We start from the raw sequence: 72089 nt of genomic DNA, 5'->3' as shown, positions 1-72089 counted from the left end.
TTGAAAGGTTATCGACTGAAACTGCCGCTACCATTCGGCCTTGGGGGTTGTTTGGGGGCCCGTATATCACTGCTGGGTGATTATTATCTCAATATACTGCCCCTTTACACATTTTTGGGCTTCATTTATGCTGCCCCACTCAGAGTGCGAGAGAGAAAATGGCGGCCGCCGCTTCCTGGTTTCGGACGATTCGAATGTTTACTAAGATCTAAGAGCCAATCAGAATCGCGCTCGCGCACGTCACCGTACGCGTACGGTAAGCGCACCGTAAGCGCACCGTAAGCTGGCTCAGATATATATATTGATTTAAAGGCTATTTTCTCAGAATCTACTGAACAGATTTACACCAAACCTACAAAAGGCACTTCCTTGACCTGAGGACTACCTTTCTGCCAAATTTCAAGTAATTCTGTTCAGCCGTTCGGGCTGTAGCTGTGTCTAAAGGTCCTATGGAAAAATGCATGGGAAAAACGCTTTTTGGGACCCCCTTTTATCTCAGCCCCCGCTTGACGAATCCCCCCGAGACTTTCAGGGTAGGAGCGGAGCGTACCGCCCCACCTATTTTGAAAAATTCGCGAGGATTCGTCGACCGGCGCAAAAGTTATTCAAAATAGAATGTTGCGGATTTCCTATGGAAACGTGGTCCTAACTATAACTACCTACTGGCGACCGCCAGTAGGTAATATATATATATAGACTTGTAGAAAAGAATTGGAAAATTCTGCAAACTGACACTGTTATCGGGAAAACCATCCCCGAGCAACCCGAGGTAACCTATCGGAAAAGTAAATCATTGAAAGATCTACTAGTGCGCAGTCATTTTTCTGATAAAATTCCGAAAAAGACTGTGTCTGGCTTTTACCCATGCCTTGCATGTAAAGCTTGTAAAAACAGCAAAAAGGTTAAAGAGTACATGGTCCCCGGTAGGAAAGGAATGTGCACTATTAACAGGTTCATGAATTGTAACACGAACTTTGTGGTTTATTGTCTGACTTGCCCGTGTGGTCTCCAATACGTTGGAAGTACCATTCACCCAGCGAAGAAACGTGTGTTGGAGCACACACGGGCAATCACCAACCGGGATACCAATTACCCGGTGGCCAGGCATTTTGCCGAAAAGCACGAATCTCGCAGTGATAAACTGAGCTATTTCTGCCTTGACCACGTCCCCGTCACTGATAGGGGTGGAGACAGGGTCAAAGAATTGCGTCAACTGGAGGCACGCTTTATTGTTGAACTCCAGACACGCACTCCGGGGGGCCTAAATATGGAAGAAGAACTGTGGTCCTTTATTGGTTAATTCAAAGTTTCAATCCCAGGGGACACCATGTCCATAATTGGCTCTAAAATGTTAAAACATTAGTAGATTGGCTGAACGAGCAATGTGTGGGATACCTGTACATATTTTCTGTATTCTACATTTATTACGAGACATCAGCCCATTGGAGGGCTCTATTTTGAAATTCACAAAATATTATTGACCCTAGACAGAGTCTTTTGTTAAATTTTAATATGTGAGATGAGGGAGCTATATTTTCAATGAATTTGCTGTGCTTAATTTTGAAAATCGATGCAAGTGAATGAACTGATTTTCCTCTCTCCTCTAAGGCAATTTGCAATTCGTGCATATCCGTTTTTGCATGCTTGATATGTCTCAAGGGTTTCAGATTGTTTCATTTACCCACACAATTGCCATGGTTTGATGAATTACCCTTCCAATTTTGTTGTAATTCTCTGATAATTGACTAGGCTATAATGGCCGACACATAACGATTGATTCATTGTAATCTATTTGATTAGTCCTTTGTTGGTTTTGCTCACTTTCCTTTCTGTCCAATGATGACAGTGATTATTTATATGTGGCATTTGTTATGTATTAACTGACACTGACGAAGGCCAGGGTGCCGATACGCGTGTGTCAGCTTTTCACGGAGAGTAAAATAAAGATTTGATTTGGAATACGAGCTCGGAGTGCGATTCACGTTATCTTGGGAGACGTGTGTTCTTGGAGATATATATATATATATATATATATATATATATATTCCAACCAAATCCGATTGCCTTTAAAAATCAGACACCGACACTGGAGATGCTTTCTGCCATCCGGCTTGGATATTTATTCTCTCACGTAACGCGTTTCGGGACAACTCCCTTGATCACACAACTACATGCGAACAAATCCGTTTCTTTTAAAACCAAATGCAGAGTCACATGATTGGTTGCTCACTAGACATGGTAAACAGACTATTGTACGTTTTTGACAATCGTGTTTCTAAAAAGTTATCTTGACATAGTGCCATTGAACTCATTACATCATTACTTATAATTCACTACCAGTCATAGATGGATTAAATTTAAAAAGATACATATTACTTCATATATTTACAATTTAATCGACTCATCCATCTAGACACAAATCAAGTATAGAGAAAATTTGACACTATTTAGAATAATTTACATCATTATTTCTTTAACGTATAGTCCTTGTTATTCCATGTTACAAATTATATATTTACACATCGTCAATTGATCTTTATCCATAATTCATAGTTTTTGTGTAAAACAACCCACGATGGTTTTTTCATTTCAAACCTCTGTTGATAAAAAGGAGGGGATAAAGGAGAAAATAAAAGGACATGTATTACTGCCTATTCTTTCAAAGGTGGTACATGGATCAGGTTTTAAAACGATAAAGTGCTAGTGCTTGTTTTCATAAAGTGCAAGTGCCTTATTATGTACAAAAACCGCAATTTTATCACAATAAAGTGCTAGTGCAATACAGTACTAATAATAGATCCTTTCAATGCATTTTATCAAAGTCCTTTCATTACTAAAAAACTCTCCTTATGACGATGTATTTATAAATAAAGAACACATAGGAGGAACAATCGTGTGTGACATAATGCAAGTTAAAATAGCAATAAGATTAAAATCAAAACCAATTGATAACGGTACCTCTATTTTAAATGTACATGTAAATCTTCTTCGACATTCATACCGTGAGGGCTCTTTGTATTAAACATAAGTATGTATTTCGACTCCAATTTTCTTAATTTGCTTTCTCTGTCGCCCCCTCTTTGATCTTTGGGAACTTGGTCAATAGCAAAGTACACCAGTTCATTCGTGTTACCCTTGTGGATTTCATTTATGTGTCGGGCAACTACACAGTTCTTATCGTTGTTATTTATAGCCCTATGATGCTGCAGTATCCGTACATGAACCATGTGGATAGTACTGCCTACATACATCTTAGGACACGAGCACTTTAAAATGTAAACAACAAAATCACTTTTACAGTTTAGAGGTTTACTTAGTTTCCAGGGGCTGTTCAAAAGAGGGGATATTATTTGCTGCGTGTTCTTGCCATACCTACAAGCTTTACACTTATAACACTTATGGAAACCAGGGCTGACTTTAAGCCAACCACCTCCCTTTTTGGTTTCCATATTCGTTTTGAACAAATCATCCCTCATTGATTTGGCACGATTGAAAGTCCCCAAAGGGTATCTGGAAATTTTCCCTTGAAGAACAGGATCCTGTCTGACAAGGTGCCAGTGCCTACTCAGGCTGTCTCTCACTCTGGCCTGGTATGCACTGAAACCTGTAATCATACGGATTTGACTTTCAGTCTGCTTCCTCTTTTGTTCCACTCTTTCACCATCCGGTTTTAATAATGCACTTCTTTCCATCTTTTGTACCTTCAATTTCGCCTGATTTAATGTGTCCAACTTGTATCCTCTCTGAAGGAATCTATGGGTTAATGCTCCCTGGGCTTGATCTAGAGCAACCGGTTCACTGCAGTTTCTTTTCATTCTTAGATTCTCTGCATATGGGATACTCATTTTGAGTTTGGTTGGATGGAAACTAGCTGCATGTAAAATTGAATTTCCAGCAGTTGGTTTTCTGTAAGTACAGGTTTTAATTGAATTTTGTGCAATATATACCTCTAGGTCTCAGTAAGTTACTCTCTCAGTGCTTATTTCCTCAGTGAATTTTAGATTTAACTTGTTTACATTAATGCTGTCGATGAACTTTTGGGCCGATTCTTTGGATCCGTTCCATATGATGAATAAATCATCAATGAAACGAATCCATTTGATGATATGATCTCTCCATTCATTGATGTACTCAACTTTGAGCACCTGCTCCTCCCACCAGCCCATGTGTAGGTTGGCATAGCTGGGGGCGAAGCAGGTGCCCATCGCCGTGCCTTTCAATTGCCTGTAGGTGTCACCTCCAAATAAAAAATGATTATTGGTGAGACACAACCTACACATCTCCAACAACATGTTGGTGTGTTGGTAGAGGTTAATAGGTCTCAAATTTAGGAAGTGCCTCAAAGCCCTTAGCCCATCTTCATGGGCGATACTTGTATAAAGGCTCACGACGTCTAGCGTTATTAGGAGATAAGATTCTTCCCATTTTACATTTTCAATTTTATTTAAGAAGTCCCTCGAATCTTGGATATAAGCTGGTAGTGCTCTCACAAATTGCTGTAGGAAAGAGTCCAGATATTTTGAGGTTGGTTCAAACAGACTCCCTATGGCAGAAATGATGGGACGCCCAGGCGGATTGTCCTTATTTTTATGGATTTTTGGTATTAGGTATAATATTGGTACCACTGGTTTGTCCACCTTCAGAAATAAATATTCTGACTGCTTAATTAAACTTAATCCTCGCCATCTTGCAAGGTATATATATATATATATGTATATGTGTGTGTGTGTGTGTGTGTGTATATATATGTATATTATATATATATATATATATATATATATACTTATTATTTTATGTAACCCCCAACTATGGTGTTATATATTACATTCTGAGTTTGTGCTTCTCCAGACCAAGCACTCTTAAACTATACTGTCTACCAGAATGGATGACAAGTGACTCGTAGACCTTGTATTCCTCTGTCTGATGTAACATTTACTGTACACTGATTTACACACCTGTGATTGAATGTCTATGTGTAATGTATGGGTGATGTAAAGTGCTCTGACACCGTACACTGGTAGGAGCAGCACTATAAACCTAATTAAAGGCATCTTAGTGAGTGAGTGGTTATGGAGACATGAGGGGCACTGTTAAAGGGTGGTATTGAGGGAATCCGTGGCGGAGGTGGCCGTTCGGGGGTGCCAACAAACATTGTCCCACAGGGCGCCACCAGCGCTAAAGCCGACCCTGACCATCACGAATGCTTTGAAGAGGATGCATTTCTTAACAGGCAGCCAATGCAAAACCTTGAGAGCAGCTGTTATTAAGGAATGCCTAGGCAGACAGAGAAGTAACCTGGTTGCGGTGTTTTGAACCACCTGCAGGCGCTTCAACTGGGCTTCAGCAGCTCACAAGAACAGAACATTTGCATAATCAAGACAAGAAGCGATCATGGCATGGATCACTTCTCTTCTTGCCTCCAAAGCAGGAGGGAAAGAAATGTCATAAGGGTGCGGAGCAGCGCAAAGCACTGACCCACTACTGCAGAAATCTGAGCCTTCATAGAGAGGGTATCATCCAGTTTTGCTCCCAAATTGCTTACCACTACAGAAGGAGGTGGTGGGACAGGCAATTTAGAGGGCCATAGATCTTCCCACCAATTGGGAAAATGTGACCTGAAAGAGATAATATCAGTCTTCTCTGCACTGCTTTTCAGTTGGCTGCTCTCCATCCAGTCACAGAAGGCCTGCATGCAGTCCGAGAAAGGGCCTGTGATAGAGGCAGACGAATCCTCGAAGGCAAAGAGCAGCTTCGTGTCATTGGGGTGAGAAATTATTTTACAGCCAAACGGCTCGACAACAGATGCTGGAGGAGCCCTGCAGGACACCTTGGTTAAAAAGGAGCAAGCCAAACCGATTGGCCTATATTGGTCAAAAATGAGTAGCACCAGTCCCACACAGAACCCTCTACACCCAAGATGGAAAGACGGTGCAGGAGGATAGAGTGTGGGATGTGTCAAGGGTCGCAGACAAATCAAGAAGAATCACGGCTGCATTTTTCCCTGAATCCAACGCCCATTTGATATGGTCAGAGATTCTGTGCTGTGACAGGGACGAAAACCAGATTGGCTGAGGTGTAGCAAATTCCATTCCTCAAGATATTCAGAGAGCTGGGTGTTAACAAGCTTTTCCAGCATTTTGCCAAGGCCGGCACCAAAAGATGGGCCAATAGTTAGATAAAATGCTGGGGTGCGATGCAGGCTTCTTAAGCGGAGGGACCACTTTGGCAATCTTCCAAACGTCAGGCACACTCCTTGAAGACAGAGAGATATTGAAAACAGAGTTAATCACAGGGTTTACCTTTTTCTATTTTGTATATTAAAAATATGCCTTAACCCCTTCCCCGCTCATGACGGAACCACTCCGTCATGAGCACAGCTCAACCGTGGCTCGTGACGGAGTGGTTCCGTCACGAGCACAGCGCCACCGTGCTGCCCCCAAACCCCATCCCCCAAACCCCCCCCCCCCAGCGCCGCGGCGGAATTCCTGCCGCGGCGAAGGGGTTAAGCTCACAGTAATTCTAAGCTAACAGTACCTTATCTGTGCACAAATAAGGAATACATTAAAACTGAAATGCGTGTCCTTGTCCTTGTAAGATCTGCATGCCAGAATGCAGCTTCACTGTTCAACTAAAATTATATATGATGGTTATTTTTATTATTACATAAGGCCACTATGTTTAGGCAGCAACATGTTTCCTTTTTCTTATTTCCTGTTTTGTGGCACAAGCCTGCAAAACATTTTTAGATGAACTATCGCACCAGCTTGCCGTGGTAATAACTGTTAACTTTATCAATGCTTGCATTTCTGTGCATTCACAACGTTATGGTACGACTAGTATCAAGCTGAGCTGGGAACAGAGCCAAGGGAGGAGAGGAACCACCAATAACCAGGGGCTGGCAAAGCCCAGAAGTATTGTCATAAATAAATGGAGCACGAGCCTCTGCCCATTGCGCTGTAGTCCCTTGGCAGTCCTTGCTTTAATTAAAGTTAACAAGCCAAAAGCACATTTCAGGACTCCCAGTTTGGCCCCCGGCTAGTCTGACCATTAAATCAATCAGTGTCAGGTTTATAGGTTCTTTGTTGCAACTTTAATGGGTTCCACTGACTTAGGTTACCGGGACCAGCACAGTCTTGAACACCAAGAGCAACACAACTGGAAAGGTCACAGATACGGTTTCTGGCCCTTTTTTATTTGTTTACATTGACTGTGTTACACTCTGCTCCCAATAATGTAGGATGGGTTTGCAGAGGATCTTGGGTATTAAGATACGAAACTGGCTTAAGTCGTATTTACATTTATTTTTATTTTTAGCGGATTTTTATAAGGCAAACTCGACCCAAAGGTATTGAAGCGCTTTACATGAGCACCGGTTACATTACGGGCCACTGAAATTATGCGTTTGTGCGGCCGCTGGTATTAAGTGTCAATTTGCCGCATTTGCCACATAATTCATCATCTCTCACATAGTGCAGATTTTAACGAAAAATATTGTTTCTAGCTCCAACGGTTCGAAAGTTGGTGAAACAAAAAACAGCGACATGTGTTGCTGTTCAGTGGAAGGCCTTTTGCAAATGTTGACTGGCCAGCTTTCTGTTGTTTATTGCTATATTTGGATTTTTAAACTGGTACTAATGAGGTACACCTAATGCCCAGACAGTGTTAACAAGCTTAAAAATGACAAAATTATGAGGTAATACTATGACCAAATGTGCCTCATAATGTCTCATAATTTGCGTTTTCTTCCCGCAAAATGTACTCAACCCTGCAGCATAATGTGACCCTCCCCTGCCGCATAATTCCAGTGGCCCTGCTTACATTGCTCCTCTTCCCTCTCACATATTCTAGATCACTGTTTGCATACCCGCCACAATATCGCACATCTAGCTGGGATAATGCAAAAGGAATAGTGGAATCACAGATGCTGTGAATTTAGGCACATTGGTGCCAATGATTGCCTATTGTGATGGGCCAACCTCTATGTATTGGGATTGCTACACCATCCTGGGGCTCATGTCCGAGTCTGATGATCAGAAGTATGCCAGAGACCTTTGTACTCATTTTGAGTACCATATGAAACTAGGCCGGAAAACCTTCACAGTGCAAATTGCACTTGTATTAGGTGTAGTTGTGTTTTTGTACCAAATGTAATGATTGATGCAAAAAATGCAGAATTTGTTACTGGTTTCTGTGCCCATCTCTGCTCAGCCAAAAGTTTGGGACAAAAGCTAATACCAAAAAAAGCCTCTAAGCCCGATTATAACCTCTACTCATAATCAGCGCAGTGCTAAGAACTGGTACAACATAATTTGCGTACATTTTCAACAATGTGCAGATGTCTAGATGAGGATGTTGCTTAAAAAATACCAAATAAAGTAATTCTGAAAAGAAGTTAGCGGAAACCTGCAGCATTAGCAGGACCGATTGCCAGCAGCAAAGGGTCAGTTCAGCATTTGGTTCACATATCTTAAGACAAGCGTTTGTGCTGAAAGATCAGTTTAAAAAAAAACACTCAATAACAAATCTCATTGATGTACTGTGGGAAATTCTCATACATTTCCGAGCGCAAACAAAATCATCCATAGGTAACTATGGGTCCCTTTAACCATAAATTAATTGAAGAGGTGAATAAACTGAAGAGTGTCCAGAGTCGGTTCTATACATAAATTGTATCATTAGTTCATGTCAGAAACGAAAGCCCTGAAATTGGGCGGGAAACCCGACGTTTTCAGGATGGCAGAGAACATTATGTCCTCTACTCTGGCAGACTACCACACGCCATATTGTGAGATCACCACTGTCACTGCGGGGATCTGTGCTTTCACAGGAGTCACCGCCACAGTGAAGACACAAGATGTTTGGTGAGTGGCTGTCATGTTTCAGCAGGCCGCTCACCAAACTGTTTTGTTTTTCAAAACCAAACTCCCAAAATAGGAAATTGTTTTTGAAAAAACAAAATACAAATGACCCTGGCACTCTGGGAAGAAAAACATAAAACTGCCTGCTGTTAAAAGGGTGGGTGGTCTGATGTACTTACACCCAAAGCCCATACTCTGTGAGGTCATTGGTTACGAATGGCGAAGCCAGCGGGGACACCACTGTCAGAAACCTCACAGTCTGCCAGGCTCAAAACAGAGAAGGGGTCTCCAAAGGATCCCCCTTTTGTATGTGCTTAAAACAGATTTTTAGGAGTAAGCAGTGGTCAATGTATATGTTCACTCTGATGGTGATTTTGCAAATCAACCTTCGAGCAGTGCTTTAGATGGCCCAATACCAGCACTTTTTATTTTGAGAGGGAGAGTACCGGCACTTCTCAGGAGATACATAATACTTTTAATTAGAGAGTACCAGCACTTTTTAGAAACAAGCAGGTACTCTGGTACAGTGTACCTGCACTTCCATTTTTCCATTTCAAACACTGCATTTGAGTACAGAGGGCAGTTTGCAAAACCAGGGTCCGGGGATGAGAGTTGGACTGTCCTGTCGGGCATTCTAGAACTGCAGCTGGGCTGGCTTGTAAAGCCAGAGTAGTGGCCGCTTTTTTTGTTGTGACCAAAAAACTGGCCCACACACGGGCCCTTTCAAGCCAGCACATCTGGCTGCCAGAGTGCCCAAGAGGCCAGTCCAAAACTGCTGGGGATGACGGACACTTACATTAATTGTGTGAGATGCTCTATAAATAAAGGAATCATGCTGCTACTGTACAAAAATACTCACACGGGTAAAAGGACATTGTTGGAAAATCTCTTTCATTTTCAATACGACAATATGATTTCACAATCATTTGAAGACATCATCATGTTGCATTTTTTAATGAGAATCCCTACACAGCACTCCTTACAAATCTGATAGCAAAATGTATTTTGTGTGAATACAACATTTCGAGGAAAGAACATTGTTTAGCCAGCACAAAGACAGCGCGTGCGGCAAACTTTGCAGCAGCTCAATTTACAGATCAATCCGCCCACATTATCATGGCAAAAACATCATTTTGCGGAGGAGTAGATGGCATTTGCTTTCCAGATTTGTATCCACTGCACTTTTGTAACAAGATCATAAAACAAACCTTCAGAATGTTGTCTCCCTGATCAATTCTAGAGTGCTACCTAGATGTGCAGAACATAAAATCAATAATCTGAGAGGCTTGATTGTTAAAGAGATTCAAAATGCTGTTCTCTGTCAGGCAGCGTGTCCTCGTGGAGGACTTTCAGAGTGGGGATGAATACAATTCTCATATTATGACACCCAGAGAGATAATATCGCCACTTCTATCAGCCGTGCAAAGCAATGAAAGAGCCTTTCTCATAATTGAGTGGTTGTTCTAGCGCACAAGACGGCAGTATTAAAAAGGCCCCGCTCAAACCTCCTATTTTCACTTCATGTATAGTTTTTGATCATTTTTAAGTTGATATGAAATAAAGGATCATGGCATCTAAAAAGAGTACTAAAGTCAGTGTTTGCGGTTATTAAGGTCCTCATTATGTGTGCCGCGGTGTGACTATGTTAAACTGCCCAGAGAAACCCCGATACCACAGGGTGAGGTTTTATTTCCACATTCTAAACTCTGCTGGTCAGAATTGGGGATAATGTGCTAAATTGACATGATTTCACCCTTTTTGAGCAGAAAACCCCAGGTTTTACCTGGTGAGATCTGCACAGGGAATGTGAAATTATCTCTCAGAAATGGGAAGGGGGTGCACCTACCATTATTGCTTGATTTCTGATTTCATACAGCATTAGGAACTGGGACCTAAATGCATTCAATGCATGATTAATTGACAGCACACGACTAATCCCAATAACCAACAATTAGCACTGAGTTTACCACTAACCTTGGGATTGGGAGCCGCGTGCTATATAAAGGCAATTACAATGTATTTGTTACAGAGAGAGACCCACATGTTTCCATAGCTGTAAAAGTATACATAAGCCACCCTAACGAACAGCTATTTCCTGCTTTGAACACTGACAACGGAGGAGCCTCTTCACAAAGGATGGTGTGGTCGGTGTAGGAAGCTGGCTGTCTATATACTATACGAAAACGGGGCATAGTGCACAGACAGTCCAGTGGATCCCCAGAGGCTAAAGTACATAATACTAATGCTCTCTTTTGTAGTAGTGTGGGTGAGCCGTTAGGCTTATCAGAGGGCAGTGTAAAGCATTTGATATACTCACAGTGGCAATAAATGAGACACACACTAAATAAATGAATCTGAGACCAATTTATAAAAATAATACTTATATTTATTTTGTAGACCCACAGAATCATCATCTTGGGTAAATACGTTCTGCAATAGAAATACATTCAATATCAAAAGTGGATACAGTGCAATTTTCAGACTTTGCAATGTTAACCTATGGGAGGAAGAAACATTCAGCATCCAGGTAGGTAACATCGACTTACAAAACCAATCTTTGGGAGCTACGATCAGTATTGGGCAAGGTTCAGTTCAGCACCAACAGTTCACCACCGGCGGCACAGGAGCGGTCGGGTGTAGAGTGAAAATAAGGTGTCAGGCACACAATACAAATCAATGAGGATTGGGGCAACAGACATAGGCTGCTTACAGGTAAGTAGCAGTGGCTTGTGGGACCAGTCTCTGGAAGTTGAAGCAAGCAGTGGGCAGGGTCCAAAGCAGCACCACCACTACACCACCAGCGGCACGGGAGAGGCCAGGTGCAGGGTGCAAACACAGCGTTCGGTGCCCAATGTAAAGCAATGACGAAAGGCCCAATCGGAAAAAGGAGTGCAGGCTCAGGCCAGGAGGCCGGTAGAAGGAAACCAGCAGCTGGAGAGGTAAGTTGCGATGCTCAGGGATGTAGAGACACCTTTGGTCCTCTTCACCGAAGCCCAGGGCGGACAGGTGCAGGGGTGTCTTTTGGTGTTGGAAACGAAATACCGGACCAGATTACGGTTGAGGGGGTCTCTGTACAGAGGCTGCAGGCGACGTTGAGGAGTCCAGGAGAGGTCAGCTCATGGTGCACTCGGGCTCTGGAGTGCTGGAGAACCCTGCTGGAATCAGTGGGCCACCTGACTCGGGTGGCGGCATCAGGTGCAGAGGTAGAATCGGGAGTCAGACTTCGCAGTTCTTCAGGTCATTTGCTTGAAGATTGTTGCTTTTGAACAGATCCACTGTTCTTGGGATATCTTGAGCATTAATGAAGGCAGGCAGTCCTCCCAGGGTCTTGGAGGTCGCTGTGCTGCAGGGCGATTCGTCTTTTGGTGCAGGATCGTCGAGGGCTGCAGACAGGTTAGTAGTGCTGGGGCCAAGTCAGTAGTTCTCTGCAGTTTTCTCTGCTGGTGCAGCTCTGTGGTGTCCGACTCTTCTTAAGTCATCAGGAACTGAAGTTCAGGGTCTGGGGATGCCACCTAAAGACTAGATTAAAGAGCGTTACAAGGGAGTGATAGGTAGTGGTGAATAGGCCCTTTGGCAGGGGTGTCTACACCTTTTATTATGCCCACCTCCTTTGGGAGGGGGACATAGCCCTAGCCCTTACTGGATAAGTTTCACCATCTTCAAGATGGTGGGCACTGAAAAGTGTACTTCAACTTGCCTCCAGCACCTGAGGGGGGGAGTTGGCAAAGGGGGGCACTGAGTTTTCGCGCCTGTTCTCCCACCAAAAGAGGGTGAGGACAGGAAGGGGGGCCTGCTCCTTCTAACAGAAGAGGCTGGGGTCTCATTACATAGGTAGCAATGCCTTTGAAGCTCCCTGCCACAGATGGCTCTTCCTGATCAGGGGGAAGTGTGAACACCTCCACCCAGGAAAGGCATTGTTCTAGACCTCAAAGCGCACAGGCACTCTCCCCATGAGGTCAGAACACTGTCTGGGGGTAGCAGGCTGGCTTAGGAAAGTCGATGACCACACTAAGGGTTGGTAGGTTTCAGGTGACTCCTCTAATGGGTCCTCTGTGTGGAATTGTTTTAAATCTGCCACTGGAGTCGGTGCAGGTTTATTATGACGAGATGTTTGCTACCAAACATCCCATACTTCAGCTGTTTTAGGGCCAAAGCCTGCTAGAGGGCTTTTTTACCAATAGCGCATGCACTGTCTGTAAGCATAGCACACAGGGATGTGTGCCATATCGACTCTTCAGCTTTATCTGCACCAAGACATGCAGGCTGCAGTGGGTATGTGCCTACTGAGGGATCCTTTAGGGTGGCACAATTTGTGCTGCAGCCCTTAGGGACCCTCTTTAGCAAGAAGGCCCTTGGTACCAGAGGTACTTTTTACCAGGGCTGCTTTGGGAGCTAAGGTGGTGCCAATTGTGGTATAGTTTTAGGGACAGAACACCGATACTGGGAACTTGGACAGCAAGGACCCAGTATACTTCAGTCAATGTTGCATAAAAAGCCAGGCAAAAAGTGAAGGGGTACTGCCACATACACCCAGTTTCTTACAGTAGATCTACAGAAGGGAGTTTCCAGCTCTTCTCTGGTCAATAATAAGCCAATTAGGCAGAGTACAACTCATTTCACTCTTGGTAGAAGGCGTCATATAAACATTCAACTTTCTGCAAAGAGGGATTTCTGTCATATAATTTTGGACATTTTGTCTTCTTTGATAAAATGAATCTCAGCCTATTCTGTTCTAAGACATGATGTATTAATAAGATATTGTGGTTTGTGATCATTATGCGCAACACTTTTAATCATTATCAAATGCCACAAAATGCAAAATTCCTTCTTTGCATGCATCTGAGTGCAAAAATGAATTAAATAATTATCAGTGCTACTACAGCTGCAGTACCAAGCCCCTCCAAAAACATATCTGGGAGCATGCTTATACTTTCCTAAAGCAAACAGTTTGAGTTAAAATATTGAACATTATCCTTAAGTATCAGTGGTGTAACAAAAGCTGAGCCCCCCCCCTACAATGTACATGGAGGGCCCCTGCCCACCATCAACCCCTTTCACTGAGGGGGGCATCTGGATCTCGGGGCCCCCCCCACCAAGGGGGCTGGGGGGCTTTTGTTATGCCAAAGTTAAGTATAGCATTGTCATTGAACTAGACAAGTGGGTTTCTTCACGCACAGCAGAGGTATCTTTATACATAGAAACTAGAAAACATGCTAATGGCAGTCGGGCACTTGGGTTACTGTGGGGTTAGGGTCAACATTCCAGGGCCACTGCTTGCAGTCTTTAGGTGTGCCAGCGCAGACGACAATCGAGATGTTCCTTCCCTTCCTGCCACAGGGAGCTAGTAATGGGATGAAAACATAGCAAAAGGGAAGGCTCCTGCCCCATATAAAAGCATAGCTGGCACTGATCTTGATGCCTCCTTGCTGCTTCCTAGTTTCCGGAACTCTGAAATGTGGTTAGTATTTGGATTGCTTCTGCATTTCCCCTATGTTTCAATTACCTGCCCTGCTACGTTGTGCTAAAACACATAACCTGACTCCTGGTTTTTCCCTGATGTTTTGATTGCCTGACCTGATGCCTTTTTACATCTGGACATTGGATTTTTTTTTACTGGAATATCTTGCCTTTTTTGAATTTCAGTGAACCTTATGTTTGATGATGATTTCTCCTAATTTGGCCTACATGAAACACCATATGCACATGGTGGTGGGCCAGGCTAATGGACTACCACGCTGATCTAATGCAACTGGCCCTTCCTCTAGGCCACCATTGGCTGGAGTAATTGCATAGATTATCTGCAATCTGGTTAAGCGTTCTGTGAAGTGAAGCTTTCCAAATGATAAGCAAATTTGACCTACACTGGGAAAAGTTATACCTACGGCTTTTCTTGACTATTGAGACATTCTCAGAGTTCCTTTATGACAATGAGGTAATGTCTGAGACAATTACAGCATTCACGACCACTAGGAAAGTCAAAATCCATAAAATGGGATCTAACTTTAAAAAATAACATGAAATACCATGTTGCTTATTAATTTAATTGAGACTATGACAACAGTCATAAGAATAAAGAGAGTAAAGTAGTTTAATTTTACAAAATAACCCTGGTCCACTGTTGACCTTCCTTTGTAGTTAAAGTAATTTTACAAGCACTAATTTGAACCTCTAGCACCTTCACACATACCTAGGGTTAATTTCATTTTATTGTGGGGCTAATTTCATGCATATTGTGCAGGGAGTTTGAGAAAATGTTAAGATCAGCAGCTGTGTAACTAATTTCATTTAAGATTTGGGGCTAATATCAAGGCGATGTGATTAGCAAGATCAAGACACTAAGCAGGTAATTTATTACCTGTGGGGGGTAATTACACAATGTTGCAGAGTAGTGATTTAGGAGCAATATCATCCCTTCCTGGATGGGGACATTTCTTCTAGATGCTGTGGTTATTTCAGGCAAAAATAATAAAGCAAGCCCCACTTTCCAGGTTTTTGCTGGCAGCTCTACTCATATACCCAGACAGATTACATAATGCATATAAGTAATATGCTCAACTGTATGCACTTTCATTGTTTGTACCCAACTAATCATACATCCTTGTTCCATCTATATCACTAAATACAAACTGATATTTTTCCTATGTACTGTATGTTTATTCTGTAAAGCATTTCTGTCATGCCAAATAAATATAAATAGCAAAACAATATGTAACAATTCTTGTGGGAATGACTATACTTGTATGTTTATTTTTTGAGCAGCATGATGCAGACCTCCTTGAGATTAATTCTTTTTATAGTTTAGGGTTTGTTGATGAGTTTCTCCAGTGCACTGATCACCATATATGAGCAAAAATTATAGTTGTTACTTCATCTATTTAGCTGCACACTAGCTAATCTTCTTTTTGAATTTGACAGTCTGCAATGAGATTATACATCTACTGAGAGGGGGGACAAGTTGGTGTATTTGAGAAAATACAAATAGAACAAAAAAATAGATAAAAATGATAACACTTAATGGATCGTGTCAAGATGATATCCTCCTCGCTCCGGACCTCTTCTGCTGTTTACAGTGTGAGCCCCAGTAAACTCCCTCAACCAATCCTGGCCTGCTCACATGCTGTTAACCAGCATGACAGCAGCACCCTGATTGGTGGGAACAGGCCTCTCTCGGCGCTCCCCAGTGCACTGGAGAGCAGCACTTGCACCCAACCCAGCTGCCTTAAGAAAGCTGGTTTGAGAGGTTTAAAGTGCGCATGTCTGGCTGGTCATCCCAAGATGGCGTCAAAAGAGACATGAACGCTTTAAAAAAGTGCAAAGGCAGCCCACCTTCCTCCCTAAAGCCATTTAGCAGGCCCGCCCCATCCTGACACTCTGTTCGGGGCGGGCTGATGAAAAATAAAATGGGCTGATGAAAACCAAAATGGTAATTAAGTATCATTTTATTTTTTGTCTCTGGAACAGCTGCTATTTTACTCCATGATCCCTATAAATGAAGAAACAAATGAACATATATTTAAAATGCACATTTTTCTTTATGCAGAAATAATATCTATTTGCAGCAGTTAAAACTCCTTATCCAGGTCTTACCCTTAGTGTGTGTGGAAGCACTTTTAAATACATTCCTCCTCTCCCTCTCAACATGCACTATAACCTCAAGTATAATTCTTTGTGCCTACACTGTTGTCTCTAAGGTCAGTGGTCATGAACGCTTTCGTTTAGTTCCTACATAGGTATCTAACATGTTTAAGCTCTCCCTACTCATGAGTTTAACCTGATTCAATCATCACGTTACAACTTGTAAATCAAAGTATCTTAGTGGACCCATTTATAATTTGGTGACCACAGGTTTGACAGTCGGGGTGACGAAGTTATTTACTCATTGTCTTGACTGCACTTTTGTCTGCCAAATTATGAAATGAACACCAAGCTGGTGGTCTATTCTTAAGGCATTGCCAGGAACTATCATCACGGTGGTTCCTGTCAATACTTTTTGCAGTTTGAGGCACAGCACCATCAAACATAATGGAGCCACATGGCAAACTGTTTTCTTTTTTATTTTCAAAAATAAAACCCCACAGTAAGATTTTCTTTTCAGACATAAAAAAAAAAAAATTCCCATGGCGAGGGGAGCATTTTGTAGTATTCACAGAGCTTTACCGCCAGGATTTTCCTGGCGGTGATGACCAGTGAAAACTGACCTTTAATTCCACCCATCTTTATTATGTGGGTGTAATTAGAGGTCAACCTCCAATGGCCTTTAATCTATCTCCATCTGGCCAGCCAAGATACTCCATCACAATGGCGACAGAGAATCGGTCCTGGCAGTATGGATACATTGTTGTGACTGAGTATCCATACTGCCAAGTTACTAATCAGGCCCTTAATGAGAAAAAAATACAATTAATAAGTAATATCCTACTGACACAATCTTGCTCTATTGTTCCTACCTAGAATCTTGGTCATAATGAAAAAATACCTTATTTTTAGTGTATCATTCAGTTCACTTGGATGTAAATTTCACAGTTCTGTGATTCAAAATGTTCTTGTGGTAGTAAAATTCTATCATAATGATTTCCTCTAGCAAGTTTTTGGGGGATTTCCAAGTAATTGGAACTTCATCTCATTCAGTTCCAAGTTTTTTTGCTTTAAGTATGCCATCAATGGTGTTGTAAGGTTTTTCAAAGTAATATTATTTTTGTTTCCTGAGAATATCTATTTTGTCTTTCTGTTAACCTACCTGAGAAAACAGCAAATATAGTGAGAAAAATACAAATATCAGCGGAAAAGATGCTATCTTTGCTGCAAGAAACTCAAAAAAATAAAAGTTCACTTGAAAACTGAAACAAAACCTTTTGTCAACTAGGGTTGCTTTAAAGGACAGAAATAATAGATAACTATATCCATATATTCTGGCACAATACAACTGGGGACAAAAGATTAAAAGAGGTGCGAGGTTCCAACTGTAACCCACCTTATGAACTGAGTATAATTGATTCTTGGATAAATGAAATGCAATAGCCAAGGAGCATCTCGTGATCTTAATTATATCCATTGTGGAGGGTTTATCCAAATCAATAGAGTAAGGGGGAGTCGGAGAACAAATAAAAACTCAATTACAATGACAGAGAAAAAAAACTTGCCCACAGCATTTGAAAAGCTAGACAAAAAGATGGATTGATTTTAAAAAAAAGATCTGTATCAATGAAAATGGCAAAGTTTAAAGAACATCCACTGTCAGAAATTGTAAATATGTGACAGGAGCAAAACACAGCAAGAAAGGGTCGATATAGCAGTAACACATCAACCAATCCAGCAGTCAGGGGCAGCTCATCCATGTGGGTGGATGAGCGTCGCCCCACTGCTTTCTCACAGTGCGAGAAGCAGAAACATAAAAGGGTATTCTAAATACCATTTTATGTTTCTGCTTCTCCCACTGCGAGAAAGCAGAAGGGTTTGGTTGGGGGCAGGCAGGTGGGCGGTCCTGCTCTAGGGCAGGGGAGGAGTGGCTTGCCCACTGTTGAGGGCACCGACTCCATTGTGGTCTGGCTGAACTTGCATATCTCCAGTTCCACTGAATGGATTTTTGTTGTTTGTGTCTATTTTTCTAAATTGGTGTGAGATTTTTCTTGTGTTGTGTTTTAATTTTATTACTGTTTGAAGTGCTGCATAAATACTTTACACATTGCCGCTAAGTTAAGCCTGACTGCTCTGTGCCAAGCTAGCAGAAGGATGAGCACAGATTCACTTGGGTTTGCTTGTGCCTCACACTGACAAGAATTGTGGATGCTGCTTGAGTAAAGTTTCACCTTCTCTCAATCAGTAACCCAATTTCTGAAAGTATACATATCTGAAATATTGTGAATGACCCTTTCAGTGTTGCAAAGAGCTTTCAAGGATACTAGTCTGGTGACCAATAGCCAAGGAAAGTTGTCAAGATATGTGCTTGAGCTGGCACATGCAGAAGCAACCTTGACGCAGAATTTTGCATTCTTTGGAGTGTGGGAGGAGATATTCACAAGCATTGAGATTCATGTAGTCAATTGCTAAGTTCAGCCTAAGGGGAAAAAGAGCAATCATCACTGCATATGGTATAGAGTCAAATTAGTCTTTTCCAAATTCCTGGCTAGTTTTGATGGGTCCCTTTTTGCCAGAGGCCAATAGAATGACCTATGTATTAAAGCCCCACTCCTGCATGTCTGAATTTCGTCTTTTGAGCGTTTACAGTTAAGGTAGTGTAATGAGCCCAGTTAGCAAGTACCAGGCGGCAAGTTTCTAATGTATTGTTTGTGTTCAAATAATTCATTGAGAGATGCTGGCATAGAGCAGCGTGGAATATCTGAATAAAAGTGTATTGGAAAAGAAACGGAAAGAAATAGAAACTGTGAGTGAGAGAGAGATAGAACAAGAGAGAGCAACAGAAAGAGAGAGAGAGAGAGCGAGAGAGACAGAGAGAGAGAGAGAGAGAGAGAGAGAGAGAGAGAGAGAGAGAGAGAGAGAGTTTGCATTCTTTCAGACAGAAACTAGACATTCCCTGGATGCCCTTTGGGGTTAGCCTACTAATTTGAGCATTATGGTGTCCTGCATCAAAGTCAGGTTAACATTTTATGCCTTGAACTTTCCTTTTGTTCCAGCCCAGTGAATCTGTGGTTACATTGCAGATACCCGGACCAGTCCTAACTGGAAGAAATAAACACAAACCATTATTGCTGACACCTCAGCCTCAAAGAGATGGCTTTCATAGCAGAATAGTCTAATGTCAGATGTGTATTGGATTATGCACTTTGATATTATTCTCTGCCTCACAGTCGCATATATGAGAGGCCATTATCTATATTTTACTCACCTCAAACACTCAGCACGGCAGGACAATGCCATGAGTTGAGAAGTTTGCAAGCCAGGAGGCACATTCGAAATGTCAAAAGTCAATGAGTGCAAAGAAAGTTAATATTTCATCTAATTACATATTGGATTTAGCAGCTTGGTTAGGTTCTGGTACCAAGAGCAAACTGTGTGGTTCACAGGATGGGTGCCAGGATTCTCCTCTAGCTTAATGTCAATCAGCATTATCAAGTGCAGTAAGGTGTCTCATGTAGTCAGAAGTGACCAGAGCTTTGCCAAGGGCAAAGATGTGAAGACACAGACACTCAGGCATGGACTATGTTGCATTCTGCCTGTTCTCTGGCACCTTTACCTGGAATAAACACTTGGTGACACTTGCCATTTTAGAAACAAGTAAATGCTCATTCTAAGACTGAATATTTCAATTGCAAACCCCAGTCTGTGATCTATTTACTAAAAAATAAAGGGAAATACAACCTTCCCTGGTCGAGTCATTAGAGCTCATCTTGTCTTCTGTCATTTTCAATTATTTTGACGGAAGTACTAAGAAGATTCTGGCAATTAATTATTACAATAACTGTTTTGATGCTTAGAAGTGTGACATTGTTCCTGCTGTGAGCAGGGAGGAGGAGAGATCTTGCACTAACTCTGGGGTGTCCTTTTCTGTATTACGTATGGGCGGCTTTAATACTCCATGTTCTGACCGGGTGGGCTCAGTGATTCGTTGGTTGAGTGATATTCAAGGTAAATCTTTAACACACTTTATCCATAAACCTTATGGGGATGCTCTTAATGAGCTTGCTGTTAAATATCATTTGTATTTTGCTCTTGATTCATTTACTGATTCCCTGGTTCTAAAAACATGAAATACGGTATGGAATGTTACAGTATGGTTGATTTTTATTTTGCTATCAGAGGATTTTCTTAGCTTTTGTTCTGGGTTATGAGGTCCAGAAAAATGTATTTAGTGACCATAATTTACTTGCTATATTTTTCCTTTGTAGTGAATTCACCACAAAGACCTGCAGAATACCTGCACCTCTAGTTGCTACTAAAAACCAGGATGTGCTACAGAAATGGGACAGTGTAGATAATTTAGAGTTATTTAGTGGCATTGTTAGATATACCACAGAGGCACTTCATATGTGTTTGAATGATGACAGGGTTTCCATTGAGATCACAAAATATTTTAATTCTCTGGCAAATTGATCAGGCAAATGCTGACCCGCCAGATAGTAAATCGCCCGCAGTGACCTTTTAGATAGTTCGATTATAACTGCTCTAATGTACATGCAGAAAATTGAGAGTAGGACTGAGGCCTTTGAGTCTCTGGTAGCAGCCAGTAATTTGAAAGGCTCTCAGTCATTGTGAAAGGTGATTTGTTAGACCTGATCTTTTGGCGTGTTTCTCCTTTCTATTTGCTTGTTGAGCTCCCAGTTTTGACTCTGTTTTTGTTAGTTTAGTGTCTCTGCACACTTTCTCACTGTTGTTTAATGTTAAAGTGCAAGTACTCCTGTTTTAAATTGTAATATGGATTGGTGTTTCCATGTTTGGCATGTTTGATTTGCTAGTAAGTCCATAGTAAAGTGGACTGAAAGTGGCAGGGCTAGTAAATCAAATGCTGCTAGTAGGCCTGCAGCACTGATTGTGCCACCCACACAAGCAACCCTGTAAAGTGTCTCAGACCTGCCACTGCAGTATCTGTGTGCAGTTTTTACTGTCATGTCGACTTGGCAAGTGCACTCAGTTGCCAGGTCCTCATCTTCCCTTTTCTTACATGTAAGTCACCCCTAAGGTAGGCCCAAAGTGCCCCTATGGGCTGGGTGCTGTGTATGTTAAAGGTAGAACATGTACTGGTGTATGTGACATGTCCTGGTAGTGAATTACTGTGTATTTTGTTTTTCAGTATGGAAAGACTATCTGTCCCATAGGATAGAATGGGAGTTTGCTTATAACCTCTTATAAGCATAACTTCCCATTGGGACAAGATGGGAAATGGAGTTTAGTATGCCTGCACTCAGAATGTATAAATGCATCTTTTAATAAAGATGAATTTTATGTTCTATGTTTGAAAATACCACTTTTAGAAAGTAGGTATTTTCTTACTTAGCCATCCTGTGTGCCTCTGCTGGGTTTGTGGATTGACTGTCTGCCTTTGGAGTGACAGGGGCTGAGGATATGTGTTCTCTTCAGACAGCCACTGGGGGTCGAAGTGTGTTTTGCTTTTCTTGGATGAATTAGGGATGGGCTGAATAGACCTGGGCTGCATTTAGAGTAGTGGGAGGAGATTTCCTTGCACCCGAATGGGCCTGTCCTGCTTTAGACAATGTTGTCTCCACCTCCTGCCGGGAAGCTGAGCCAGAAAGGCCCATACTGGTTTGGACTAGGTACAGACACTCTCTGCCTAATAGAACAAAGAGAAACTAAAAATAAATAAATATTGGGGCCCAAACCCCAGAACTTTAGAACTCACTGGAACCATCGAAACTGACAAAAAGAAGAGCTAGCAGAGCTGCCAGGAGGAGTACTGCACCTTTACTGTGTTGTTGCTTTGTTGGGTTGACCTGCAGTTGCTGCTTCTGCCTTGGGCAGTGAAAGGACTGGACTGAGCTTTCTTTAATTGAGCTGGGTATCTACAAGGGCTTTAAGTAGAGCTTGCCTCCTAGTCTGAAGTCTCACGGACCTCAAAGATTTCACTAACTTCTGGGTACGGCCCTGGAACTGTAGTTTCAGTTGCAACAGACGGGGGGGGGCATCCGACTCCGTCACCAACTCTGTCGCTGGCTCCATGTCCTAAAGGCACCGCAGAGGGAACCGCCACATCTCGCATTGCAACCCTGGTCTCACCGACGACAACAACTGCCGCCACAGAGCTGCTGCTTGCACCGTGATCTGTGGACACCGCACTCCACACCACCTTGCTTCACTTCGCCACCCTGGTCTCATCGAAGCCGTTACTGCCTGCTAACTTCAACACCCATGACCTCATCATGGCTGGGGGCACCAATCGTAAGTCTCACGACACACTGCCCCATCCCACACCGCAGTCTGGACCAACTGATCCCAGCTCCCCGGTGCCGGCTCTGTCGCCCTCACTGTAATCTATCAGCACCACATGGAGCACCACCTTTGCGCTGCACCACAGCCCTAGTCTCACAACACCGGTGGATGACTGTCACCGAGCTGCTGCCTGCACAGCGCCTTGAGGGCACAGCACACTGCACCGCTACCCTTCGCATTGCAACCGCAACGGTTGTCATGACCTGCTCTCACCAATGTGTCGGCTGTAACAAAAAGTTACTGTTTACGATTCTGCTGACACCCCGACCGATGTAGTCAGATGGAACTGTTGGATTCTGTTATTTTCAGTATCGCGGAAGCACCAGACGGAGCTACCGACTCCAAGGAACTGCATTTTCAGTGGTTTTCTTGCAAAGTGCATATCTTTAAGTACTGTATGTTGGATTTTTATCGTTCTGGTCTTGTTTTAAATATATAAAGTATTGGATATTTTTCTAAACTGGTGTGGTGTCTGTTTGTAGTGCTTTCACTGGGTTACTGTTTGTTAAGTGCAACTGCTTTACACACTGCCTCTGAGATAAGCCTGACTGCTCATGCCAAGCTACCAAGCGGATGAGCAGGGGATATTTTAGGAGTGTAACTCCCTTACCCTGGATAGGAAGATGGGTCCCTACTTGGACAAAGGTACAAACCACTGCCAAGTAGAGACCCCAATTCCTGACATGATTAATAATTCTCTTTTTTTAAATCACACTGAGACTGAGATTGCAAATCTGATTGCTCGAGACAGGTTGGTGGAACATTTTAAAGAGGTGTACAGTGTAGTCTCTTGTGAATTAGAGATGACGGGACCCTTTTGGTTCCTGACGGACGCCGTAGAACAGTGACGTAAGTGCGTGGGTGATAGAGTTCGTGATGTAGAACGTTCATTTAACAGTTACACGCTGAGGAATAAAAGATGTGTAATATGAAGCTTTGTGTGTGGCATGATAATTTGCATGTACCTGGGCTGGGGAGGATCCCCCAACTGATGACCAGGATGGGATTAAATAAACCCCGCAACCCGAAGAACTGAGAGTGCTCTCCCAGAGAGTTTTCTGTGGTCCAGCAAACTGCTTGTGCATGCCACGTGTGCCTCAGTCGAAGTGAAAAACGATGTTTGGCGTATGTGGAGTCACAGTTCCCGCTTCAGCCAGTGCAAAGCCTGTGAAGAAAGTTAAGGCCTTACAGAAAGTTTGTTTGTCTTCGGCAAGAAAGTTTCTAGCAAAGTTGAGACAAATGATGCTGCACCAAAGTATAACACAGAGCTGTCACTAATACAGTATGACAAAGCAAAAAGCAGCAACAACCAGGTACAGAGAAGTGCCAAAGGCATTAATCACCAAGTGCAAGGAAGAACTATAAGCAGAAAACATTTTTAAAATAAAGAAATGCTAAAGGCAGTGACAACCAGGTATGGAAAGTGCAACGAGCGGCGATAGCGATGTGTAAGAGAATTCTATGAGTAGAAGTTGATAAATGCAGAAAATCATCAGAGGCGGCAATAACCAGATATATAGAGAATACGATCACGCTTACCAGACCCTTAGTAAAGAAAACGATCTGACCTCAGCACCAGGCGCCGTAATCCCAGCAGAAGCACGGGGATTGTGCTCATGAGGCTGGTGAATCAAGCCAGACCAAAAGACTGTGAGCGGCGGTCATAATAGCAAACCTTTCTTTTCCAATGGCTGCTCTAAAGAGCATCAAATATGGTGCTGCCGAATTCTTGAAACCACAGCCTCCCTTCTATACCACAAAAAAGCACAATATTGGCAACAGATGGACAGCACAGATCAAAACCTTTGATGATTTCATTGATGCACTGGAAGAAGTAAATGATAAAAGATTTTTAAATATCTGAAGAATTTGGCAGGTGAAGGAGTAAAAAAAGTGATTAAAAAATCCCATCTGTGGTGAGGTGACGTACAATCAAAGAGGGGCTGAACACCAAGTTCAATCCAATGGCAAATTTCGACTATGAAAGGTGCATTTTCAACCAAGAAAGGCAAAAAGCAGGCGAAACAATGGTTGAGTTTGTCGAAAGACTTGATTCGCCCATCAAGTATTGCAAGTTCAACGATGAAGAGGGTAAGCGTTTCAGAGTAACAGACGGTTGTCTTTCTGATTCCTTCAGATGACCAATGCTGAAACACTCATCTTGGAGCGAGCCCTCATAGCTGCTAGAGCGGATTAAAGAGCTGACAGACAAGCAGCCAACATGGAGGTCGGAACGTCCAAAAATGAATCTGAGCTGAATGTGGAAAGTAAGTCAAAACACAAGGTAGAAGGCCATAAAATAAGGTCTCCAAAGAAAAATAAGTTGTGTTTCTGATCTGGATTTTTCTTTCCACCTGGTAAATCTCGCCATTGGACAAATATGCAAAGGATGTGGGAAGGGAACCATTTTGTACTAGTTTGCAAAGCAGAGGAAAGATCAAGGGTGTCATGTTGAGAAAATAAAATGGATGCCAGAAAGTTGCAGAGATGTTCCAACCATGCTCACAAACCCAAGCAGAAACAGTTAGTTGAGGCAAGTAAAAACTGAATAGATTGTCATCAAATTCCTTGCCACAAAAAGTTTGTCACCATCATTGGCAAGTGACAGTGAGGAAGATGGGTGTGCAATGTCAACGTTAACAGCTGGCCAATGTGCACATGTAGGATTAGCTTCTTGCAAGGAAGCATGCCGGCTGAAGATAGGTTGACAATTGAAAGTGCGAAATTCATTTGGATACTACCCCAAAATCACATTCATAGTGAATAGGTGCTCCATACCTTTTATCATAGACAGTGGTGCACCGATAAGCATTATGCCTGCATAAAAGTACAATGAATTCTCTCCAGAGCCCCATTTAACCCCATTGAAAACCAAAGTGTATATGTGGGCTGCTTCAATGCCACTGCAAAGCCAAAAACATTTCATAGCAACTAAGAAGTAAGGGTGGGCGGACAACTCAAAATCAGGTTTAGCTTTATAGCTTTATTCGATATAAAAAATATCATAAAAGCAGTACAATTTCAGATTAAAAAGAGAGACATATTTACAGAGTTTTTTAAAAAGCAATTAAATCATAACCTAGTACAGCTTATGCAATGCAATTTCCAATCCATGTTTTTTTTTTATTTTTTTTTTTTTTAAAACCATAAAAGGTGTAAAACTATAAGTGTTAGCCAAAAACCTGTGTAAAAGAGAGACCAAGAATTATTACCACCAATTGACTGGTCTCTAATCACAATTCATGTCTGGACCAATGGGACGATTTGGCTTCCTTGCCAAAATCTTGCTTCTTGTTAGCCAAGCACAGCCCAAGAATTTGGCCACCCCGCATATCAAAGTAAGTGATGAAATATCTGTACATAGGATGCGGAGTGCATTGCGATGGCTCATTGGTCCTAGTAGTTGGCAAACCGGCTTTAGCCACCTGTTTCTGGCAGACCTATACGCCGGACAGGCAAACAAGAGATGTGCAATGGACTCGTTATGATAAGCACATCCCGGGCAAGGTGTAAGTGTCATATTTATCCCTTTCCAACTTGCAATTACACGGTTGGTAGGGAGTGTCCCAAATCTCATCTTCATGTATAATACCCTATCTCTGGGGGTCTGGATAAAATCCAAATAGGGTTCCATTTTACAGATGGTTTTGTGCTGAAAGAATCCCTCAGTCAATTTCCCTAGACTGGGATTTAGAATGACCTGTGTCTGCACCCATTCCCAATAAATTATTTTTAGAACCTGTTTTGTCGGTGGGATCTGACTGCACCATGCCTCTTTTAGACCAATGGCGGTTAAAAGTTTCCGAAGGTCCGATAGCCATTTGATCTCACTCCCTGTGTCAGCTATTAACAATTCATCAAGAGCTGCCGCATAATTAGACAATTCGGCAGTCCTTCTGATGCGGGCCCAAAAAAGAAGAGGGCGCAGACGTGCTATATCTTGAATAGAATGCCTACCCAGGTCAAAGAATAAAGGCTTCAGAGGCGTCGAGGTAGGTAGAGAAGTCATGTCTCTCATAAACTTATTTTCGGACATGACAAGTTCACCAACATTCTGAAAGCCCCAGAGCTCAGATCCATCCAAGGCCGACGAAAGCGCTTTGCCATCATAGACGGCAAGCACAGGGGCCACTGGCCTACACCCAGATAGGCGTTGTTCTCTCAAGATGGCACCAGAGACCCTCTTGTGGTTTAAAAGTTTAAAAGCATCTTGGCTAGGTGGGGACCCCACCTCATATCCTTGGAGATGCGAATCCCCAGGTAGTCAAACCCTCCACATTATCCAGAGGGACAGCATCCAAGGTGAAATTGTTTTTAAAACATTTGGACGGGTTGATGCTCATAATCTTAGTTTTAGTAGTGTTAATTGTCAACCCATGCAATTCACAAAAGATGCCAAACCTATTCAAGAGCCTCTGGAGTCCCCCCGGTGATTTTGAAATCAAGAGAGTGTCGTCGGCGAACAGAAGGGTCGGTGTCTTCTCCCCAGCCAGGGAAGGAGCGTCTGCCGGCTCCTGTCGCAGGAAATCAACCACCCCGTTGATGTATAAAGAGAACAGGGTGGCTGCCAGCACACATCCCTGGCGGACCCCCCTGTTCACCGCGATGCTCTCAGTCAATTGCCCCTGGGACCCCCATCTTATTTTAGCATAGTTACCATTGTGCAAACGCTGTATGATATCAAGGATCAGGGGGGATATACCTAGTTGTTGTAGAATGTACCACAGTTTCCCCCGCGGTACCAGGTCAAAAGCGGTCTTCAAATCTATGAAGGCCAGATACAGACTGCCTTTCCCCAGGAGTACTGTCTTCCAATAGATCATAAAAAATCTGAACACCTGGTCGATTGTTCCCACTTTGTTCCTGAAGCCCGCTTGGAAGTGGGACAGAATGCTGTTATCTTCCATCCAAGTTCCAATCCTGGCAAGGAGGACCCTGCCAACCACTTTCTGTATCACATCGATTAAGCTAATCGGTCGGTAGTTGGCAGGGTCCTCCCTATTCCCCTTTTTGAAGATGGGGACCACCTCAGCACCTTTCCAAGAATCTGGCACAGGTGATCCCCTTGCTATTAATTTCAGCGTCAATAGGATGAAGAGTGCCCATGTCTCAGGATCATGCAAGAGCAAATCTCCAGGGAGACCATCTGGGCCCGCCACCTTGCCTGGGGCTATGTTATTTATTGCTGTCTCCACCTCAGCTAATTCAAAGCAATCTAGATATTGGGCGGGAACACTGGGGGTGGGGGGGCAATCAGTATCTGGGGAAAGGGGATAATTATCAACAGCAGAATACAACTTAGCAAAATGTTCCAGCCATTGATTAGCAGTAACATGGTTAGAAATTGGGAGCGAGGTACTCCTGGCCCTTTTATTGATAAGATCCCAAAAACCTTTCGGAACTTTCTCTTTAGATACTTGTTTTAAATCTTGCCAATGGTTCTCATCCCAGATTTTCTTGGCCTCCCTCTGGGCCCCGGAGTATTCCTTCCTTGCTTTAGTAACTGCCAGGGGATCTTTTTTCCTAACTTCCAGTAAAAGGGCCGCCCTTTTTTCCTTACATTTTGTGGAATACCAGGGGTTACCAGCCTTTGCCTGGGTGCCTCTGGATCCTACTTTACCTACAACAGTAAAAAGGCACTCAATTTGGTGATGAATTCTTGGTAGGTCAGATGGAAATTTGATTGGACCTGCACTGATTTAGAGAGATTCATGAATTTACTGATCTCAGCATCTAGAATGCCCTTAATACTTTCCATTTTATATTCCTGGTTGGCAACTTTCAGCCATTTGAGGCGTCTGCAACAGTTGGTGGGGATTACTTCTCTGGTTGACAGGAGCGGTCGACAGTTTACCTCAGCACCGTATGCCTGCCAAACATTATTTAGTTCTAAACATAAGGGCGGACAACTCCGTTCCACCTACGGAATGTGCGGAGATTTGCCCTTCCGCCTTCCGCGATAATAGGCGGAGAAACAGGGCAAATCTCTGCACATCCCGCCTTCTGCCTACCTGCCGCCCGCCTCCCGCCCGCAATATTAAATACATTAAAAAAGCAATTTTTAAATAACCTTACCTTATCGGCGGCGTCGCCGGGCTTCCATCCTTCTCCAGCGCGTCTTCTTCTGGGAACTGCGCAGGCGCGGGATCCCGCGCATGCGCATTCCTCTGCAGGACAGATTCATTGAGAGATTAGAAAGTATTTCTGCACCCTGGGGTGTTCCTTCGATTTTGAAATCTGACAATGGCCGACATTTCAATATTCAAGAATTAAAAGATTTTCTCACTCATCTAAATCTCAAACATCAGAAAAGCACACCTCTCTAGGCACAGGCTAATGGGTGGTCAAGAGATTTATGAGCAGCCTCAAGAAGACCATTCAGTATGCTGCGCTGAAAAAGCTTAAACTTTTATCAGTACTTCAGTGTACACTTTGTGCATACAGTTCAGCTCCCCATTCTACCATGGATGAAAGCCCTGCCACCTTAATTTTTGGGAGAGCCATGGTAACCAAATTGTCACAATGAACCACTGAAAGAACTATTGACATTGATAAACGTCGAACCACTGATTCGTTTCACAAACACAAAATGTAGGCCTTTGCAGACAGACACCTCTGTGCTAGGAGAACTTTGTTCAAAAGAAGAGACCAAGTTATTGTCAGGCAAGAATGCAAATGCAAGTCTGATGCTCCTTTTGATGCTGACCGAATGAGGGTTGTGACTAGTAAAGGATACATGGTGACTGCTCATCATCCTGCAAAGAGCATTACGTGAGATTCTTCACATTTCAAGCACCTGCCTTGACATTTGCCAACTCCAGATATCAGAAGTGAAACCTATCCACCTGAGAATCCAGAGAGCCCAATGGCTCTACCAATGTATCTGTCACAAGTGCCAGTAATGCACACTTCTCCAGTATCTCTGCGGTCTCACATGACCAGATCTGGGCAATTGATTCGGGCACCAAAACAACTTATTGAAGAGTTCTGATGTATAATTTGTACTTTTTATCTAACAAATGGGGAGATGTAGTGTCTTGTGAGTTAGAGATAACAGGACCCTTTTTGTCCCTGATAGACTCCCTAGAGCAGTGAACTAAGTGTGTAAGTGTGGGCTATAGAATTCATGATGTAGAATGTTCAATTAATGGTTACACTCTGATGAATAAAGACATGCAATACCAAGCTCCATCTATGGTGTGATCATTTGAATGTATCTGGGCTTGGGACGATACTACATATGGTAATTCTGTCTTGCATAACTTCACCTGTGCCGATAATCTGTTGACACATGTAGTAGGAATGGTGATCAAGTTGCATGAAGTTATAGCGGCTACAAATAAGTGCCCTGCAGGGAAGGCATCAGGCCCTGATAGGGTCCCTGCTTACTTATTTAAAGAATGTATCTATTTTTGGGCAACCCTGTTGACTAATGTTTGGAATGCCATTTGTAAGACAAGGCCACCTAAGTCTTGCTCACATTCTGTAATAGTGCCCATATTCAAGAACAGAGACAGGTCAGAAGTGACCTCAAATGCAATCGTCCCATCTTACTGATTAATTTCACCAAAAAGTCTATGGAAAAAATAAATTTAGATCGTTTAGAGGTTTGGACCCAGAAAGAAATTAATTGTGTCAGACTTGCAGCTTGGATTTAGGGTGGGATTAGGTACTGTTGAATAGTGCCTGAATTTACATTTAGAAGTTAATAAATATACTCTAGCTAAGTTGGGGAATGTTTATTTAGCCTTTATGGATTTATATTCCACATTTGACCATGTGAATAACACCATGCTTTTTGGGTATGATGATGGATATTGGTGTTGAGGCAAATAAAGATATTTTTTTAAGGCAAGTATAAAGAGAGGTAACAGCCACTGTGAGGTATGGCTTGATATTGGAAACTACTGCTCCCTTTATGTTTTCCCGGGGCATGCAATAAGGCTGTCCCTTAGCACCATTCCTATTTACACTACATACTAATGGATTGAAACAAGATCTTGTTAACTTAAAGATAGATGTACTACGTGTAGCAACTCGCCCCAATCCTGTTTAACTCTATGTGGACGATGCCGTCCTTGTCACTAGAATGAAACTTGTATTGCAGAAGCTGCTTGGTAACTTTGTCAGCTTCATGAATGGCTTGGAGCAAACAGTAAAACCACATCATGATTTATTGGCCTAGGGTGAATAGAAATGAGTCTATTTCTGTTAGAGGAACTAAGATCACACCAGTCCCGAATTTTACATACTTGAACGTGCTCTTTGATAAAAACTACACATGAAATCCACAAGGCGCCGCAACAGCAGCTAAATTTGCTTGTAGGGCAGAGACACTTTTTAAGTTTATTATGAACTTAGGCTCTAAACCTCTTAGGGAGCTTGTGCCAGTATATAAAGCTAAATGACTAGCAATAGCAAGTTATGGTTCAGGGGAATGGGGCCTTAAGGATTATTCCACTATACAGCAGGGGCGGCTTCTCTGCTAAGGTGGAGGAGTGTTGCCCCACTGCTCTCAGGGCAGGAAAAATATATATATAATGATGATAACATTGTTATTATCATTGTATTCTTCCTAGCTACGGGGCTGGTTAAGGTGGGTGGGGCTGCTGTCAAAGCCAATTGAGGAGGAGTGGTTTGTGCACAATAAGTGCGCATGAAGGTTTGGCCAGCAGTCTTAGGGTGGCCAAAAAGTCATGTGGACTTAGCATGTTCTCCACCGGGCTGTAAGACACAGCCTGGGTGGAGCACATGCACAGGCTCCTTGTCTCGGTCTGAGCGCCGAAACACGGTGATCAGACCAAGCACAATGCTGCATGCAGCGTTGTGATTGGCTTAGGGGAGCCTGTGTGCCTACTGCTTCAGGAACTTGCCAGGAAGTGAAGCAACGACAGAGGAGAGACGTGGGCCGTGAGGAGGAATGTGTTTTTTAAAATATATATTTTGTCCCTCCTGCCCCACCACCCCTGTTCCCAGCCAGCCACCGCTGCCATACAGAGAGTTGAAAATGGGTGATTGAAAAGATTGTTGGCGATCCCTCAAAGTACAGCTACCAACATCTGTCAGACTGAATTGGGCTTTGTTTATGTCAGTGATCTTATTAGACTTCGACCAAACCTTCTGTGGTTGCTTATTTGGACAAAGCCTGCAACTGATTTTAATCGCAAGGGGATCAGTCATTGCATTAAGTTGGACAAAATTATCAAAATCCCCTGGTTAATACACATAAAGAATACTAGTAATAGAATGGGTAAACCAGACTTTTACACCAGTTCTGATGCCCTTTTACTGGCCTTTAACACATTTGAAAGGATCATTATTGGAGCTGGAACAGGAATAATAGAGACTGCATAGAGAACACCATAAGTACAGTCTTCCACCACAACTCCTTAACTTACGAGTCTGGTATGAAAGCTGTATCTTACCTGGGTAAATATTAACTACCAGCAGGTTTTTAATCCACTTTGTCTATTTTGTGTTACATTGACTGTTTGTCTTTTATTACTATTGCACTTGGCTTTAATGGAGCTTTTTGCCGAATAAAGGGCCCCATTACGATGGCGGGCGGACTTTGTCCTCCCGCCACCGTAATTGAAAACGGAACTGTCCGCCAGAGGTGCAGCAGTCCCGCTAGGCCAATTACGATGCGACCGCCACCCTGGCGGTTGCATCCCGCATCTTTAATATTGTGGCGGGCGGAGCGTGCTGTAAGCAATGTTGAATTTGCATGCAGTGCATTGACAGGCACAACATGACAGGCATCGCGCTGTGCCTGCCACCTTGTGCGTGGCAATAGGTACCCCCCAGTGCAGCCACCCACCCCACTGGGGGCCCGCAACGGGCCTCCAAAGTAATTTACCGTATGCCTTTCCATGGCGGAGTCTCCACCATGGAAAGGCATACCCACCGCAGGCATACTAATATGGATGGCGGTGCCCACCATATTGTGGGCCTTTTCCACCCGGCCGGCAATCCGGCACGGTACCTCCGCCATAGTAATATGGTGGGGGGTAAATTGTGTTGTGATGGCCAGGCGGTGGCGATCCGCAGGACATCCTAATAGACCCCCAAGTTATTTGAAGATAATGATGATGATGAAGTGGAAATACAAACAAAATACAATGCACAACGTGTCAATGAGGGTTTTTCCTGCCTTATACGATTCCAAGGAGTAACAATTTAAGGAGATTAATAACTTGTAATGTCTGCACATTACTATTAGTTGTAGTTATACATAAAGAGAGGCTATGCTTTTTAGTAACTCCAATTTGAAGAGACTGTTGTAACTGAGATAATGTTTCATTTATGTGCACAAATGCTTGTTCCTATACAAAGAGGCATGTAGGTGGCATCCTGCGAAGGATGGCGCAAATCGAATATTGGACATGGTACCGTTACCACTACACTATAAATATATTGCAAGCTATGACTCTATTTTCAATACAGTGATCTACTGTGTGGCCTGTGCTGAATTTGACTCACAGTTTTTTACTCGAGTACTGCCCAAAAAAGGACCTGTCGTCTTGGACATGAGGAGAATGCATCAACACAATTCTTCTATTTACGTCCCGTTTATTGCTTGCTGTGCTTTTGTTAGGCTCCCTCTATAGGCTCATTAAAGGCCCATTACATGATTTGAAGTGCAGGTTCAGATGGGATTATCGATTTGAAAGATACTGGTGCTGTTAGGTTTCCACTGGAACTATTAGAATAAAAAAACTGTTATGCATATAAGCCTCTATAGAATTTTTATTGGCACTGCTATTAGGTTTTATGAATGCACAATGAAAACAATGAAAAATCTTACTTCACGGCACCAAACTCAGATTTGTGTCCTGCAACCCAAGCTATCTGTATTCGGTGGCGGCTGGCAACATTGATTAATAGAGAGGCACTCACCAAAAATGCTGCCAGCCACCAGGCACTCCAAACCGATGCTCCTCTCCCTGTCCTGATCCAGGGGGTGACAAGGAGCAGGAAGGAAAGGGAATGACTTCCCTCCTTGTGCTACCGGAATCCAACCAATCCTGTAGCTACAGAGCAGCTCCAGGATTGGTTGGTGCAGGCGAACCCAGTGCTGGTTTTAAGGCTGGGTGCCTGTGACTGCAATCCCTCAGCTGTTTCTCAGCGCTGGAATTGCTGGCTTTGAAGTGTGCATGTCAGATTGGCTGGCTATAGGCAGCCGGCCAATCTGACATGCGTACTGAACACCTACAACGTTATCCTGCAACCTGCAGGAATCTGCCCCACCCCACCATACACTCGCTACGGCCGGCAGCACACACAATAATAAAATGGTAATGACCATTTTATTATTCTGTGTTTACCGCTCTTCTGCCCACGAAGATAAATCGTTCCTGTGTTGTAGAGAGTGTTTAAAGGCTTGAACCTGTGGCGCTTAGTAGTCAGAAGTACCTGCCACATTAAATGATGCTGTAGATATTTTAATTATGGAGTTTAGGGGAAGAAATGAATAAATTGCCACCAAATCTACCAAATTTTCACAATTCCTTCATGTAGGTCACATAGACTTTGGCAACTTAAGGAACGGATTTTAACACATGCCTTCCAATATGAAATGTGATTAACATGAATGTTAACATGAATTGCATCCTGTGCAACAATGTACTCCGTGCATAGTTTATGGCGTGTGCAGACAGACATGATTTTGCCACATACTCCATATTCTGCTATATTTGAACAAACAAATCATGTGTTTCTAATTCTAACAGATTGAAATTTCTAAAAGAAAAAACACCCCAAATGGCCTTGCAGGCACAGTTGCTTACTCTATACACATGTTGACAGGTCACCTTTTCGTTGGTGCTGGCTGCTTTCAGGTGTTACATTCATACTAAAGAAGTCAGGGGCAGCTTTAGCGCTGGTGGCGTCCGGTGTGTCAATCTTTTTTAAGTGCATCCCATCCCAATTACATCCTTCGCCACAGATTCCGTCACTCACTGACACCCTCCAACAGTGCACCTCTTCTCTCCAAAGCTCCTATCTCACATGCATTTTATTTGTTTTATAGCACAACGCATACCAGAGCATGGTGTCAGAGCACTTTACATTACGCACACATTATGCAGAGACAGTGAATCTTACATGTGTAAATCAGTCTGCAGAACATGTTACATAAAACAATGAAGATCAAAAGATGTAGAAAGCACGTCATCCTTACTAGAATGCAGTATATTTTAGGAGTGTTTGGTCTGGAGAAGCACAGACTCTGGATTTAAAATGCATCACAGTGGTTGGGATTGGCTTTACTATTAAGAATGTATTTCTACCTAAACTAACCCTTTTTGCAGCATTAGAATAATGAACGACTGGGAAATAACGTTAGGTTGCAACCCTATTCCTTGCAGTTTGCATGCAGCTCTTTGGTGACAGTTCATAGGTCACTTTGCTATATTAGAATTGTAACTTATGAACTGCAAGTAACAAAAGGATCTCCTTGACAAAAGCAGTAACCCACTGAGCTACCCACTGTTTTTTGCAGCAGACATATTAACCCTCTCTGCTATGATGAATCAGAACTACAACTAGGCAAACCTCGATCTCTCTCCAGCAGCAACATTGTTCACCAGAGTTACCTTGACATTTTAATAGTTGCCTGGCAAGTGTCCGACACACAAGGAACTCTGCAGCGGCTGCATTTAAACCCATGTTATTTCTAAAGACATCGCCCCCCCCCCCCCCCCCCCCCCCCAAGATAAGCGCCAGGAGCAGCTGCACCGGTGGCACCAACCTAGAGCTGGCCGTACAGACTGTATTAAAGTATGTTAAAAGAACCAAATAGCTGCATGATACAGACAAAGAATGTGCTGCAGGATGTTACATGATTTACCTTTTATTGCTGCGCACTTTAGTCAGCTCTGCCACATAATTTGGTATTCCATTAATGCATAATTCCATTTGAATGCGAAAAACTTGTAGTCATTTTAATAGTGAAAATAATGCATACGTTTACACTGCGCTTGTTTTACTTCACCTAGCGTTTCCCACGAGTACTTGCTTTTTCCAAATAGTGTGTTGCTGCATTTTTGTTCACTCAACATATAACTCTTATATTGTGCATACTCCTAACTGAGTCACCCCAAGAGTGCTGAGTGAGTTCAGCTTGATGGATGGGGTTAATTATGGAGTTTCTCATAGTGCCTGTCACTTCATCATAAAGGTGTTCAGGCACAATGCTCATCCGATCCTTGGTCTCTGGGTAGAGCACGCAGAGAGAGATGGTCACATACTTTCTAATTAAATATGCCATTTTATGTAAAAGTGTGAGAAGGAGGTACACAGATGTTGAAATATTGACAGCACCAACGATAAAGAAGATTCTGTATTTACAGATGAGAAGAAAGAGAATGTGTGTGTATACAACTGTGTGAGAGAGAGAAATTAAGAGAGAGAGAAAGAGAGAGAGAGGAAGAGATAGAGGGGGTATGGTTAAAGGGAGGTGATACATGTCAGTACATGCTGAAAGAGAGATAATGACGAAGAGGAAGTAGAGAACATGTGAGATATGCAGGCAGAGGATTTCAGAAAGATGTGGGTTGAAAAATGGGATAAGCTTCTAACAGAGTGAGAGACTGCAGAAGAAAGTGCAGAGATAAGTGGTGTGTAGGAAATAAGCATCTTTTGAGTGATGCCACCTCTTGTCTTTGCTAGATTTGTTTTGGTAGCTTTGGAACTTTGTGCACTTTACCCCTGCTAGCCAGTAGTAAAGTTCCTGTGTTCCCCCTTTAAACATGATTGAATTGGCCTATAAATATCTGTACCTTGCATATAAGTCTCTTAAATATGATGTACAAAGTGTACCCAGATCCTGGAAGTTTAAGTTGTCTAGTGGCCTGCAGCACATATTGTGCCATCCACTGTGACAAACGAAAACACAGCTTCAGGATTACCCTGTCAAGCCTTATAGATTTAGTGAGACCTGTTAAACCCCCATTTTGACAGGTAAATGTCTCCCTTTTAAACACTACTAAGTCAGCCCTATGTAGGCATTATAGCCCACAAGGTAGGCTGGACCAGCTGTCTGTGACCTGAGAGGAGGCCTGAATGACTTCTATTCAGAACAAAGAAGTAGTCCCGAGGGGTCAGTTGGTTGACCTACTCTGCGACTACAGGGAGACAAGCTGCAACAGGCCTTTTTCTGGAAACACCCAGCTGACCAATGGCAACTGGACTAGACTTGGCTCTGCTGTTAGCCTTCTTTGACACTCTGTGAGTCTCTAAGTGCCTCCCCTGAGGTACTGGGGGACTTTAAAAGTGTTATCCTGTAGTTGGTTGGGACCTAAAAGACTAAGTCAGATGGTAAAATGTGTAACCAGGATGAACCTGGCTGGTGTATCTGACCTGCGTTCTATTAGTCAGCTTAAATTCGTGCCTAGGTCCCAGATCACTATTATTGGCACTTTGTGCTTTCTGGAGCTATATCTACTTAAAAAAATGCATATCACAGCTTCACCTTACTGGATTGTGGTCATTTTGTTTAGTAAATGTTTCTAATTCGGTTTGGAATTGTTATTGTTTAGCATTTTGACTCTACTGTTTCTTTTTTGGTACTGCAATATACTTTATTCATTGCCTTAAAATAAGTTTGTCTGCTCTGTGTCATAGACACTGGGGTTGAGCTCAGGTTAATTTAGTGGCTTTGAGGCTTGATATTGACATGGGTTGTGACTATTCCTCAAGGTTGGTTGTCACCCACCCCAAATAATAATCCAGTTTCTTATATTGTGTGAAGGCAAGGACAGGGATGATTTAGACTCTGCAAATGCCACCATATACAGTAATGTATGGTCTCATATACTCAGAATTTAAACTTTTTCACATCTAATTGTTCCCAACAGATCACTTCCAAACTTTGGCAAAGCCAATATGACATGCTTTATTACGGTGTACGTTTGTTGTTGTGTGATATGCCTGGATGAAATATCTGAATGCTCACCGAGATACACCCAAATACTCACACAGAGGAATGCTGTGTGAAGCACAGGATTGTAATCACATGTCTGAGCCTTTCCCTTAATTACATAGGCCACACCTCTTGGAAAGGATTCCTACTTATGCTTCTTTGGCAACGTCAATTTTTCCAATCCCATACGTTGTCCATCCCACTTAAAGCAGTGACATTAACCAATGTTGCAGCAAAATGTAGGAGAAATATGTGTTAACAGTTTTTATAAATAAAATAGGACTATAAAACTTTATCAAGGCAAATGCTGGAATTTCTTGCAACGGGTCCAACTAATAAAGAAAAAATAGCTTATTTTTAGTTTGTTGACATGCCACCAAAATAGTTGGTTGCGCAGAAGCATCTACAAAAGGTCAAAGCTTTGAAATAGTGAAGCTTCAGATCTGATGACAAAGGTAAAGAAAGATGATGTAAAATGTACTTCTATATGAGCCAGTATAAGCCTACCAAAGCAGTCGAGGGAAGGAAGGCAAAAACTGAAAAATAAAAGTTATCCTACAGAGATTCTTGTGTAATAAAAACATCATGAGCAGTCTATGAGCCCTGTGCATGTCCAATATCGCTTATGTGACATTGTCATTAATAGCCAATTAGTGCTTAGGAAGGCGGCAAACAAGCTGAAAGTAGGCAAAAATGTGTAGTGAGTGCTTCAATTTTTTAATGAGCATTTGGAAATGTTTTGTTGATTTGATAATGACCTCTGAACCTTGGGGCATGAAAATTACAAACAGTACATGTTAGACCTGGCATCATTGGCATGAGTCTCTCCTCCATTTTTTTTCCTGTTTGCCTCCTCTGTTTACGATGTTTTTGCTGGTTTATTGCTTTGGGCACTGTGCCACTGCTGATCAGTGCCACAGTGCAAGTGCTCCCTATGTTAAATTGTTACATTGATTGGTGTTACCATGATTGGCTTGGTTGACTTACTGTTCAGACCCTAGTCTAGTGCACTGCGTGTGCCAAGGGCGTGTAAGTTAACTGCTGCTGGTGGGCTTGCAGCACTGGTTGTGCCACCCACAGAAGCAGCGTGTAAAATGTGTCTCAGGCCTGCCACCGCAGCGCCTGCGTGCAGTCCCTGACTGCCATGTCGACTTGGTAAGGAAACCTACTTACCAGTCTCTAAACCTTCACTTTGCCACATTTCAGACACCTCTATGGTAGGCCCTAGGGCAGGGTGCATTGTTGGTAAAAGGTAGGTCATGCCCTGATGTGTGTGGCATGACCTAATAGTGAATTACAGCCATTTTCGTTTTTCACTATTGAAGGGCTACCTGCCTCCAATAGGCCAGACTGGGCAGACTGATTATTAACTCCATTATAATCTATCTGACTCAGGGAGCATGGTAGCAAGTCGAGTTTAGTATCCCTGAACTCAGAATTTAATAACACACCCTTTAGGATGGATGGTTTTTAAATTCTATGTTTGAAAATAGCACTTTTAGAAAGTGGCTATTTTCTTGTCCAACTATCTACCGGTCTCTGCTGGTTTGGTGTGTGTCAGGGGCTGGGTGGCTCCAGAGGTCTGAGTGAGTCAGTGTGGGGTGAATGGGGCGTTTACACATAGAGTGAGGGAAGAGTAGCCTGCCCTGCCTGACACAATACTGGCTCCGCCTCCTGCTGGGCGACTGATAGCCCTGCTCCTGCCAGCGACAATACTGGCTCCGCCTCCTGCTGGGCGGCTGAGGACTCTGCCCTGCTCAGTGAATAGGCCAGGTGCCTCTGCCTGGCAACACCCACAACAAACCTGAGATGGTGGGAATCTCCCTGCTTGGACAAAGGGAACAAAGGGAAAAAGGGGTATAAGAGAAGGACCCCTGAACCAAGAACTCAGATCACTTCTGACAAGGAAACCTGTACCAAGGACAAGAAGCCTGCTGATCTAAGGACTTGCCTCCCCTTTCTGCCAGAGTGCTGTTTTGCTGTGGAGGAACCTGAAAGCCGCTTCTTTATTTTTGCCAAGGAACAAGGAGAGAGGAACTTGGTGTGTACTCTCTGAACACTTGCTAGAAAATCTCCAAGGACTGGAAGAGTGCCAGTCTCCTGCTGAAGTCACAGGGCCAAAGGACTTCACCATTTGCTGAATTGCTGGAAAGTGTTGTTTCCAGTACGCAAGGGAAAATCTGCAGTCTCGACGCCAGCAGCAACGCCAGTGAGCAGTGGGTATCGGCCCCGGCTCCAAGTGACCCCGTCTCGACGCCGGAATCGCCGCCAGTGAGGAGTGAGTATCGGCTCTACCTCCAAGCGACCCCGTCCCGACGCCGCTGCTGATCGCATCGACTCGACGCCCTTCTCGACGCCGTGAGCGCTGCTCCGGCCCGACATCCCTCGACGCCGCTGTGGATTGACCCGACTCCGAGGCACGATCGACGCCGACCTCGACGCCGACATCTCGACGTCGTGGATCATCGTTTTCTTCGTTTCTCAAGGTACTGTACTTGTGGGGTCTGTTGCGACTCCAGGCTCGACGTAGCGCTCCTCGCGGTCGACGCCGAACCTTGGGAATCCTGTAGACTCGACGTCGTGTGACTCCTGTGGGGGTTACATTGTTGCCAAAGAACTGTGCTCAGAAGAATACTTTGCTAAAGAACTATTTGCCAAGAAGAAACCTTACTTGAACTATTATTTTTCCTTCCAAAGAGTACTTATTAAGACTGTGGTATATTTTTGTCGTTATTTGGTCTTGTGCTAAGCCTTATATAAAAATACTATTTTTTATAATAACTTCTGTGTCGTGTCCATCTGTAGTGTATTCACTTTATTACTGTATGTGGTCATAAATGCTTAACACACTGCCTCTGAGATAAGCCTGTCTGCTCTGCCAAGCTACCAAGGGGGTAGCAGGGGTTATCTGAGTGTGTAATCCCCTTGCCCTGACTAGAGTTGGTTGGTCCCTATTTGTCAGAAGTGTATACCTCTGCCAACTAGAGACCGCCGGTTCTAACATTGGTGGTCAGCGGTGAGGATTTGAACTTTGCATTTATGACTCATGTGCAGTGATTAGTGTACGCTACATAGTGAAAGCAGACCATAACGCAGCCACAGTCTGTTTGGTAGGATATTCTATTTTTGTTCTCCGCTTTCCTGGAGCTTATTTTTTTTAAACACTGCCAGTTTTGACCATGGAGAATGCCGGAGCTGCTACACCTGTGGAGAATGTTGTGGGGGAATTCGATAAGGAGAAGATAGATTCCTACACGCTAAAAGATCTGAAAGGATTTTGCAAGCAGTTTAAAGTTCCTACCACAGGTGTCTCAAAGAAAGAGGGCTTCCTCAAAGCGCTGAAGGCCTGGTTAGAGGCCAGAAATCCCTCTGATCCGGTGGTGGTACCGGAAGAGGAAGAAGAAGAGGAAGAGGAAGATCCCACAGGTGGGCCAGTGTCATCTCCAGGCAGTAGTGCGTCCTCTAGGAGCCTTTCCCCCGAAGAATTAGAAGACAGGGAGAAGGAGAGGGGGTACAAGTTAGAAATGGCAAAACTTAAATTAGGAGGGCAGTTGGAATTAGAGAATGCAAGAAGCAAGAGAGAAGCTGAAATGGAGAGCAAAAGATTAGATTTTGAGAGAGAGAAATTAGCGTTTGAACGTGAGAAGATGGTGAGGGAGATGGAGCTTAAAACTAAGAGTTTAGAGTTGAATCCCTCTGGTGGCAGCACTCCATCTGTGCCTGCAGAAAGTAGGTTTTATTTTCCTAAAGATGTGATCAAGGAGTACAGTAAGAATGAAGATATTAGCCAATGGTTTAAAGCATATGAGTTAGCATTGTTGGCCCACCGGGTCCCTGAGAAGGATTGGGGAACGGGGTTGTGGAGCCGCTTTACAAACGAGGGGAGAGATACCTTGTTGAGCCTTCCTGCTGAGGATAGGATGTCTTATACTCATATGAAAGATGCTTTAATGCTGAGATATGGCTTAACTCCAGAAAAGTACAGACAAACCTTTAGAGAATGTAAGAAGTTGCCTGGTACTACGTGGGTTGAATATGTGTCTTTTTTCTGCAGAACCATGGATGGTTGGATAAAGGGTAGCAAGGTTGATAGTTATGATGCTCTTTATGATTTGTTTGCTTGGGAGCACTTGTCTAATAACTGTTTTCCAGAGCTACGCCAGCACCTTGTTGATAGCAAGCTATCTAACCCTAGAAAACTTGCTGAGGAGGCGGACCGCTGGGTCAGTACCAGGGTCCACAAGGGTCCAGTGGGAGACTCAGCCAAGGGTGGGCAGGGTCCCCAGCAGAAGAGTGGGGGGGACAGGGGTAAACAGAGGGAGTTTCAGAAAGGGCCCCAAAGTAGTCCCCAAGGGAACCAAGGGAAGGGTTCCCAGCCTCCCCCTGTAAAGAAGCCAGAGGCCCCGACAGGTAAACCTGTTCACAGGGGCCCCATGACCTGCTATGCCTGTAAGCAGGTGGGACACCGTTATTATGATCCCCAGTGTCCCATGAAGGATTCGAATGCACCGCCGCGTGCACCCCCTCGTCAGGTAGCGAGTGTAGCCCTGGGAGGGGATGAGATGGGTGCCCCCGGTGGGTGGGGTCCCGCAGAAATGTCCCTGGTCTCTTTAGGAGACGTGGAAATGGTCCCTCCAACCCCTCTGCCTAGTAACACTAAGAAATATAGGCAGTGGGTGACCATTAATGGCCATAGGGTGGAAGCTCTCAGAGACACCGGAGCGAGTGTGACAGCTGTCAAGTGTCACTTGGTGTCCAGAGAGCAGGTGGTCCCTCATGCATTCTACCCCGTTGTAGCTGCTGACAACTCACAGAGTCAGTGTGAGGTAGCTCAAGTTCCCTTTGAGTGGGGGGGGGTCTCAGGTACTCTTCAGGTTGCTGTGAGGCCCGCCATGCCTGTTGATTGTCTCTTGGGCAATGATTTGGAGGACTCCCCTTGGGCTAAGGTGGAGAGAAAAGCGCATCTGGAAATGTTGGGTCTGCCTGAGTGGGTGTGTGCGACCACCCGGTCCATGTCAGTCAGTAAGGGTGTTGATGGGGGCCCGGAGCCTGAAAGTATGGCCCAGGTCCCAACCGCGAAGAGAAGAGGCAGGGGGCGCGGGAAACCGTCCCCCATCGTTCCCGCGGTCCAGGAGGGAGCAGACCCTGAGGGGGATGCCCTGGAACCGACAGGAGAACAAGTGGCCGAACTGGGAGACCTGCCCGAGCTGACCCATTGGCAGCAGGATGGTGGTCCCTCCAGGGAGGAATTTTGTGCTGAACAGAAAGTGTGCCCTTCTCTTGTGGGTATGAGGCAGCAGGCCTCAGCCCAAACGACAGGTGATCAGTCAGGATCACATTGGGTCTACTGGGAGAACGACCTCCTGTATAGCGAGCCTAAGGCTGCTGAACCTGGGTCAGCCCGTGTGCTGGTGGTACCCCAGCGCTTCAGAGCCTTCCTACTGGGGTTGGCTCATGACGTTCCGTTAGCTGGACATCTGGGGCAGGACAAGACCTATGACAGGCTTGTCACCCATTTTTATTGGCCCCAGATGAGAAGGGATTCAGATATCCATTGTAGGACCTGTCAAACTTGCCAGGCAAGTGGGAAAAGTGGGCGGAAGCAGAAGGCTCCCCTCCAACCTTTTCCCGTCGTCAGTACCCCCTTTGAGCGAGTGGGAATTGACATTGTGGGGCCACTGGACCCCAAGACAGCCATGGGCAACAGGTTTATCCTGGTCTTGGTGGACCATGCCACCCGGTACCCGGAAGCCATCCCTCTCCGCACAGTGACGGCCCCCGTGGTGGGACGGGCACTGATGGGTGTTTTCTCCCGCATGGGGTTCCCCAGAGAGGTGGTGTCAGACCGGGGCACCAACTTCATTTCGAATTATATGAAGTCTCTGTGGAAGGAGTGTGGGGTAACCTACAAGTTTACCACTCCTTACCACCCTCAAGGTAATGGGCTGGTTGAGAGATTCAACCGGACCCTAAAAGGCATGATCATGGGTCTTGAAGAACCAATGAGGCGTAAGTGGGACGTCCTCTTGCCATGCCTGCTGTTTGCTTACCGTGAGGTGCCACAGAAGTCTCTAGGGTTCAGCCCCTTTGAGCTTTTGTATGGTCACCCGGTAAGAGGACCTTTGAGTCTGGTCAAAGAAGGCTGGGAGCAATCTCCCAGGAAACCTCCCCAGGATGTATATAGTTACATGCTGGCCTTTAGGAACCAGACTCGGCGCTTCAGAGATCTTGCTCAGGCAAATCTGGAGGCCAGCCAGGAAGAGATGAAGCGGTGGTACGATCAGAATGCCACTCTGGTTGAGCTTCAACCTGGTCAGAAAGTTTGGGTCATGGCCCCTGTGGAACCTTGTGCGCTCAAGGACAGGTGGACTGGACCATTTGAGGTTGTGGAGAAAAAGAGCGATGTCACCTACTTGGTGGACTTGAAGTCTCCCAGGAACCCCTTAAGGGTCCTGCATGTCAACCGGTTAAAGCCCCACTTAGAAAGGTCCGAAGTGGGCATGCTCCTTGCCACAGATGCTGGGATGGAGGAGGAGAGTGAGCCTCTTCCTGACCTCCTGTGTGCAAAAGAAAAAGATGGGTCAGTGGATGGTGTTGTCCTCTCTGACACACTGACCCCTGAGCAGCAGCAAGATTGTCGCCATCTGTTGGTACAATTCCCTGATCTGTTCTCCTTAATCCCTGGTGTCACTCAGTGGTGTGTCCATGATGTGGACACTGGGGACAGCACTCCTGTGAGGCACAAGGCCTACAGGGTGACTGAAAAGGTCAGAGCATATATCAAGGAGGAGGTCTCCAAGATGTTTGCCTTAGGGGTGGTTGAGTCCTCTAGCAGTCCTTGGGCCAGCCCAGTGGTCTTGGTCCCAAAGGCTGCAGCGCCTGGTGCTTCACCAGAACTTCGGTTCTGTGTGGATTACCGAGGACTCAATTCGGTCACCAAGACTGACGCGCACCCCATCCCCAGAGCTGATGAGCTCATCGATCGGTTGGGGGCTGCCCGGTACCTTAGTACGTTTGATCTAACGTCTGGGTACTGGCAGATCGCCTTGACTGATGGGGCAAAAGAGAGGTCTGCATTCTCCACACCAGATGGGCACTACCAGTTCCGTGTGATGCCCTTTGGGATGAAGAATGCCCCTGCCACATTCCAGAGGTTGGTTAACCAGGTATTGGCCGGGCTGGAAGATTTCAGCGCCGCCTACCTGGACGATATAGCAGTGTTCAGCGCCAGCTGGGAGGAACACTTGCGCCACCTCCAGGAAGTGTTGTTGGCCCTGCGCAGAGCAGGCCTCACAATCAAGGCTAGTAAGTGCCAGATTGGGCAGGGTTCAGTGGTGTACTTGGGGCACCAAGTAGGGAGCGGCAAGGTGGCCCCCCTGCAACCCAAGATAGATACCATCCTGGCTTGGGAACCGCCCAAAACCCAGACTCAGGTGAGAGCCTTCTTGGGTCTCACGGGTTACTACAGGAGGTTTGTCAAGGGGTATGGCAACATTGTGCACCCCTTGACCTCGCTGACTTCCAGGAAGCAGCCGAGACTTGTGATCTGGACTGACGCCTGTCAGAACGCCTTTGACACCCTGAAAACTGCAATGTGTACAGCACCGGTCCTCCAGGCACCCGACTTTTCAAAAGAATTCATTGTCCAGACAGACGCTTCAGAGCATGGTGTGGGGGCTGTTCTAGCACAGATGAATGAGGAGGGCCGAGACTTACCTGTAGCCTTCATCAGCCGGAGGTTACTTCCCAGGGAACAAAGGTGGAGTGCGATAGAGCATGAGGCATTTGCTGTGGTCTGGGCGCTGAAGAAGCTAAGACCCTACTTGTTTGGGTCTCACTTCCGGGTTCAGACAGACCACAGGCCCCTCAGATGGTTAATGCAGATGAGGGGTGAGAACCCAAAGCTGTTGAGGTGGTCCATTTCCCTACAGGGGATGGACTTTACGGTGGAACACCGCCCTGGTACAGATCACGCCAATGCTGATGGTCTGTCCAGATTTTTCCGCCTTAGTGATGAGGACTCCCTGGGTGAAGGGTAGTTCTCCCCACATTTCAGCTGGAGGGGACACGTGTTAGACCTGGCATCATTGGCATGAGTCTCTCCTCCATTTTTTTTCCTGTTTGCCTCCTCTGTTTACGATGTTTTTGCTGGTTTATTGCTTTGGGCACTGTGCCACTGCTGATCAGTGCCACAGTGCAAGTGCTCCCTATGTTAAATTGTTACATTGATTGGTGTTACCATGATTGGCTTGGTTGACTTACTGTTCAGACCCTAGTCTAGTGCACTGCGTGTGCCAAGGGCGTGTAAGTTAACTGCTGCTGGTGGGCTTGCAGCACTGGTTGTGCCACCCACAGAAGCAGCGTGTAAAATGTGTCTCAGGCCTGCCACCGCAGCGCCTGCGTGCAGTCCCTGACTGCCATGTCGACTTGGTAAGGAAACCTACTTACCAGTCTCTAAACCTTCACTTTGCCACATTTCAGACACCTCTATGGTAGGCCCTAGGGCAGGGTGCATTGTTGGTAAAAGGTAGGTCATGCCCTGATGTGTGTGGCATGACCTAATAGTGAATTACAGCCATTTTCGTTTTTCACTATTGAAGGGCTACCTGCCTCCAATAGGCCAGACTGGGCAGACTGATTATTAACTCCATTATAATCTATCTGACTCAGGGAGCATGGTAGCAAGTCGAGTTTAGTATCCCTGAACTCAGAATTTAATAACACACCCTTTAGGATGGATGGTTTTTAAATTCTATGTTTGAAAATAGCACTTTTAGAAAGTGGCTATTTTCTTGTCCAACTATCTACCGGTCTCTGCTGGTTTGGTGTGTGTCAGGGGCTGGGTGGCTCCAGAGGTCTGAGTGAGTCAGTGTGGGGTGAATGGGGCGTTTACACATAGAGTGAGGGAAGAGTAGCCTGCCCTGTCTGACACAATACTGGCTCCGCCTCCTGCTGGGCGACTGATAGCCCTGCTCCTGCCAGCGACAATACTGGCTCCGCCTCCTGCTGGGCGGCTGAGGACTCTGCCCTGCTCAGTGAATAGGCCAGGTGCCTCTGCCTGGCAACACCCACAACAAACCTGAGATGGTGGGAATCTCCCTGCTTGGACAAAGGGAACAAAGGGAAAAAGGGGTATAAGAGAAGGACCCCTGAACCAAGAACTCAGATCACTTCTGACAAGGAAACCTGTACCAAGGACAAGAAGCCTGCTGATCTAAGGACTTGCCTCCCCTTTCTGCCAGAGTGCTGTTTTGCTGTGGAGGAACCTGAAAGCCGCTTCTTTATTTTTGCCAAGGAACAAGGAGAGAGGAACTTGGTGTGTACTCTCTGAACACTTGCTAGAAAATCTCCAAGGACTGGAAGAGTGCCAGTCTCCTGCTGAAGTCACAGGGCCAAAGGACTTCACCATTTGCTGAATTGCTGGAAAGTGTTGTTTCCAGTACGCAAGGGAAAATCTGCAGTCTCGACGCCAGCAGCAACGCCAGTGAGCAGTGGGTATCGGCCCCGGCTCCAAGTGACCCCGTCTCGACGCCGGAATCGCCGCCAGTGAGGAGTGAGTATCGGCTCTACCTCCAAGCGACCCCGTCCCGACGCCGCTGCTGATCGCATCGACTCGACGCCCTTCTCGACGCCGTGAGCGCTGCTCCGGCCCGACATCCCTCGACGCCGCTGTGGATTGACCCGACTCCGAGGCACGATCGACGCCGACCTCGACGCCGACATCTCGACGTCGTGGATCATCGTTTTCTTCGTTTCTCAAGGTACTGTACTTGTGGGGTCTGTTGCGACTCCAGGCTCGACGTAGCGCTCCTCGCGGTCGACGCCGAACCTTGGGAATCCTGTAGACTCGACGTCGTGTGACTCCTGTGGGGGTTACATTGTTGCCAAAGAACTGTGCTCAGAAGAATACTTTGCTAAAGAACTATTTGCCAAGAAGAAACCTTACTTGAACTATTATTTTTCCTTCCAAAGAGTACTTATTAAGACTGTGGTATATTTTTGTCGTTATTTGGTCTTGTGCTAAGCCTTATATAAAAATACTATTTTTTATAATAACTTCTGTGTCGTGTCCATCTGTAGTGTATTCACTTTATTACTGTATGTGGTCATAAATGCTTAACACACTGCCTCTGAGATAAGCCTGTCTGCTCTGCCAAGCTACCAAGGGGGTAGCAGGGGTTATCTGAGTGTGTAATCCCCTTGCCCTGACTAGAGTTGGTTGGTCCCTATTTGTCAGAAGTGTATACCTCTGCCAACTAGAGACCGCCGGTTCTAACAGTACAATATTTCAGTGTTTAACAACGAAAACTTTTGACAAAGTAAAGTTTTCCACCTGGGTAAGACAGTTACTATTTCATTGGCAATTTTTACATTTCTACAGGCCATGTATATTCATTTTGACAAAGTCCTTTGTTGTTTGGCTATGTAGCACACACAGTGTTCTGACTATGTAAACAATTAGAATCAATATATTACAGTGGAGTGTAATAAAAATGAAAATAGAAGAGGGCAAAGAAAATTAAAGCCGAAACTGCCTTCCAGCCTTCCAGCTTTTTAACCAGTTCTGATTCTGAACAGTTTACAGAGTTAACCTTCTTTTTTGCAATAGATAAATGGATCTCTGGAAGTTGTTAGCACCTTCATATGCTAATTTAGGCACCTTCTAAGGGCCTTATTATTTTAACATGTGTAATAAGGGAATGTAAAAACATTTTACCACATAACATAGAACTTTGTAGCGTCAGACCAAATACAATATTGATGAATGCTCCCCAGACAGGTCTTTCTTGAAGAAAGTCTACTTTGATAAATAACCATTTTTCCAGAAAGTTTCGGGCCAGGTCAGAAGAAAATAAACATTTATGCAAGCTTCCATAAAACTTAATTCCTAAAATATAAGAGATAGAAAAATCAAAATAAAATATAAAAAAAATTCGAAAACATATAAAAAGTAAAACAGGGTCACAGTAGTTTATGGTTTTTCTATGACTAATGTGGGAGTCCTACTATCTGTTTCCAAAATTCAATATGTTTATGCTAGCAGAAATTGAAATTTCTGCTGCCAAATCGTATTTACTCTTGTAGGCAATCCAACAGATTTGTGGATTGTATATATTGAGATAAATCTTGGCTCATGGCTAGGCCAGTGGGCGTTCCTTGCTTGATGCCTGACAAAACTATAGATCTGTATGTTAGAGGGTATTCACTAATATGCTGCTGGTGCTTTCCTACTCCTCTATAGACCAGAACGCTGTCCCTTTCCAGAATGGCAAAGGGGTTTGGTACATATTACCGAGCGGTGTATCAGACGAGTTTTTTCCTCATGACAAAGAAAGTTTTTTTTAAATATGCTTTTCCACAGTACTCCAGCTGATGTCTGCCATTCAGACAATTCAATGGAGGGCATTAATCTGTTTAGAAAGCTATGTTCGATTTACACAGATTTCTTTCCATGTGTTACAAAATGTGGCTATCTATGTAATTTGCATGGATAACTTTACATTGGAGTGTGGCGCATAGCACTAGTCATGGAAAAACAGGCATGACCGTAGTTGCTTTGAGAAAGACAGAGGAGCACGGAAGATAGCAGAGAAGTGAGCACCATAAAAAAACAAGCATTGGCATAGCCAATAGGTCTCGCTTTTGGGACCTTATAAGTATTTAGCTATGCAGCACAATATCCTTGGTGCAACAACATCAACTGTTGCATGGCTAAACACTTAAAAGGTACCAAAGGCGAGACATATTGGCTTTGCCAATGCTTGTTTCACTGGCTTCCCTTCCTCTTTGAGAAGAGGCTTTTCAGCGATCCAAACATGCTCCAGTAGAGCCCTTGTCCTGAACGCTGATCAATATAGGATCTGTGGAAGGACGACTGTTATATGGACTGGGTGGGATCCCACAAAGAACAATTACCTAAAAGCTAACCAAATGCTCCTGCATTCTAGTTACCCAGTAATATCTTTTTTAAATGCCAAAAAAAAGGGCATTCTGGAAATTAAGCCCTACATCTGTTGACTATAACACCAGCCCCGCTGAAGCCCGCTTGGACAGGTGAAATAACAGTTCCAAATTAGGAAAGAACCCAGTGAGGAAGTATGCCACCAATGGAAGGTAACTGTTACACATCCTAGGAAAGGAACTTCTTGACTCTGTATAGGTTTACTCTATTCTTATTGTATTTATAGTGGTTGGAAGGCGTACAGCAAACCTTAAACCCATACTTCTCCCTTTTGTTGACTGCTTCGAAACATCAGGTGTGTGAATCTGAAGATCAGACTTCTGACTGGAGGGACAGCTCCGATGTACTACTGTGGACAAGCAGAAAGCAGATCCAAAATGAGGAGTTGCCTTTCGGTTGATAAAAGCAAAAGGAGAGGTTGGTGACCTTGTTTAAAGTCTGGGGGGTTTGCTTGAAGGGTGGAATGGGGTTGAATAAGGGGAGGTTGCTTATATTCAATGTAGCTGCTTCGCGACAGACTGATTTAGCCCACTTACAAAGACTCAGATTACACCTCTGATACTTACCTGAATACACCTCAGGGGTATCTTTCCTGTACCTTAAATCTGACTTGTAAAGTTAAGTACTTGAGCTTCCGCCTTCTTTATATACAGATTGTCCAATTTGAAGTGGCGTGGAATACGAAGTGTCATTCATCAGGACAGTGGCAACTCTGTGGCTAGACGGAAGAATTCTTAGAACATTTAGTCTGTTTGTGTCTACTTTTACTACCCGTGAGGAAAAAGTACTTGAAGCCCAAATTTATAAAAAACTAACCGGTAGAACTCATGAAGCAATTAGACATTGTTTCTCTACTAATGATATGCAATTTATTGGGAAGTTTATGACATTTTTACACTAGGCGTGTCATTTTAGATAACCTATGTTTTTTTTTTATCTTTCTCGTATTTATGCTGTTTCTGCTGTTTTTATGATTGTAATTGGTATTTTATTATATCCATGCAACACATTTCGTATTCATTCAATGAAGGTGGGTGAAAGATGTGACAGGTGAGCCTAACAGTGTCCTAACTAGGACTGGACAAGATTTAGAGGACTGTGAAATCTACAAAATTCATGAATATCGTTTTATGCGCAGCTTTTCATCACAACACTTTGCACAATATTTGCTTGCAAGAGACTCTTTTGCACGTCAAAATGTCTCACCAACAGCTTTTTGGTGATCGAGCCAGTCTCCTTCTGTTATCTTGTGACTTTTTTTAACACCAATTGTGAAATGTACGTGAATGTGTCATGCATTTGGCTCCGAAAGTCTAACTTTGTTACATTAAACTTCAAAATGTTCCACTAAACTCCTCCCCGCCCCCCTTTAAAAAAAAACTGGCTATTACCCCCAGACACTGGTGATCTGAAGCGCGGTGTGGATGTTGGCGCTAGTTAGCAAGGATGACCTGGTGAGGATGGCAGAGACGCGGGACATGCTAGATGAAGGGAAACACCTGAATGGGTTCACAGACTGGTCTGCCAAAGACCTCATTAGTCGCGTCGAGGACCACTTACTGGTGGTGAGCAAGAAGCACAAGAGGGTGGTTACATTAGTGAGATGCAACTGTCGGTGGCGAGGAACCTGATTCGGCAAACCCATAAGACAAGTGCATTGCCGGTGACGAGGAATCGCTTCAGAGAGCACAACAGTCAAGCAGCCCTGTTGGTGGTAAGCAAGAGGACATGGCAATGTTAGGAGAGTGAGGAGACAAGCCAGCCGGCATCGGCAGTGAGGACCCGATTGGGTGAATTGGCACAGATGACCCGATTCGGCGAGCTGAGAGCAAGGTGTACCTCAGCAGGAGAAAGCGGTGTACACGCTGTGGTGAGGTAGCCCCGTCGGCGGGGTGTACCCGAGTGTGAGATGCACCTGTCACCGATAGGCACACGCAGCAGTCAGGCACACCTGTTGGCGGCATGGATGACATCGGAGCACTGAGATGCACCTGGCAGTGGGGGAGGGGTCTTCAGAGCTCCACTCATCCCAGGCCTGGCGCAGAGGGGAACAAGCTTCTGCCCTGAACAACAGCCAATTAAAGTCAATCAGAAAAAACAGCCAGCTTAAAGAGTGTGGGTAACTAAGGATAATTATAACACACAGCAGCCCCTCCCCCCACACAGGCTACCTCCTAAGACAACATAAGCTTTTGTCACTTAGCGCCCCGGGACATCCATTTCCTAGCAACGGAGGCGTGCGACCCTGGCTGAGGCTGAGAGATCCAGCATTGAGGGGAGGGGAGAAGGAAATGATCCGCAGTGCAGACAACCACAGTCGATGTCTTTGGTCTCGTCTACAGGGCACAGTGTAAGGCGGCGGTGTCTCTGGCTCATCGAGCAGCTTAGTAAATAGAGTAAAAGGCACAAAAATACTCCACCTCAATCTCTCTTTCCAGATCGGGAAATGGAAGACTAGGGCAACACACTAGCAACCGGGAGTCCTTACTGCTTGGCCTCCTGCTGCCTTTTCTGGACCTCACTTTAGAAGACTGTGAACAGTGACCAATCAGTCTTGGTGTGAGTGAGCAAAACCTGTGTGGGTGATTGTCTGTCCAATTGTCTCGCTCACTGTCTGACACCTCAAGTCTAGGATGCTGTGTAAAGTGAAAAAATACTCTGCACCCATAGCGTGACTTTTGTTTGGGCGGGGGGCTGGAATTATTGCTTTGTGATGCTTGCTCTCTCAGGACAATTATAACTAACCTATTCATTTTTGGACAGGGCTAAATGGCGAACGAGAGCTGATTTCATACGTGTTTTTCCAAGCCGCGATTGATGAAGCCATTTGTCCGAAAGAGGTTAAGTCACATGGTTGAAGGGGTTGACGGCAGAAGGAGAAGGGTGGGGATAGCTTTTCGGAACGAGCCACGTGGCCGTGAAAGTGGCGCGGTCACGCGGCCCGAAAGTGAAAGTGAGGTTAAGTAACACGGTTGAAGGGGTTGACGGCAGAAGGAGAAGGATGGGGGATGGTTTTCCGGAACGAGGTGCGCGGACGTGAAAGTGATTGCACGCTGTAAGGGTGCCACGAGGGATGCACTTAATGAGCCATGATGGAAAGCCAGATGGCGCCTCTGCTCGTAACTGTGTGCGTAACCACAAGCTTTAGGCCACAAGCAAAAGCGTATGGTAGCATTTCTGAAGCCCACTTACTAAAAGTCTCACCAGAGCAGCGCATGTGCTGGCTCAGGCGAGACCAAATGAAGCAAGACTGAAAGATGGAGAGGGAAGGGTTATTACTGAGTTTAAAGTTGAAATGTGAGACAAGGCAGCAAGAATTTTCGAGTTTCCATCTGTCACCTTTAAAAAATGTCATAGTATCTTGTATGTCCTTCATACCAATATTTATCACAACACATTCACTTTTTTGGTAATGAAAATGACTATTTTCATCAAGTTGGATTCTTTGGGAGGGATTCGGAAAAGGGTTGTAATTCATTACAATCAGATGGAACTAAAAATATTCGTCATGTAAGTAGGAACATAAGGGCATTTATACATACAATGGTTCAGATGAGCCACTGTCCTATTAGTCATGAGCGATACAAGCTCTCTAGAGATCAGGCTTCTTCTCTAGATATCAGTCTTTCATATTGTTGTTTGGGTTTTTAAAAAACAAGTGCCATAAATACAGTGGAAAACATCTGACAGTGGCAGTGATAGAGAGAGGGGCCCCTTGTTTGCCCAGTGACACTGTTCGCTGCTGCTGCAGTATAAGTAATACATTTTGTGGCTCTGTTTCTCATGAGAATGAATCATGGAAACAACTCTTAGAGAGTAGGGCAAAAGGGATGAACAAGGCAGCTGTATTCCATAAATATTGTGGGTATTAACATATTTCTGTTTTGCAGTATTCACAGGTTGGCCTCTGGGTCATGGATGTTGTGTTGCATGCCATGCGTGGTTACACTGGGTGCACCCATTATGTTGGTAAGCTCAGGGGCTAATTGGTGTTACTCCCCGATGATGTGATCGGGGATGGTTTGACCCGTGCTACGCAGGCTCGCTAATAAATATCGGTGCGCATGTGCCAGGCGTCAGAGCCGGCACATGTGGGCACCCATTAAGCATCTCTCTTGTGTGTGTGTCAGTTAATGTCTACCGTGCCCATTGCACCACACGGCCACGTGCAAAACCGCTAGCGTGATCCTGGCAATAAACGTATCTTCCAGAACACAACATTTGGAGACGAGGAGGAAACGAGGATCACGCGATCTGGGGTGGCGGCCACGTACTCATACATATGTGCATGGTGCTCGTGCCACTCAGGCCTGCCCTGCAGCCCCCAGTGGTGGAATCCCAACACGTGGGGGTTGGATCCCCGCCCCTGCCTCAGTCAATCAAGAGCAGCAGTGAGGCCCTGAACCTCAGCTCAGGTTGGAAGACATAAAGCTGGCCCGGTGGGGGAGAACACTCAAGCAATCAACTGTAAGTAACAGCTCAGCACTGCTGACGCCCCAGCTCACTGCATCACAGAGGGGAACAATTTAAGCACAGACCAGGGTAGCAATCTGAGACATTGCCATACACAAAATGGCCCATTTTCCAGCAATAGAGCCTTTTACAGTGGAAGGGGCCCCATCGGCTCAGGCCCCGAGGTGGAGAGAATGGGTGGATCGCGTACTCCTTTTCTTTGAAGCCACGCAGGTGGAAGATGAACAGAAGAGGGCCATGATACTGCACCCTGAGGGGAAAGAAGTGTACAAGATTGCGAAATCAGTAGTGGAAGCTGTGCCAAAGACGCATGCTACGCTAATAGCTGTCCTCAATGTCTACTTTGAGCCCATTGCAAACTAAGATGACGAAAGATTCGTATTCAGACAAGCAAGGCAACAACCTGAGGAATCGCTAGATGCATTCCATGCACGTTTAAAAGAACTGGCGAGTACAGCTGGGTTCAGAGATGAGATAGAGGAGATACGAGGTCAAGTTATTCAAGGCTGCGCATCAGCAAAACTGAGGGAGCGAAGCCTGGAAGAGTCAGGGAAGTCACTGGCAGATATCCTTACCCAGGGAAGAACAAAGGAACTCTCGAAAGTCCGGGCTGCCCACATGGAGGCGGCTCTCCAAACTCCCATTAAGACGGAGCCAGTAAATGCAATAACTCCAAAGACAAGTGCGTCATCAGGTAGATCCCGAGGCACGAAAGGGAGGTCTTGCGGATACTGTGGAGGACTGGTGCACAGGCCATCAGAATGCCCTGCGAGAGACAAAAGATGCACAGCCTGTGGCAAAATGAACCACTTTATGAAAGTGTGCAGATCTAGCAAAGGAAGAGAGACAATGTCACAGGTGAACATGATCCCCGAGTCTCATGGACGATGACGGCCGGGTGGAACACACTGTACATTCAGTGTTCACTGTGGGGTCAGCAGCCACTACCCAAGCTCATCTGCTGCAATGACAAATTCTAATAGCAGAGCGTCCATTTACGGCCATTGTAGACACTGGGGCAACCATAAATATTATGGCCTGTGAAGCATACAAGTGGATGACCCCACCTTCTCCCTTAATGCCTGCCCAGATTAAGGTCTTCACGTATGGGCAAACAAAGCCACTAGCCATCAGAGGAAGATTCAAAACAACTATTACGTATGACAATCAGAAAGTAGAATCGCTAGTGTATGTGACGGAGGAAGGGTACAGAATGCTCCTAGGGTGCAAATCCGCTGAGGCACTAGGAATCGTCACCTTTGCCTTTGGCATCCACCGAGAAGAAGTGAGTCAAATCCTAGAAGAGTTCCCAAAAGTATTCAGCGGCATCGGGTATCTGAGAGGCAAACAAATCCGTCTCCACATAGACCCATCAGTACAACCAGTGGCTCTTCGTCATCAGAGAGTTGCGTTTCACCTGAGGCCGCTAGTGGATAAAGAACTGTGCAAACTCGAACAAGCAGGGGTAATTGAATAAGTGAAGGGTCCAACACCCTGGGTGTCACCTATTGTGGTCGCAAGGAGCTGAGAGAAGTAAGGATCTGTGTCCACATGAGGATTCCCAACACAGCGATCAAAAGAGAAAGGCATCTGACTCCCACCATTGATGACCTGATCGGAGAGCTAAGTGGAGCCAGCTGGTTCTCGAAATTGGACCTGAGGGCTGGATACCATCAACTGGTCCTTGATGAAGGATCGCGATACATCACGACGTTTTCAACGCACATTGGTCTAAGGCACTACAAAAGCCTCAGCTTTGGGATATCGAGCGCTGGGGAGGTATTCAAAAACACGATCAGAGAGCTTCTTATAGACATCCCGGGAATCGTTAATGTCAGTGATGACATTCTTATACATGCCAAGACCATCTCGGAACACAACTGTCGACTGTGGCTAGTGCTTCAAAGGATTCAAGAGTCAGGACTGACACTCCATCGGGACAAGTGTGAGTTCCTAACACAAAAGCTACAATTTTTCGGGTATATCGTCTCAGCGGATGGAGTTGCTCCTGATCCAGACAAAGTGCGAGACATTAATGTGTTGTAAATGCGCACTTTTCTGGGCATGGTGAACTATTGCAGTAGGTTCATCAAAGACTTGTCCATGTTGACTACTCCACTGCGGGAGCTGACAAAAGCGTTGGTTCCGTGGGACTGGGACCCTGAACAAGAGGCTGCTTTCCAAGCAACCAAGGACGCCCTCTCGAGCAATACAACCCTGAGGTACTTTGACCCCCAACAACAGACTGAAGTGGCTGTCGATGCTGGCCTCAAGGGTTTAGGAGCTGATCTTCTACAACGACAATGAAGATGAGTGGGCGCCAGTGGCCTTCGTGAGTCGATCTCTAACTGACATGGAATAAAGATACTCTAAGATAGAGAAGGATGCAATTGGGATACATTGGGGATGCAAGCATTTTCACTTGTACGTGTACGGAAAGACGTTCCTAGTCACCACGGATCACAAGCCTCTCATTCCTCTATTCACAGGAACAGCATCCAAGCCTCCTCCACACACAGAGAAATGGCTGTTGCAGCTACAAGAATACAGTTGCCACATTGAGTACCAACCAGGCACCAGTAACCAAGCGGACTATCTGTCTCTGCACCCCCGAGCAGCTACACTTAGTGAAATGGAAGCGGCAGAGGAGACCGAGGAATATGTCCGTTATGTAGCTGACCGATCACGCCCGTTGCCCATAGGGAAACAGCGTTTACAACGCTGTTGTTACCACGCGTGGCTTAACATCGCAAGTCGTTTCTACGACTTGCGCTAGGTGGCGTGCAACACCAGGGAATGTGTTGGATTTTAAAACCAACACATTCCCTGCTGTTGGGCAAATTGGAGTAGGAATAGTAATTTATACTATTCCTAAGTCCAGCGCGCCATCTAGCGCAAGTCGTAGAAACAAATTGTGATGTAAAGCCACGAGTGGTAACAACGCGGTCGTTGTAACGACTGCGTTGTAACCTACCGCGTGGTAATAGCACACGTAGAAACATCATACATTCTTGCCCATATTGCTAAATGAGCTGTGTCAAGCGACTCTCCAGGATCAATGCCTGCAGAAGTCGGTGGATGCTGTAAAAACCAATAAATGGCATGTTCTTAGAGGACAGGAAACACACTTTACTCCTGAAGCTAGAAAGATCATCGAGAGTCTGTATCATCTCATGCAGGAACTGTGTGCGGACCCAAATGGTTGTCTTCTACGAGGCCATCGACTGGTAATCCCATCAACCCTGGTGGACAGAGTGGTAGGGCTTGGTCATGGGGGTCATCAGGGGATGGTAAAAAGAAAGAACCGGGTGAGAACTAAGGTGTGGTTTTCTCATATGGACGAGGCAGTTGAAGAAGCTGTACGAACATGCAATTGGTTTCAAGCTACGGGTGATCCGAGCCCTCCAGCACCCATTGCAATGGAAAAACGACTGAGTGGTCCTTGGATAAGTGCAAGTATGGACTTTGGGAGCCTTCTCGACGGGAGACACTCCATGGTGGTAATCGATGATTATTCCAAATACCCCGAGGTGGATGTGCTGTCGTCTCTAGGCGCTGGGGATGTCATATCGAAGCTTGAAAAAGTAATGGCCACCCATGGGCTCCTAAAAGAGATAAAAACGGACAATGGTCCTCCCTTCCAGGGGCAGGAATTTGCATCATACTTGAACTCTAGAATAATTGTGCACAAAAGGATAACTCCGAAGTGGCCTCAAGTCAATGGTGAAGCTGAACGCTTCATGCGAACTTTGAACAAAGTAATTCGAATAGCTGTAGCCACGGAAGAGTCAGTGGAGCAATCCATGTATTTGTTCCTGAGGGATTACAGACAGACTCCTCATACAGCGACTGGTCGGGCTCCCGGGCACCTGTCGATGGGGAGAGTGGTGAGAGATTCCATTCCACATCATCCCCGGTGGAGTCCAGAAGGAATAAATGAAGACACGGTTAACCATCGGAGAGAAATGGCGAATGAGCAGGTCAGCCGAAGACGGAGATCTGAAGTCCCGGGTCTCCAAATGGGAGATTCCGTTCTGATCCAGTATAGACATCCTGGAAGTAAATTCAAGCTTCCTTTTGAAAAATTTACCTGGAGCATTGTCAGCATCTGAGGCACGCAAGTCACTGCCAAACAGGGCCCGGAAATGATCACCTGGAATGTGTCAGCTTTCAAGAAGTATCATGGCGGTCCTGGTGCAGAGAATGATACCCTAGATCTAGGGATGCACACTCATGGAAATGAAGAGTGGTCTGAGGATGAGTGTGGATTGCCCATGGCTACAGGAAGTGACCCCCCTGTTCAAGTGCCAGCCCCTCCGGTGAATCTCTAGGGACTCCAAAGGAGACGCAGACTGTCCCTGAACTGGACAATAAATGCAGACAAGCACGCACTCGCTATAATTTGCGCAGTAATCTTGAGCCATCCAGTGAACTCCGGGACTATCACTGTTGAGGCTGTCTCTGATGGGTTTTGGTGGTTCAGAAAACATGTATCACCAAGTGTGAAGGCGTGAAAAGATGTTAATCACATGTGGAAGTAAGATTTTTCCTTTATTTTCGGGGGGTTGTTTTTCTTCTATTTTGGGGAGGAATGTTTTTTTTTTTTTTTTTAAGTCCTCATTTCATCATCTGCAACAGCAAAATTAATAGTAAGACCCCATTTCAACCTAGGCGCCCTGGGCTCATGTTATTGCATATGCATTAGGCCGACCAGGCCTGCATCTTTTGTTCGAGGCTTGGTGTAATCATTGGACCTATGAAGCTTTAAATCAGCCTCATTTCCTTGCCCCAAAGGATCAATGGTAACCAGATGTTATTATCCTCATTGTCCAACATGCCCTGATCCAATCTTGCTGTGCCCAGTGCTACCCCCAACCAGCTCTCATAAGACGGAGGTCTAGGATCCTTCCACAGCCTACAGATCTCTCTACGCGCTATCAAAATCTAACTAAAAAATAAACCCACCTGCATCGTAGAGAGCTGCCTTATAAGGTCATTATCTAATCCAAAGATTACTCGAACCAAGTTAATATGGAGCTTAAATTTAAAAACGCCTTCCATGGCGGACTCCAAATTACGCCAAAAGTCTCCCATGTGTATACAATCATAGAAGATATGCATATCATCGGCCTCAACCAGGTTGCATCTGGGACACCTAGGAGATGGACAAGAAACAAATTTTGCAATCTTCTTAGGCGTATAATATAGTCTGTTAATCACGTAGAAATGTTTTTTTTTAAGAGAGGCTGGCTTTACAAACTTATATAAAATTTGGAGAGACAAAGTATATAAACCAGCTGATGCATCTCCCACTATAGTGGGACTCCAAACCAAATGAGAGGGGGGAAGCTCTTCATCCTCGGCATCTAATAGGCTCCTATACCAAAATCCGACTTCCTTTTTTCTTGAGTTTACATTCTGAAGTATAGTCTCTATCTCCCAATTTCCACCTATGAGCTCCTTCTCTGCTGAAAACCAGAAACATAATTGCAGATATTTGAATCTAGAAAAGGAGTCACCTATTCTTGATCTTAACACCTCCCAGGGAAGAACTCCATCGGCCGAAATGAGGTCTGACCAAATCCTGATTCCTGCCGTTCTGATTGGGGAAGCCAAACTGTCTTTCAGACATACAGGTAGTCCCGGGGAGTCCCAAATTGGAGCAAAGTCCGAGTAGTATCTTATCCCCCACTTCGTCTTGATTTTATACCACACATTAAGTGCGGATTTTAAAACCTTTAAGCGGACCTTCTTGAAAAACCTTGGCGCCCCTAATTTATACAAGAATCCGATATCCCCACCCTCTAAATTAGCCACAGCCCTCAAAATCCTCCCCCAATTAGTATCTGCAGGACTATAGAGAAGGCAACGTATATTTTTAAACTGGAAGGCAAAGGAATACAAGAGCACATCTGGAAGGGCTAATCCACCCTTTAGCAATCTTCGTTTTAGCTTCTTCCAAGATAATCTGGAGTTTTTATTAGCCCATATAAAGTTGCCTATATTACTTTGGATTTTTCCCAAAAGTTTTCCTGGGAACTCTAGAGGGATAGTGCTAAATAAATACGTCAGTTTAGGCAGGATTACCATTTTAACCAAATTCACACAGCCGTAGATGGTAAGAGGTAAATTCTGCCATCTAGACAAAAAAGATGGTCAATTTCCTTAGCCACTTTCCTCAAGTTAATCAGTGGAATACTGCATAAGTCCTGCACTATAGTTATCCCCAAATACCTAAATTCCTTACTGCTATTTTCAGGCCAATTATCAACACCCCAACACATTACCTCAGTCTTGGAGGAGTTAACCATATACCCAGAGTACAGACCAAATTCCTTCAGGGTAGCTTCTACCCTGGGAAGCACCTCCGCTGGGTTGTTGGTGTAAACCAACAAATCATCCGCGTAAAGGGCTAATTTGCACTTATAATCTAAAACTTGAAAGGGGGTGATTTGCATATCTAGTCTCAATGCTTGTGCAAGGGGTTCGATATAAATATCAAACAATAAGGGTGAAATGGGGCACCCCTGTTGGGTACCCCTTTTTATACTAAAACTGGTTGTCAATAGACCATTTAAGAGAATGACTGCAGAGGCGCCCTCATAGCACTTAATGAGGGTTTGTATGAATAGTACGCCAAATGCCATCATTTTTAAGGTTTCCCATAGGAAGGCCCAATTAACACGGTCAAACGCCTTGGCTGCGTCATATGCAGCCACAGCCAAGGGCTTCGACAGTGCCAATGCCAAATCAATGCTTCCTATCAGCTGTAGAGTTGGCTCCTGAATGAACCTGCCCGGGATAAACCCCTTTTGGTCGACATTAATCAACTGTGGGACTATCCTGACCAACCTCCCTGCCAAAATGCTGGTAAAGATCTTATAATCTGCATTAAGCAGGGAGATTGGCCTGTAAGAGTCTGCCTTAAGAGGGTCCTTTCCCGTCTGCAGGACAAGTACTATTGTTGCCTCTTTCCACGAGGGGGGAACCCTGCCATTTGAACCATAGATGTAATTAAAAAGTTCATGTAGACTAGGAACTAAAACCTCCTGGAGTACCTTATAGACTTCCCCCGGTAGAGCATCCGTCCCAGCAGCTTTATTATTCTTGATCTTCTTAATATGAAGTTTAATTTCCTCTTCTGTGATGGGATCATCTAACATATCGCGCCCTTCTGCTGTCAATATTGGTAAGGCCTTATTTTTTTTTTATTTTTTTATTTATTTTTTTTTAAAACCTTTATTTTCAAAAGTCAGGACACAGCTATTCAGCCGACAACCCGGAGGTTCGGCAGCATCGATATATAGAAACAGAGATGCGTCCCCAGTACCGTGAAAGGAGAAGTGCAAAGGTTCAATTTTAAGTAAACACAAAAACACACAACAAACCCCAGCAAGGCAAGAACACTGAAAGCCCATGGTGAAGCCCCCCAGGGGAGGCCGGACCCCACTCATCTACCAGTTACAGTACAGTGTAAAGAGGAAGAAGGGGGACAGCAGAGGCCAAAAAAGTCCATAAACCATACTGAGCTGGAAAGAAGGTTAGGAGGAAAGCTGTTCCTCGGGAGGATCCAGATCCGGGGCAAGACATATTCCCCCCCTGTATTGATTCCACCGCCCCCAGATGGCGTGCCACTTCCGGGGGCGGCCTCTAGCGCAATAGACCGTCTTCTCCCTTAACATACTCCAGTCCATATTTTCTTTCCACGCGGTCAATGTGGGGGGCCCCGCGGAGCCCCACAATCGCGCGATATCTCTCTTAGCGACCATGTTACCCAGAGTCACCCATTGGGTCTGTGCCTCATCGTGGTCAGTGGGCCCCCAGACATTCAGGAGGCAACACCGCGCTTCCGGCTGCATAGCAATGCCCGTCACCTCCCCCATCACTGCATGGACTCTCCTCCAGAATTCCGTAATGACACCACATTCCCAAATGATATGCAGGAAAGTACCCACCATACCACATCCCCTCCTGCATAGGCCGTCCTCCGAGAATCCCATGTGAACCAGCCTTGGCCCCGTCACATACACTCGATGCAGTATTTTAAGCTGCACCAGCCTCAGACGCGACGGGATCGTGACCTCCTTAGGAGCGGAAACAGCCAACTGCCAATCCTCATCATCCAACTCGAGGCCATCCCTAGTCCACTGGTCCCTCAGCCCCAGAAGCATGTCCGCCCGGACGTTGATCAGTTTCTTATAGATGAGCGAGATCGTGCTCTCGGGCATATGGCCATCAAGGACCCGGTCCTCCAAAGGAGAGGACTCAGGCACCTTCTCACCCTCTACGAGGACTGATCGGAGGGCGTGACGCACCTGAATATATCGGAAATACTCGGAGGGCCCCAGCTCATACTCCGTCTGCAACTCTTCAAAGGACTTCACCTTCCCCTTATTCAGCACATCTCCCACCCTGGAGATGCCGATCAGGTCCCATTTATCAAACCCTTTTGTGTGCCAAAGCCTTCCCAGTCTCTCCGATTCAAACAGCGGGGTAGCGAGGGTGAGCCTATCCTTCCAGCCCAGCGAGTCAGTTGCCATCCTCCACACACGCACTGCCACACCAGTGGGCCCCGTGAGGGACGAGTCTAGGGACCGCGAGTACAACGCCCTGTAGTAGTTACCACCACGCAGCAACCACCTGTCCATGGCATACCCAGGGCTGAGGGCAGGGCCATAAAACCCATGATTAATCGCGCTCAGCTGGGTGGCCCAATAGTACCGTCGGATGTCTGGGAGCGCAATGCCCCCGTCGTACCATGGAAGCGTCAACTTTGCAATAGCTATGCGCGGCCGCCCATCCCAAAGCAACGTTCGTTGGAGGCCTTCGACCTCCCGAAAGTATTTGGCCGGAACCCAGTCCAAAGTATTCTGCAGTGCGTAGAGGAAGCGGGGAAGAGACATCATTTTGAACAGGGCCGCACGCCCAACGAGGGAGAGCGGCAGCCTCCGCCAGCCTTCAACATCCCGCCTCAGGCGTGCCAGGGGGGGGAGCAGGTTCTTCTCATATCGCACAGCAGAGTCCATTGAGATAAAAACCCCCAAATACACGAAACCCTGCTGAGCGACCTGTATCGAACATGTTCTAGGGATCGGTGGAACCTCGCCACTAAGAACATACAAATACGATTTACTCCAGTTGATAACAAGACCCGAGTTCCTACCAAAAGATGTGAGTACGTCACAGACCACTATAAGTGATTTCTTGGGTGAGGCAAGATACAGCAGGATATCATCGGCATAGAGCGAAATACGGTCCTCGTGTTCAGGCGACCGTCTAAGGCCCCGTATATCCGGGTGCCAACGTATCCACGCAGCCAGCGGCTCAAGGGCGAGGGCGAACAACAAAGGCGACAGGGGACAACCCTGCCGAGTACCCCTCCCAAGCTGAAACGGAGTCGACGCCCGACCATTCACCACCACACTCGCAAGTGGCCCCTCATACAGCAACCTCACCCAGCTCACAAAACCGTGGCCAAAGCCGAACTTGGTCAGCACGGCCCACAAATATGCCCATTCCACCGTGTCAAAGGCCATCGTGGCGTCAAGAGACGCCACAATAGCTGGTTCACGCAGCGTGCCCGCCCTGGCGATTACACCATGAAGGCGCCGAAGATTTAACGCTGTGTTTCGGTGCGGGATGAAGCCGGATTGATCCGGGTGGACCAAGTCACCGAGTACCCTAATCAATCGGGTCGCCAGGATTTTAGCCAGAATTTTCGGCTCTGCGTTAAGAAGCGAGATAGGCCTATATGAGGCGCACTTATCTCGGGGTTTGCCCTCTTTATGTATAACCACGATCGTCGCCAGTCGCTGGTCCAACGGGAGGGTCCCACTCCCCCGCGCCTCCACAAACATGGCGCGCAGGTGAGGGGCGACCCTATCCGGAAATAGCTTGTACAGGTCGACCGGCAAGCCGTTCGGTCCCGAGGCCTTGCCCGAGTTTAACGCGCGGATAGCCCCCGCCACCTCGTCAACCGTTATGTCACCATCTAGATCGTCCCTATCTATATCGGAGAGACAGGGCAACTCGATATCACGGAGGAGGTCACACGAGTCCTCGGGCGGCCTATCCGACACTGAGGCATAAACCCTACAGAAATAGTCCGAGAAACACTTTACAATCCTCTCAGGTTCCACAATCGCCTCTCCCCTCTCTCCCGTCAACTCTGGCACAACTCTATTGACCCGTTCTTTTTTGTCCAGCCAAGCCAGGAGTTTCCCTGCCTTGTCACCAACATCATACAAACGGCCCTGCTGTTCCCTACTGAGGGTCTTAGCGGCGTTCGTCACCAGGTCCTTATACTCAGATTGCTTCAAGCAAAGCTCATGCAGTGAGGACTCTGTAACCTCCTCCTCCAGCGCTCCCTCCAGAGCCGCGATCTCCTCCTCAACCTGCAGAACCTCGCCATCTCTCCGCCGCTTGGCAGCTACTACTAGGGAGAGGGCTTCCCCTCGGAGCACGGTCTTAAATGCTTCCCACAGCGACACTGCCGAGTCCACGGATCCCTGATTGTCCTTGAAAAAGTTTTCTGCTTTCTTTACCAGCGCGCTGCGCATCTTGGGGTCTCGGAAATACCACGGGTTGATAGGGGCCACCCTTCCTCCTCCCTCCCGACCTAGATCCAGCCGGATCCACACTGGCGAATGGTCAGATATACCACGCGCCATGTGCCTCGCCTCGGAGACCAATGAGGCATGCGCGGCCAAAGTGAGTAGGTAATCAATCCTGGAAAGACTACCATGTGCCCCGGAGTGGAACGTGTATTGGCTCTGTATGGGGTGCCGGAGCCTCCAGCAGTCTACCAGGCCAAGCGTGTCTAGGAAGTCTGGAAGCCACTTCTGAGCCCCCCCTGTGTCTCTGGGCGGGTATCTATCCAGCAGGCCGGAGCCAACAGCGTTGAAATCACCTCCCACCACAAGCATACCCCCCGGGAGATCCAGCAGGGCCCTACCCAGATCTGTGAACGTGGAGGCCTGCAGGGCCGGCGGGACATAAACCGAAACTAAAACCAAAGTTCTTCCTTCCCACCGCCCCGCCACCGCCACAAACCTCCCCCTATCATCAACAATGGTGGAGTCCACCTCAAATGGTAGCGAGGCTCTGACTAGGATGCCCACACCCCTGGACCCAGAGGAGAATCCCGAATGTGCTATGAATTTATAACCCTTCCTATTCAGAGCATAGCACGTATTACCTATAAGATGCGTCTCCTGCAGCAGGGCAACCTCCGGCATTGACCGTTTCAAGAATTGCAAAACAATCCCACGCTTAATGCGATCCCCCAAACCATTAACATTCCAGCTTATAACACTTAAACCCCTACCCCCCATCCTCAAACGTAAAGAGGCCCACCCCACACCCGAAGAGCCACCATGGAACAGTCCTGGAAAGAATCACCATGCCTTGCAGAAATAAACCCCCCAACAACAAACCCAAAATCCCAGAAACCCCCCCCCCACCCTGCACCCCTGCTGCAGCTTACAAAGCCCCCCCAACTTGCAGTGTGCCTGTCGCCCTACAAAACCCAAAATCTACAAAAAGTACCCTAAGGGAGGAAAGAGCACCCCTCGTCCTCCCGCAGCCCTCCGCATTGACTGCACTCTATTCAAGTCTTCAAATATAGCCAAATCGAGTCAGACCGGCTCCGAAAAATCAGCCCTGCCCATCCCGGCCACTGTCCCCATCCTCGGCAATGTCCTCCCCCGTCCGTCGCCGGGGCAAAGCGTCCAGCCATTCATCGGCCATAACAGGAGAGTCAAAGAAGAATGTCCGATCTTCGTGCACCACCCGTAATCTGGCAGGGAAGAGCATGGCATACTTCAGATCCCTCTCCCGGAGCCGCCTCTTCACCCCCAGAAAGCCCTGTCTCTGCCTCTGCACCCGCTGGGTGAAGTCCGGATAGAAATTCACCGACGCGTTCTGGAAGGGGACCGGGCCCGTCACCCTCGATGCTTGCAGGATAGCGTCCCGATCTCGAAAATGAAAGAGCCGAGCGACGATCGGCCTCGGTGGGGCACCCACCTTGGGCCTCCCACCCGGCACTCTATGGGCCCTTTCAACCGCAAAGAACTTTCCAAGACCCTTAGGCTGCAGATGATTAAGCACCAAGTCCTCGACAAGCAGGTCAACCGAAGCCTCATCCGAGGACTCCGGGACCCCGATGACGCGCACGTTGTTGCGCCTGGCCCGGCTCTCAAAGTCCTCCAGCCGGCGGGCGGCGAGATCACTCTCGGTCCTCAGCTTACGAACCTCGATCTGCAGTTCCGTGACATCATCGGTGAGGCCCGTGGTCTTGAGGTCCAGGGTCCTAACCCGTTCATTCGTTTTGCCCAAGTCCGCACGGATCAGGTTAACATCCACCAAGATGGCATCCACCTTATGCGCCAGGGCATCAAACTGTCTCCCAATCGAAGTCTGCATCCCTTCGAGCGCGCCCATGACATCCTGTAGTGAGAGCTCCGGGGCCAAAGGCGAGGCCGCCTTCTGGGTATCCGGCAACTGGCTCGACCCACTCGGTGATCCCTTCTGCAGAGCATAGCGGTCCATACTATTGACTTGGGTATAGGCTCCCCGCCTGGTAGACTTAGCCTTCAGCCGATCCACCTCTGCTTTGCCCGACATGGTTGATACCAAGCAGGTCGGTTCAGATAAGACGGGTCCCTCTCAATGAAAGGAATCAGGAGTGATCAGTTCTGCAGTGGGCCACCAGAGTAGCCTGCAGAGCGTCCATAGGGTAATAAAGCCACCAAGAGCTCTCCAGGGGCAGGGCTGACAAAGGGAGAGAAAGCGAAAGTGAAAGGACGGGGACCTCCGTCCGACAGTTCACACCTCGCCAGGCCGTTGTTGTTCAACTAGAAGTCGGGCATCCTGCCAACTCTAGCCCCTAGCATCCCTCGGAGATAGGCCGCAATCTTCCGCCAGGCATAAATCTGGTTCCCGGTGGGCGATCCGACCGCGGGTAGCATCAATCGCCTCCCTGACAGGTCATCCACACGATGCCATGCGTACCGACAGGATTAGAGACAGGATAGTCGACGGAGGGCGCGAGGGTCTCGGGAGCTCAGAGCTCACGCGGCCATCTTGGTCAAGCGCTAGGCTCCTCCCCAAGGCCTTATTTTTTAACCATTCTCGAATATTATTGGGAATCGAAGATGTCTCCTCTCCATAAAGATTAGAAAACACAGAAAGGAGGCACCTTTGCATATCCTCTTGATTACAAGAGGTTTCCCCCGTCTCGTTTATAATCAACTTATTGATGTTATTTTTTACTCGATCCGCATCGACTTCCCTTGCCAGGGTAGCTCCAGCTTTTTCTCCATATTCATAATTTTCCATATTATGAACCGACCATTGTGCTTTAACTTATTGATCTAACTTTCCTCTATACTCTAGTCGCAGATGCTCCAGGTCTCTAAGAGTTTGTGCCATGCTATCAGCTTGACAACTCATCCTTACTCTTTCCAAATTGGATATCTCTTTTTCCAATTTATGGAATACTGACGCCTCTTCTCTATTCTTAGCACATATCAGACTATGTAACAGACCACGGATATGGGCCTTAAACGCGTCCCATACATAATCAAATGACGTCGAGCCTGTATTGTCTAAAAAATAGTTAGTAGTAGATGTTTTAATGGCACAAATTATTTCCTGGTTGGATAACATTACCCTTTTTAATGTCCACCTAAGGGTGAAGTTGGTCTTTGGCTTATTTCCTAGATATGAGAAGGCTATAGAGGCATGATCAGATAGAATGCTTGGGAGAGTTACAATATCCTCCAGATTCTCCAACCCCAATCTATCCATAAGAATGTAATCAATTCTAGAGGAGTGCCCATGTTTTTTACTAAAAAAGGTGAAACCTGGTTCTATTCCCTTCTTGGCCCTCCATGCATCTACCAATCCCAGCTCACAGATCATATTGGTCATAGCCCGGCACGTACGCGGGGCCGCCACAAAGTAACTACAATTCGACCTATCCTGAACTGGATTAAGAAGAACATTAAAATCCCCTCCAATTATAACTGGAATAGTAATATTTACCAATTCGGTCTGTACTCTGAGCAAACAAGCCGGGTCGTCAACATTTGGGCCGTAATAAGATGTTATAGCAATCTCGGTACCCCGGATATCTGCCAGCACCAAAATCCATCTGCCAGATTGATCTGTTAGTACGGACTTTATGGAGCCACCAGCTCCTACTCTAAATAGAACAGCTGCTCCCTTATTATGTGTTGTCTGCTCAGAACAACAAAAAAATTCAACCTATCTATATTTTCCAAAGACAACCTAACACTCAAGATGACTCAAGTGGGTCTCTTGTATGAGGCACACTTGAGCTGAAGATTGCTCCAAAAAAGTCATAATCAACCTTTGTCTTCGCGCCCATTAACGTTCCACGATATGAACCCTAACCTAGCGGTCATTATGTCAGAGTTTTGTCTTCTCCCCCCCCCTCTAACTAAGCACCCCCTAAGGAACTTACTCTCTAAAAAATAAGAGAAGATGGAAAGAGGACTTATTTTGGTTTTTAATAGGGAGACTGCAAAGATCTTAATATCACCCCCTTCCAGATCCTCGGGGACATTTAAAATCTTCAGATTATTTTTTCTAGAATGGTTATCAAGACACTCTATATCGTCCTTCAGCTCCCTGTTGTGCTGAACCAACTTATCCATCACTGCGGAAGAAGAAGATAAGGCTTCCTTGATCTTAGGGATTTCTGCCTCAAGGACATCCGTTCTTTGTGAGACCTCCTCCACTTTCTGTGCCAGTAATTCGCAGGAAGCCTGAATAGCCACCTCATTGGTCTCAGAAATTGTGAATCTCCTATCGATGACTTCTTTAAGACCTAACAGGATTCCTGCTAGTGTCTCGGGCACCGATGATGTCGGAGGGGTAAAGGGGGTGGTTGATTGGGGGTCTAGTACAATGGAGGAATGTTGTGTTGCACACCATGCATGGTTATGCTGGGTGCACCCATTATGTTGGTAAGCTCAGGGGCTAATTGGTGTTACTCCCCGATGGCGTGTTCGGGGATGGTTTTACCCACGCTACGCGGGCACGCCTAATAAATATCGGTGCGCATGCGCCAGGTGTCAGAGCCGGCACACACGGACACCCGTTAAGCATCTCTCTTGTGTGTGTGTGTGTCAGTTATTGCCTATCGTGCCCATTGCACCACGCGGCCACGTACAAAACCGCTAGCACGATCCTGGCAATAAACATATCTTCCAGAACACAACAATGGAATCACTTGGCATCATCTAGGTGTATGAAAATTCATTGTCTGTTTTCACGCTTTCAGTCTCAGACATGTGTTGCTTCTTTTTGAAATAGTGTTTAATCCATATTTCACCTCTGCCATTTGAAGTTGAGAGGATTGTCCACAAAAGTTCGCTTTTACCGTGGTTTTCAGTCAACATACACAGTGATTTCAGACACAAAATGTCTAACCATGGGCGCATTAGCAAGTTTGCAGCAGATTTTGATCCTGTGCTGGATCAAGCATTTTTTTTCTTTGGTTAATTTTACTTTTATGCGCTGACAGTCACAGGGACATAGGGTGGTTATGACTAGATGCTGGTAAATCTGTTATGTGTCACTATTTGTGAATGAGTCTTGTCCCTGGTATTGTCAGAGTACAAACAGAGCAATTTCAATATCTGTAATGGACTTGGATTCACGGGAGATTGAGGACTGTTATGATTTTGATTCCAGTTTTTTGGTTTCATTTGTGTTCTTTGACTAGATCTTATTTCTTGTTCGAGGATCTTTTGAGTGTGAAAATATGTATTGAAGTGGAAACTTGATTATGTTTAGAATGTGCCACTTCCTGTAAATGGCTTTCTTTACCAGGTAGGTGGCTTTTCCAAAGGTTGCTACGCGTGCAAATAATACTTATTTTTAACTGGTGCTTGTGACAATAGTGCTTGGTGTGGGTTAGATACCAAGGTTGTATCCTTGCTCGACTGTTTTTTCGGAGGCTGTTTCAGTTTTTTCTTTAAACTCTCTCCTACCAGCACTATTTCCAGGCCATTTCTATCTCTTGGAAGAGGTTGTTCAATTTCTTTAGCTTGTCCCCTCATGACACATCCAATTATACTTCATAGGGGTGAAGAAATACCAACATGTGCATAAGGCCACCTCTTACAATGGAAGTTTTTGCACAGCACAGTATGAAAGTAAAAATAAAATTAAACATGATTCACAGAATTGAGCAAAGTCCTAAGGCTATTTTATGACATGAATATCAAAAATAGGGGAAACAACCTTTACTATGCAACCAGAACTATGCAGTACCATTACAACATGGGCAATAAAATGAACGCGTTGTTACCAAGCGTTCCATTATCATGCATTCCATTACCCCGCAAGTTGTTACAATGACCTGCATTAGGGAACGTGTTGTTGGATTTTAAATGCAACACCTTCCCTACTGTTGCACAGAGTGGAGTTGGAATAGTAGTATAAACTATTCCAAAGTCCAGCGCTTCCCTAAGGCAAGTCGTTGTAATGACTTGTGTGGTAATGGTGCTGCAGCGTGGAAAGTCAAATTCCCCCTTCGTCACAGACCAAACATCGCAATAACACACTCACTCAAATACATTCATTGGTGGGGCCCATAACACCAATACTCATACTAACTTAATCTGTTTCTCTAGAGGGATAAGTTTTCCAAACGCTGACATGAAAGGAATATCTTTTTTCCTAAAACCCTAATGCACATTGAATACTTTTTATTAACTTTTAACCTCGTGAAATTCCCCTCATTTGGTGATGAATCAGTTAGTTGTTTTTATGATTTAGTGATTCAATTCATTTATCTATACTCTTCTCTTATTCTAGTTTCCTCAAATAATCGACACAACATATTTATCAATTAATCAAAACACCGTTTATCTAATTAAATTGCAAATTGTTAGAAAATCATTGTCCAAACCGCAGAACATCATATTTACCTAATCTGGCTATTAGTCGTCCTCTAAGTCAGTCAAGTCGTGGAAAATCTTTAAATTCATCAAAGTCAGGCCGCAATTCAGTCTCTCAAAGATTCAGGATAACAGCTGTCCAGCAGTGTCACCGTCCTCTCCGTCAGCATAACGTCAGGAAATTCGCAGCAAGACAAATCGAACGACAAGAGCCTTAGCAAGCAAGCCAGCAAGCCCCGAACTCACTATTCTACCGTCTTTTTATAATGATTTTAATGTCAAAATGTATCAAGATTCAGTTTTAGACAGTCCTCATTGGTGGATTTGGGGTCACTCGGTAAGGTTCTCACATAGTCCGCAAGATTAAGTCATCGCACTTGCTGGTTCCGGTTTTAAAGACAGTCCATTGTTGTGGTCCTGGCAACTCTCCCAGTATGACCTTGATGGGTACATCTTCTCCTGGGGTCAGGGCGAGGCGATCGTTGCTGGCGGTGGCTCATGTGCACTTCACCCAAAACCTCGTGAGACAGCAGCAGTCACGTTGTACGTCTCAGTCAGCCATCTTTATGAAGGCCCAAATGGTCAACTTAAGCAAAACAAACACAAAAACGTAATTAAAACATTAAAATGGCTAATAAAATGTTAAACCCTCACTAATTCCCCTATGTGTAAGCAATTATCTAGCAGAATAGCAACATTCAAAGCGTTTATATTCACCCAGTGATGTCATCTGGTGCAACTTACAATTACATCACAAAAGCAACATATATATCATGCAAAATTCCAATTTTCTACCATTAGTATGCGTACATATATTAATATACAATTAGTTTAGCCATGCAAAATGCAAATCCCATGAGTATTTCTTTTGTTAATATAATTGGTGAGTTTTCACTTCTAACAAATTAATAATATTACTATCAGTTGATTATTCAGATTAATATAAACATGCAGAATGGGGGGTATACAAAATGTTGTACTACCATCTCCAGCAATCCCCCCTTTGGTGATTATATCACCACACCAACAACATTTTGTAT

Source organism: Triturus cristatus, chromosome 4_2 (assembly GCF_964204655.1).
Source record: "Triturus cristatus chromosome 4_2, aTriCri1.1, whole genome shotgun sequence".
NCBI lineage: Eukaryota > Metazoa > Chordata > Amphibia > Caudata > Salamandridae > Triturus > Triturus cristatus.
Note: the sequence above shows the minus strand (reverse complement) of the source record.